This window comes from Xenopus tropicalis, chromosome 10 (genome assembly GCF_000004195.4).
Source record: "Xenopus tropicalis strain Nigerian chromosome 10, UCB_Xtro_10.0, whole genome shotgun sequence".
Lineage (NCBI taxonomy): Eukaryota > Metazoa > Chordata > Amphibia > Anura > Pipidae > Xenopus > Xenopus tropicalis.
Window position 1 is genome coordinate 234,062 of NC_030686.2, and position 71,841 is coordinate 305,902.

The 71,841-nt window shown below is 50.8% G+C and overlaps 4 protein-coding genes across 11 annotated transcripts; 3 read left to right on the top strand and 1 right to left on the bottom strand.

Annotated features, from left to right (window-relative positions):
* Positions 1-9,429: 9,429 nt before the first annotated feature.
* Positions 9,430-16,898, top strand: tbc1d20.1 (TBC1 domain family member 20). The gene is made up of 8 exons (NM_001016881.2): positions 9,430-9,534; positions 11,752-11,937; positions 12,055-12,135; positions 12,902-13,088; positions 13,347-13,448; positions 13,548-13,689; positions 14,871-15,058; positions 16,019-16,898. Exons 1-8 carry the CDS (start codon positions 9,513-9,515, stop codon positions 16,272-16,274), a joined length of 1,164 nt encoding a protein of 387 aa, NP_001016881.1. The 5' UTR covers positions 9,430-9,512; the 3' UTR covers positions 16,275-16,898.
* Positions 16,899-25,224: 8,326 nt separating this feature from the next.
* LOC116407953 (transcription factor Sox-12) lies at positions 25,225-26,915 on the bottom strand. The gene has a single exon (XM_031894380.1). The coding sequence runs from the start codon at positions 26,898-26,900 to the stop codon at positions 26,166-26,168; it is 735 nt and encodes a 244-aa protein (XP_031750240.1). The 5' UTR covers positions 26,901-26,915; the 3' UTR covers positions 25,225-26,165.
* Positions 26,916-26,929: 14 nt separating this feature from the next.
* On the top strand, positions 26,930-41,806 carry c10h20orf96 (chromosome 10 C20orf96 homolog). Of its 7 annotated transcripts, none has more exons than XM_031894379.1 (8): positions 27,951-28,356; positions 32,701-32,856; positions 34,974-35,073; positions 37,296-37,453; positions 37,602-37,703; positions 38,085-38,171; positions 38,773-38,891; positions 41,582-41,806. In XM_031894379.1, the coding sequence occupies exons 2-8, from the start codon at positions 32,788-32,790 to the stop codon at positions 41,622-41,624; spliced, it is 678 nt and encodes a 225-aa protein (XP_031750239.1). In that variant the 5' UTR covers positions 27,951-28,356; positions 32,701-32,787; the 3' UTR covers positions 41,625-41,806. The 7 variants fall into 7 exon arrangements, with proteins under 7 accessions (XP_031750236.1, XP_031750239.1, XP_031750235.1 ...); XM_031894374.1 differs by lacking the exon at positions 27,951-28,356 and adding an exon at positions 30,445-30,797 and having other exon boundaries at positions 38,776-38,891; XM_031894373.1 differs by lacking the exon at positions 27,951-28,356 and adding an exon at positions 30,450-30,797.
* Positions 41,807-42,644: 838 nt separating this feature from the next.
* Positions 42,645-49,888, top strand: rem1 (RAS (RAD and GEM)-like GTP-binding 1). Of its 2 annotated transcripts, none has more exons than XM_012955294.3 (5): positions 42,645-46,059; positions 47,816-48,098; positions 48,360-48,442; positions 48,510-48,711; positions 49,059-49,886. In XM_012955294.3, exons 2-5 carry the CDS (start codon positions 47,816-47,818, stop codon positions 49,331-49,333), a joined length of 843 nt encoding a protein of 280 aa, XP_012810748.1. In that variant the 5' UTR covers positions 42,645-46,059; the 3' UTR covers positions 49,334-49,886. The 2 variants fall into 2 exon arrangements, with proteins under 2 accessions (XP_012810748.1, NP_001096261.1); NM_001102791.1 differs by having other exon boundaries at positions 45,980-46,059; positions 48,363-48,442; positions 49,059-49,888.
* Positions 49,889-71,841: the final 21,953 nt, after the last annotated feature.

The following is a 71,841-nucleotide window of genomic DNA, read 5'->3' on the forward strand; positions in this document are numbered from 1 at the left end:
CCCTGCCCGTACAGCCCAGCCAAGGCAGCTAGATACTGTCTGTGTAACTGCCCCTGCCCGTACCGTACAGCCCAGCCAAGGCAGCTAGATACTGTCTGTGTAACTGCCCCTGCCCGTACCGTACAGCCCAGCCAAGGCAGCTAGATACTGTCTGTGTAACTGCCCCTGCCCGTACAGCCCAGCCAAGGCAGCTAGATACTGTCTGTGTAACTGCCCCTGCCCGTACCGTACAGCCCAGCCAAGGCAGCTAGATACTGTCTGTGTAACTGCCCCTGCCCGTACAGCCCAGCCAAGGCAGCTAGATACTGTCTGTGTAACTGCCCCTGCCCGTACAGCCCAGCCAAGGCAGCTAGATACTGTCTGTGTAACTGCCCCTGCCCGTACCGTACAGCCAAGGCAGCTAGATACTGTCTGTGTAACTGCCCCTGCCCGTACCGTACAGCCCAGCCAAGGCAGCTAGATACTGTCTGTGTAACTGCCCCTGCCCGTACCGTACAGCCAAGGCAGCTAGATACTGTCTGTGTAACTGCCCCTGCCCGTACCGTACAGCCCAGCCAAGGCAGCTAGATACTGTCTGTGTAACTGCCCCTGCCCGTACCGTACAGCCAAGGCAGCTAGATACTGTCTGTGTAACTGCCCCTGCCCGTACCGTACAGCCCAGCCAAGGCAGCTAGATACTGTCTGTGTAACTGCCCCTGCCCGTACCGTACAGCCCAGCCAAGGCAGCTAGATACTGTCTGTGTAACTGCCCCTGCCCGTACCGTACAGCCCAGCCAAGGCAGCTAGATACTGTCTGTGTAACTGCCCCTGCCCGTACCGTACAGCCAAGGCAGCTAGATACTGTCTGTGTAACTGCCCCTGCCCGTACCGTACAGCCCAGCCAAGGCAGCTAGATACTGTCTGTGTAACTGCCCCTGCCCGTACCGTACAGCCCAGCCAAGGCAGCTAGATACTGTCTGTGTAACTGCCCCTGCCCGTACCGTACAGCCCAGCCAAGGCAGCTAGATACTGTCTGTGTAACTGCCCCTGCCCGTACAGCCCAGCCAAGGCAGCTAGATACTGTCTGTGTAACTGCCCCTGCCCGTACCGTACAGCCAAGGCAGCTAGATACTGTCTGTGTAACTGCCCCTGCCCGTACCGTACAGCCAAGGCAGCTAGATACTGTCTGTGTAACTGCCCCTGCCCGTACCGTACAGCCAAGGCAGCTAGATACTGTCTGTGTAACTGCCCCTGCCCGTACCGTACAGCCCAGCCAAGGCAGCTAGATACTGTCTGTGTAACTGCCCCTGCCCGTACCGTACAGCCCAGCCAAGGCAGCTAGATACTGTCTGTGTAACTGCCCCTGCCCGTACCGTACAGCCAAGGCAGCTAGATACTGTCTGTGTAACTGCCCCTGCCCGTACCGTACAGCCCAGCCAAGGCAGCTAGATACTGTCTGTGTAACTGCCCCTGCCCGTACCGTACAGCCCAGCCAAGGCAGCTAGATACTGTCTGTGTAACTGCCCGTACCGTACAGCCCAGCCAAGGCAGCTAGATACTGTCTGTGTAACTGCCCCTGCCCGTACAGCCCAGCCAAGGCAGCTAGATACTGTCTGTGTAACTGCCCCTGCCCGTACCGTACAGCCAAGGCAGCTAGATACTGTCTGTGTAACTGCCCCTGCCCGTACCGTACAGCCCAGCCAAGGCAGCTAGATACTGTCTGTGTAACTGCCCCTGCCCGTACCGTACAGCCCAGCCAAGGCAGCTAGATACTGTCTGTGTAACTGCCCCTGCCCGTACCGTACAGCCAAGGCAGCTAGATACTGTCTGTGTAACTGCCCCTGCCCGTACCGTACAGCCCAGCCAAGGCAGCTAGATACTGTCTGTGTAACTGCCCCTGCCCGTACAGCCCAGCCAAGGCAGCTAGATACTGTCTGTGTAACTGCCCCTGCCCGTACCGTACAGCCCAGCCAAGGCAGCTAGATACTGTCTGTGTAACTGCCCCTGCCCGTACCGCCAAGGCAGCTAGATACTGTCTGTGTAACTGCCCGTACCGTACAGCCAAGGCAGCTAGATACTGTCTGTGTAACTGCCCCTGCCCGTACCGTACAGCCCAGCCAAGGCAGCTAGATACTGTCTGTGTAACTGCCCCTGCCCGTACCGTACAGCCCAGCCAAGGCAGCTAGATACTGTCTGTGTAACTGCCCCTGCCCGTACCGTACAGCCCAGCCAAGGCAGCTAGATACTGTCTGTGTAACTGCCCCTGCCCGTACAGCCCAGCCAAGGCAGCTAGATACTGTCTGTGTAACTGCCCCTGCCCGTACCGTACAGCCAAGGCAGCTAGATACTGTCTGTGTAACTGCCCCTGCCCGTACCGTACAGCCAAGGCAGCTAGATACTGTCTGTGTAACTGCCCCTGCCCGTACCGTACAGCCAAGGCAGCTAGATACTGTCTGTGTAACTGCCCCTGCCCGTACCGTACAGCCCAGCCAAGGCAGCTAGATACTGTCTGTGTAACTGCCCCTGCCCGTACAGCCCAGCCAAGGCAGCTAGATACTGTCTGTGTAACTGCCCCTGCCCGTACCGTACAGCCCAGCCAAGGCAGCTAGATACTGTCTGTGTAACTGCCCCTGCCCGTACCGTACAGCCAAGGCAGCTAGATACTGTCTGTGTAACTGCCCCTGCCCGTACCGTACAGCCCAGCCAAGGCAGCTAGATACTGTCTGTGTAACTGCCCCTGCCCGTACAGCCCAGCCAAGGCAGCTAGATACTGTCTGTGTAACTGCCCCTGCCCGTACCGTACAGCCCAGCCAAGGCAGCTAGATACTGTCTGTGTAACTGTCCCTGCCCGTACAGCCCAGCCAAGGCAGCTAGATACTGTCTGTGTAACTGCCCCTGCCCGTACCGTACAGCCCAGCCAAGGCAGCTAGATACTGTCTGTGTAACTGCCCCTGCCCGTACCGTACAGCCAAGGCAGCTAGATACTGTCTGTGTAACTGCCCCTGCCCGTACCGTACAGCCCAGCCAAGGCAGCTAGATACTGTCTGTGTAACTGCCCCTGCCCGTACCGTACAGCCCAGCCAAGGCAGCTAGATACTGTCTGTGTAACTGCCCCTGCCCGTACAGCCCAGCCAAGGCAGCTAGATACTGTCTGTGTAACTGCCCCTGCCCGTACCGTACAGCCAAGGCAGCTAGATACTGTCTGTGTAACTGCCCCTGCCCGTACCGTACAGCCAAGGCAGCTAGATACTGTCTGTGTAACTGCCCCTGCCCGTACCGTACAGCCAAGGCAGCTAGATACTGTCTGTGTAACTGCCCCTGCCCGTACCGTACAGCCCAGCCAAGGCAGCTAGATACTGTCTGTGTAACTGCCCCTGCCCGTACCGTACAGCCCAGCCAAGGCAGCTAGATACTGTCTGTGTAACTGCCCCTGCCCGTACCGTACAGCCAAGGCAGCTAGATACTGTCTGTGTAACTGCCCCTGCCCGTACCGTACAGCCCAGCCAAGGCAGCTAGATACTGTCTGTGTAACTGCCCCTGCCCGTACCGTACAGCCCAGCCAAGGCAGCTAGATACTGTCTGTGTAACTGCCCCTGCCCGTACCGTACAGCCCAGCCAAGGCAGCTAGATACTGTCTGTGTAACTGCCCCTGCCCGTACAGCCCAGCCAAGGCAGCTAGATACTGTCTGTGTAACTGCCCCTGCCCGTACCGTACAGCCAAGGCAGCTAGATACTGTCTGTGTAACTGCCCCTGCCCGTACCGTACAGCCCAGCCAAGGCAGCTAGATACTGTCTGTGTAACTGCCCCTGCCCGTACCGTACAGCCCAGCCAAGGCAGCTAGATACTGTCTGTGTAACTGCCCCTGCCCGTACCGTACAGCCAAGGCAGCTAGATACTGTCTGTGTAACTGCCCCTGCCCGTACCGTACAGCCCAGCCAAGGCAGCTAGATACTGTCTGTGTAACTGCCCCTGCCCGTACAGCCCAGCCAAGGCAGCTAGATACTGTCTGTGTAACTGCCCCTGCCCGTACCGTACAGCCCAGCCAAGGCAGCTAGATACTGTCTGTGTAACTGCCCCTGCCCGTACCGCCAAGGCAGCTAGATACTGTCTGTGTAACTGCCCGTACCGTACAGCCAAGGCAGCTAGATACTGTCTGTGTAACTGCCCCTGCCCGTACCGTACAGCCCAGCCAAGGCAGCTAGATACTGTCTGTGTAACTGCCCCTGCCCGTACCGTACAGCCCAGCCAAGGCAGCTAGATACTGTCTGTGTAACTGCCCCTGCCCGTACCGTACAGCCCAGCCAAGGCAGCTAGATACTGTCTGTGTAACTGCCCCTGCCCGTACCGTACAGCCAAGGCAGCTAGATACTGTCTGTGTAACTGCCCCTGCCCGTACCGTACAGCCAAGGCAGCTAGATACTGTCTGTGTAACTGCCCCTGCCCGTACCGTACAGCCAAGGCAGCTAGATACTGTCTGTGTAACTGCCCCTGCCCGTACCGTACAGCCCAGCCAAGGCAGCTAGATACTGTCTGTGTAACTGCCCCTGCCCGTACCGTACAGCCCAGCCAAGGCAGCTAGATACTGTCTGTGTAACTGCCCCTGCCCGTACCGTACAGCCCAGCCAAGGCAGCTAGATACTGTCTGTGTAACTGCCCCTGCCCGTACCGTACAGCCCAGCCAAGGCAGCTAGATACTGTCTGTGTAACTGCCCCTGCCCGTACCGTACAGCCAAGGCAGCTAGATACTGTCTGTGTAACTGCCCCTGCCCGTACCGTACAGCCAAGGCAGCTAGATACTGTCTGTGTAACTGCCCCTGCCCGTACCGTACAGCCAAGGCAGCTAGATACTGTCTGTGTAACTGCCCCTGCCCGTACCGTACAGCCCAGCCAAGGCAGCTAGATACTGTCTGTGTAACTGCCCCTGCCCGTACAGCCCAGCCAAGGCAGCTAGATACTGTCTGTGTAACTGCCCCTGCCCGTACCGTACAGCCCAGCCAAGGCAGCTAGATACTGTCTGTGTAACTGCCCCTGCCCGTACCGTACAGCCCAGCCAAGGCAGCTAGATACTGTCTGTGTAACTGCCCCTGCCCGTACCGTACAGCCCAGCCAAGGCAGCTAGATACTGTCTGTGTAACTGCCCCTGCCCGTACAGCCCAGCCAAGGCAGCTAGATACTGTCTGTGTAACTGCCCCTGCCCGTACCGTACAGCCAAGGCAGCTAGATACTGTCTGTGTAACTGCCCCTGCCCGTACCGTACAGCCCAGCCAAGGCAGCTAGATACTGTCTGTGTAACTGCCCCTGCCCGTACCGTACAGCCCAGCCAAGGCAGCTAGATACTGTCTGTGTAACTGCCCCTGCCCGTACAGCCCAGCCAAGGCAGCTAGATACTGTCTGTGTAACTGTCCCTGCCCGTACAGCCCAGCCAAGGCAGCTAGATACTGTCTGTGTAACTGCCCCTGCCCGTACCGTACAGCCCAGCCAAGGCAGCTAGATACTGTCTGTGTAACTGCCCCTGCCCGTACCGTACAGCCAAGGCAGCTAGATACTGTCTGTGTAACTGCCCCTGCCCGTACCGTACAGCCCAGCCAAGGCAGCTAGATACTGTCTGTGTAACTGCCCCTGCCCGTACAGCCCAGCCAAGGCAGCTAGATACTGTCTGTGTAACTGCCCCTGCCCGTACAGCCCAGCCAAGGCAGCTAGATACTGTCTGTGTAACTGCCCCTGCCCGTACCGTACAGCCCAGCCAAGGCAGCTAGATACTGTCTGTGTAACTGCCCCTGCCCGTACCGTACAGCCAAGGCAGCTAGATACTGTCTGTGTAACTGCCCCTGCCCGTACCGTACAGCCCAGCCAAGGCAGCTAGATACTGTCTGTGTAACTGCCCCTGCCCGTACAGCCCAGCCAAGGCAGCTAGATACTGTCTGTGTAACTGCCCCTGCCCGTACCGTACAGCCCAGCCAAGGCAGCTAGATACTGTCTGTGTAACTGTCCCTGCCCGTACAGCCCAGCCAAGGCAGCTAGATACTGTCTGTGTAACTGCCCCTGCCCGTACCGTACAGCCCAGCCAAGGCAGCTAGATACTGTCTGTGTAACTGCCCCTGCCCGTACCGTACAGCCAAGGCAGCTAGATACTGTCTGTGTAACTGCCCCTGCCCGTACCGTACAGCCCAGCCAAGGCAGCTAGATACTGTCTGTGTAACTGCCCCTGCCCGTACCGTACAGCCCAGCCAAGGCAGCTAGATACTGTCTGTGTAACTGCCCCTGCCCGTACAGCCCAGCCAAGGCAGCTAGATACTGTCTGTGTAACTGCCCCTGCCCGTACCGTACAGCCAAGGCAGCTAGATACTGTCTGTGTAACTGCCCCTGCCCGTACCGTACAGCCAAGGCAGCTAGATACTGTCTGTGTAACTGCCCCTGCCCGTACCGTACAGCCAAGGCAGCTAGATACTGTCTGTGTAACTGCCCCTGCCCGTACCGTACAGCCCAGCCAAGGCAGCTAGATACTGTCTGTGTAACTGCCCCTGCCCGTACCGTACAGCCCAGCCAAGGCAGCTAGATACTGTCTGTGTAACTGCCCCTGCCCGTACCGTACAGCCAAGGCAGCTAGATACTGTCTGTGTAACTGCCCCTGCCCGTACCGTACAGCCCAGCCAAGGCAGCTAGATACTGTCTGTGTAACTGCCCCTGCCCGTACCGTACAGCCCAGCCAAGGCAGCTAGATACTGTCTGTGTAACTGCCCCTGCCCGTACCGTACAGCCCAGCCAAGGCAGCTAGATACTGTCTGTGTAACTGCCCCTGCCCGTACAGCCCAGCCAAGGCAGCTAGATACTGTCTGTGTAACTGCCCCTGCCCGTACCGTACAGCCAAGGCAGCTAGATACTGTCTGTGTAACTGCCCCTGCCCGTACCGTACAGCCCAGCCAAGGCAGCTAGATACTGTCTGTGTAACTGCCCCTGCCCGTACCGTACAGCCCAGCCAAGGCAGCTAGATACTGTCTGTGTAACTGCCCCTGCCCGTACCGTACAGCCAAGGCAGCTAGATACTGTCTGTGTAACTGCCCCTGCCCGTACCGTACAGCCCAGCCAAGGCAGCTAGATACTGTCTGTGTAACTGCCCCTGCCCGTACAGCCCAGCCAAGGCAGCTAGATACTGTCTGTGTAACTGCCCCTGCCCGTACCGTACAGCCCAGCCAAGGCAGCTAGATACTGTCTGTGTAACTGCCCCTGCCCGTACCGCCAAGGCAGCTAGATACTGTCTGTGTAACTGCCCGTACCGTACAGCCAAGGCAGCTAGATACTGTCTGTGTAACTGCCCCTGCCCGTACCGTACAGCCCAGCCAAGGCAGCTAGATACTGTCTGTGTAACTGCCCCTGCCCGTACCGTACAGCCCAGCCAAGGCAGCTAGATACTGTCTGTGTAACTGCCCCTGCCCGTACCGTACAGCCCAGCCAAGGCAGCTAGATACTGTCTGTGTAACTGCCCCTGCCCGTACCGTACAGCCAAGGCAGCTAGATACTGTCTGTGTAACTGCCCCTGCCCGTACCGTACAGCCAAGGCAGCTAGATACTGTCTGTGTAACTGCCCCTGCCCGTACCGTACAGCCAAGGCAGCTAGATACTGTCTGTGTAACTGCCCCTGCCCGTACCGTACAGCCCAGCCAAGGCAGCTAGATACTGTCTGTGTAACTGCCCCTGCCCGTACCGTACAGCCCAGCCAAGGCAGCTAGATACTGTCTGTGTAACTGCCCCTGCCCGTACCGTACAGCCCAGCCAAGGCAGCTAGATACTGTCTGTGTAACTGCCCCTGCCCGTACCGTACAGCCCAGCCAAGGCAGCTAGATACTGTCTGTGTAACTGCCCCTGCCCGTACCGTACAGCCAAGGCAGCTAGATACTGTCTGTGTAACTGCCCCTGCCCGTACCGTACAGCCAAGGCAGCTAGATACTGTCTGTGTAACTGCCCCTGCCCGTACCGTACAGCCAAGGCAGCTAGATACTGTCTGTGTAACTGCCCCTGCCCGTACCGTACAGCCCAGCCAAGGCAGCTAGATACTGTCTGTGTAACTGCCCCTGCCCGTACAGCCCAGCCAAGGCAGCTAGATACTGTCTGTGTAACTGCCCCTGCCCGTACCGTACAGCCCAGCCAAGGCAGCTAGATACTGTCTGTGTAACTGCCCCTGCCCGTACCGTACAGCCCAGCCAAGGCAGCTAGATACTGTCTGTGTAACTGCCCCTGCCCGTACCGTACAGCCCAGCCAAGGCAGCTAGATACTGTCTGTGTAACTGCCCCTGCCCGTACAGCCCAGCCAAGGCAGCTAGATACTGTCTGTGTAACTGCCCCTGCCCGTACCGTACAGCCAAGGCAGCTAGATACTGTCTGTGTAACTGCCCCTGCCCGTACCGTACAGCCCAGCCAAGGCAGCTAGATACTGTCTGTGTAACTGCCCCTGCCCGTACCGTACAGCCCAGCCAAGGCAGCTAGATACTGTCTGTGTAACTGCCCCTGCCCGTACAGCCCAGCCAAGGCAGCTAGATACTGTCTGTGTAACTGTCCCTGCCCGTACAGCCCAGCCAAGGCAGCTAGATACTGTCTGTGTAACTGCCCCTGCCCGTACCGTACAGCCCAGCCAAGGCAGCTAGATACTGTCTGTGTAACTGCCCCTGCCCGTACCGTACAGCCAAGGCAGCTAGATACTGTCTGTGTAACTGCCCCTGCCCGTACCGTACAGCCAAGGCAGCTAGATACTGTCTGTGTAACTGCCCCTGCCCGTACCGTACAGCCCAGCCAAGGCAGCTAGATACTGTCTGTGTAACTGCCCCTGCCCGTACCGTACAGCCCAGCCAAGGCAGCTAGATACTGTCTGTGTAACTGCCCCTGCCCGTACCGTACAGCCAAGGCAGCTAGATACTGTCTGTGTAACTGCCCCTGCCCGTACCGTACAGCCCAGCCAAGGCAGCTAGATACTGTCTGTGTAACTGCCCCTGCCCGTACCGTACAGCCCAGCCAAGGCAGCTAGATACTGTCTGTGTAACTGCCCCTGCCCGTACCGTACAGCCCAGCCAAGGCAGCTAGATACTGTCTGTGTAACTGCCCCTGCCCGTACCGCCAAGGCAGCTAGATACTGTCTGTGTAACTGCCCCTGCCCGTACCGCCAAGGCAGCTAGATACTGTCTGTGTAACTGCCCCTGCCCGTACCGTACAGCCCAGCCAAGGCAGCTAGATACTGTCTGTGTAACTGCCCCTGCCCGTACCGTACAGCCCAGCCAAGGCAGCTAGATACTGTCTGTGTAACTGCCACTGGAGGGACCATTCAGAGAAGCACGGAGCCGCTCTATAGACCAGCGCTATCCGCTTAGGCCACACCCCTGTTGCCGGATTGGCTGAGATATTGGACCCGCCTTCCGTATGTCTCGAAGTCACATGGACCCCCTGACGCTGCTAATGTGACGTCATGCGCCCTCAGGGCGGAAGTGAGTTGGTGATGAGTTCCCACTAACTGGGTGTCTGTCCTCCCCCGTACCCCCTCCGGGCCATGTCTGTCAGGGGGGCCCACGGTACGCACCGAAGTTGGGCTAACGGGGGGCTGTGTTGGGTTACACTGGGGTAAGGGGCAACGTGGGTGATATATGGGGATACGGGGGAAAGGTAGTGGGACATATGGGGTTACTAGGGGGGGAGGTAGTGAGACTTATGGGGTTACTAGGGGGGAAGGTAGTGAGACTTATGGGGTTACTAGGGGGGAAGGTAGTGAGACTTATGGGGTTACTAGGGGGGAAGGTAGTGAGACTTATGGGGTTACTAGGGGGGAAGGTAGTGGGACATATGGGGTTACTAGGGGGGAGGTAGTGAGACTTATGGGGTTACTAGGGGGGAAGGTAGTGAGACTTATGGGGTTACTAGGGGGGAAGGTAGTGAGACTTATGGGGTTACTAGGGGGGAAGGTAGTGAGACTTATGGGGTTACTAGGGGGGAAGGTAGTGGGACATATGGGGTTACTAGGGGGGAAGGTAGTGGGACATATGGGGTTACTAGGGGGGAAGGTAGTGAGACTTATGGGGTTACTAGGGGGGAAGGTAGTGAGACTTATGGGGTTACTAGGGGGGAAGGTAGTGAGACTTATGGGGTTACTAGGGGGGAAGGTAGTGGGACATATGGGGTTACTAGGGGGGAAGGTAGTGAGACTTATGGGGTTACTAGGGGGGAAGGTAGTGGGACATATGGGGTTACTAGGGGGGAAGGTAGTGAGACTTATGGGGTTACTAGGGGGGAAGGTAGTGAGACTTATGGGGTTACTAGGGGGGAAGGTAGTGGGACATATGGGGTTACTAGAGGGGAAGGTAGTGAGACTTATGGGGTTACTAGGGGGGAAGGTAGTGAGACTTATGGGGTTACTAGGGGGGAAGGTAGTGAGACTTATGGGGTTACTAGGGGGGAAAGGTAGTGAGACTTATGGGGTTACTAGGGGGGAAGGTAGTGAGACTTATGGGGTTACTAGGGGGGAAGGTAGTGAGACTTATGGGGTTACTAGGGGGGAAAGGTAGTGAGACTTATGGGGTTACTAGGGGGGAAGGTAGTGAGACTTATGGGGTTACTAGGGGGGAAGGTAGTGAGACTTATGGGGTTACTAGGGGGGAAGGTAGTGAGACTTATGGGGTTACTAGGGGGTAAGGTAGTGAGACTTATGGGGTTACTAGGGGGGAAGGTAGTGAGACTTATGGGGTTACTAGGGGGGAAGGTAGTGAGACTTATGGGGTTACTAGGGGGGAAGGTAGTGGGACATATGGGGTTACTAGGGGGGAAGGTAGTGAGACTTATGGGGTTACTAGGGGGAAGGTAGGGAGACTTATGGGGTTACTAGGGGGAAGGTAGTGAGACTCATGGGGTTACTAGGGGGGAAGGTAGTGAGACATATGGGGGTGCGGGGGAAGGTAGTGGGACATATGGGGGTATGGTGGGAGGGTAGTGGGATATATGGGGGTACGGGGGGAAGGTAGTGGGATATATGGGGGTTCAGGGGGAAGGTAGTGGGACATATGGGGGTACTGGGGGAGGGTAGTGGGATATATGGGGGTTCAGGGGGAAGGTAGTGGGACATATGGGGGTACGGGGGGAGGGTAGTGGGACATATGGGGGTATGGGGGGAGGGTAGTGGGACATGTGGGGGTTCAGGGGGAAGGTAATGGGACATATGGGGGGGTTATGGGAGGAGGGTAGTAGGACATATGGGGGGAGGGGTGTAGTGGGACATATGGGGGTACGGTAGGAGGGTAGTAGGACATATGGGGGTGTGTGGGAGGAGGGTAAAGGGATATATGGGGGGTATGGGAGGGTAGTAGGACATATAGGGGGAGGGTAGTAGGACATATAGGGGGAGGGTAGGAAGGTAGTTGAATGTATGGGGTAAATTAGTGGGATATATGGGGGTATGGGAGGAAGGTAGTGGGTTATGGGGATATTTGGGGGGGTATGGGGTAAGGAAGTGGGATATATGGGGGTATGGGAGGAAGGTAGTGAGTTATATGGGGGTATGGGAGGAAGGTAGTGAGTTATATGGGGGTATGGGGATATTTTGTGGGGTATAGGGTAAGGTAGTGGGATATATGGGGGAGTATGGGAGGAGGGTAGTGGGATATATGGGGGGGTATGGGAGGAGGGTAGTGGGACATATGGGGGAATGGGAGGGAGGTAGTGGGACATATGGGGGTATGGGAGGGGGGTCGTGGGACATATGGGAAGAAATGTTCTCTAACAACCTTTGGCCTTTGCTGCAGGGAGCGAGTTCCGGAGGCGCAGGAAACTGGGGGATATCCAGAAGGCTCTGAGCAAGGAACCCCCAGATGTAGCCGCCCTGCGCCGTATGGCAATCAGTGAAGGGGGGCTCCTTACTGACCAGATCCGGTGCCAGGTGTGGCCCAGGCTGCTGAATGTAAGTGTGGAGGAATTGCCCCCCGCTGCAGGTAGGTGGAGTCTGTATTGCAGGGCAGTACCATGTAGGATTGGGGGGGGGGGGGGGGGGGGGGGGGATTGGGTGGAACTTTGAGATGAACACAAGGCTACTTGCTGCTTCCCTACAGGGCCCGACCTGCGGCTGGGCAATAAAGACTACCAACAGGTGCTATTGGATGTCCGACGCTCCCTCCGGCGCTTCCCCCCCGGTAGGTGATGAAATACATTGGGGGTTGAGGGAGTGCCTCATTGCTTCTCAGATGTATCCCACAGTGTATCCCCCCCCCCACCAGCCCGGGCACACCCCATATTGTGCTCCCATAGGCTGGCACCTCCCAGCTTGGCTGCATTTATGGGGGAAGTGAGTCTTGCCAACAGGCACTGGGAATATTGGGGGGCTGTTGGTTATGTGTCTTTCCCAGATACCTAATGGGGTGTGGCTATGTTGTACCACATAGGGGTGAGCTCTCATTTCTGGGGGTGCAACTGGCTCTATTGTAATGTCCTTTCTGCAGAAAGGGGGCTCCTCTCTGTATCCTGTGTTAGTATGCTACAGCTTTTCCTCTTCTACACAAGTTGCGGTTGGTCTGTATTTCAAATGACCAGAATTCCTATTTGTGGGGGGAAAAGGAAAAAACCAAAATGAAGCCCAGTTTTCAAGTCTCAGAATGTCACTGTCTGCATCATACTAAGAGTTCATTTAAAGGGGAACTACCCCTTTTAGTTACTGAGCTGTAGTTGGTAGTTGTGCTTCCTCTGCCTGACATTAGGCTCCTGATACAAACGGCAGCCACTCTGTCACCTGGAGACTGGAATGGGCCAATCAGAGCAGGGGAAATGTGTCAGTGGCTGTACAGACAACAGTAAGGATATAGTGTGTTTATAATAGGGACACTCCCCCCTTAGAATGTGACCAGTGCTACTGTGGCACTATCCTGTGTATTTGGGGGCTGACTCTCCTTCCTACCCCCCCAGGGATGCCCCTCAGTGAGCGAGAAGACTTGCAGGAGCAGCTGATAGACATTATTCTGCAGGTTCTGGCCCAGAACCCCCAGTTGCACTACTATCAGGGCTACCATGATATTGTGGTCACCTTCCTGCTGGTGGTGGGGAGCCGACTGGCCACTGCTCTGGTGGATAAACTGTCCACTCATCACCTCAGGTAGGTCTCTCCCAGCACTCTCTTCCTGCCCTCAGCTGAACTGTCTCATTCTAATGTAACCCTTGCACCGCCCTCTCGTTCCCGCCACTGCCCTCTCACGCCTAGCGCCCATCGCCCCCCACTGTCAATATAAGGAATGCCTTTGCACACCCAGGTACCCCCTGACAACCCTCACTCCCCCTAGGGGCTGCAGGGGTGGTGCCCAGAGGAGGGGTATCCCTGGTACTGTGTGTGATTTTGCCCTTTCTTTCTTGACAGAGATTTTATGGATCCCACCATGGATAATACCAAGCACATCCTCAACTACCTGATGCCAATCATAGAGCTGGTGAACCCCTCACTCCATGACTTCATGCAGCGGTGAGAAACCCTTTGCCCCCCTCCCCCCCCCCAGTTAATCACTCTAAATTTGCCCTGGCACATGCCCTGTTTCATGTTCCTGCAATGTCTTTATGCTAGGGCGGAGGTGGGCACCATCTTTGCTCTGAGCTGGCTCATCACCTGGTTTGGACACGTCCTGTCTGACTTCCGACACGTAGTGAGGCTGTACGACTTCTTCCTGGCATGTCACCCACTCATGCCCATCTACTTTGCTGCTGTGGTAAGGATTGGCACCGTTCCCATATTGCCACAGATCAGCGGTGCCCAGGCTTGGCAAAGAGCTATAGAAGTAGAATTAGGAGGCTGGGCATTACCCACAGAGCAGGGGTGCCCAGGCTTGGAACAGAGCTATAGAAGTAGAATTAGGAGGCTGGGCATTACCCACAGAGCAGGGGTGCCCAGGCTTGGCACAGAGCTATAGAAGTAGAATTAGGGGGCTGGGCATTACCCACAGAGCAGGGGTGCCCAGGCTTGGCACAGAGCTATAGAAGTAGAATTAGGAGGCTGGGCATTACCCACAGAGCAGGGGTGCCCAGGCTTGGCACAGAGCTATAGAAGTAGAATTAGGGGGCTGGGCATTACCCACAGAGCAGGGGTGCCCAGGCTTGGAACAGAGCTATAGAAGTAGAATTAGGGGACTGGGCATTACCCACAGAGCAGGGGTGCCCAGGCTTAGCACAGAGCTATAGAAGTAGAATTAGGAGGCTGGGCATTACCCACAGAGCAGGGGTGCCCGGGCTTGGCACAGAGCTATAGAAGTAGAATTAGGGGGCTGGGAATTACCCACAGAGCAGGGGTGCCCAGGCTCGGCACAGAGCTATAGAAGTAGAATTAGGGGGCTGGGCATTACCCACAGAGCAGGGGTGCCCAGGCTTGGCACAGAGCTATAGAAGTAGAATTAGGGGGCTGGGCATTACCCACAGAGCAGGGGTGCCTAGGCTCGGCACAGAGCTATAGAAGTAGAATTAGGGGGCTGGGCATTACCCACAGAGCAGGGGTGCCCAGGCTTGGCACAGAGCTATAGAAGTAGAATTAGGGGGCTGGGCATTACCCACAGAGCAGGGGTGCCCAGGCTTGGCACAGAGCTATAGAAGTAGAATTAGGGGGCTGGGCATTACCCACAGAGCAGGGGTGCCCAGGCTTGGCACAGAGCTATAGAAGTAGAATTAGGGGGCTGGGCATTACCCACAGAGCAGGGGTGCCCAGGCTCGGCACAGAGCTATAGAAGTAGAATTAGGGGGCTGGGCATTACCGACAGAGCAGGGGTGCCCAGGCTTGGCACAGAGCTATAGAAGTAGAATTAGGGGGCTGGGCATTACCCACAGAGCAGGGGTGCCCAGGCTTGGCACAGAGCTATAGGCAGTGAAGGTAAAGGTGTAACGTTTGTCTCCCTCTCTGCAGATTGTGTTGCACAGGGAGGAGGAGGTGCTAGAGTGTGAGTGTGACATGGCGTCTGTGCATCACCTCCTATCCAAGATTCCCCAGGACCTTCCCTATGAGATTCTCATCAGCCGAGCGGGAGATCTCTTTGTCCAGTTCCCCCCGTCTGAGCTGTCACGGGAAGCAGCTCTGCAACATCAGGCTCAGAGGTAGGAGCTACGGCCATCTGTCAGGGCACCCTGGGATATCTATGCTACAGACTGTTTGCTGGGGAACCCTACCTGTGTATGCTACAGGCTGTTTGCTGGGGAACCCTACCTGTGTATGCTACAGGCTGTTTGCTGGGGAACCCTACCTGTGTATGCTACAGGCTGTTTGCTGGGGAACCCTACCTGTGTATGCTACAGGCTGTTTGCTGGGAAACCCTACCTGTGTATGCTACAGGCTGTTTGCTGGGGAACCCTACCTGTGTATGCTACAGACTGTTTGCTGGGAAACCCTACCTGTGTATGCTACAGACTGTTTGCTGGGAAACCCTACCTGTGTATGCTACAGGCTGTTTGCTGGGGAACCCTACCTGTGTATGCTACAGACTGTTTGCTGGGAAACCCTACCTGTGTATGCTACAGACTGTTTGCTGGGAAACCCTACCTGTGTATGCTACAGGCTGTTTGCTGGGAAACCCTACCTGTGTATGCTACAGACTGTTTGCTGGGAAACCCTACCTGTGTATGCTACAGACTGTTTGCTGGGAAACCCTACCTGTGTATGCTACAGACTGTTTGCTGGGAAACCCTACCTGTGTATGCTACAGACTGTTTGCTGGGGAACCCTACCTGTGTATGCTACAGGCTGTTTGCTGGGAAACCCTACCTGTGTATGCTACAGACTGTTTGCTGGGGAACCCTACCTGTGTATGCTACAGGCTGTTTGCTGGGGAACCCTACCTGTGTATGCTACAGGCTGTTTGCTGGGAAACCCTACCTGTGTATGCTACAGACTGTTTGCTGGGGAACCCTACCTGTGTATGCTACAGACTGTTTGCTATTACTCAGATATTGTAACTCATTGTAAAACCAGTGGCAGAAACCCCCTTTACTACACAGCAGGACAGGCACTGGGGGCAATTAAGGCAAAGTACTAATATCTCACATCTCTCTGTCTGTAAGGACTGCGGCCTCTACTTTCAAAGACTTTGAATTGGCCTCTACCCAGCAGCACCCAGACACCGTGCTGCGCCGACGCTTGCGAGACTCCGCCCATCGGGATCCTGGCACAAAGGGTGTTCTTACCAAGCCTCGTACCAACCGCTTGATGAAGCTGGCAGTCATGGGCCTGACCGTAGCTTTAGGGGCAGCTGCCTTGGCTGTTGTGAAAAGTGCACTGGACTGGGCCCCCAAATTTGAGCTGCAGATCTTTCCCTAAGTGACTACACGGGGTGGGGGTACTGTGGGGAGATGGCACCCAGCTATGCGCCAAGGAGCTGCAGAACGACCCAGAGCCGGTTCCTGCTCAGCCGTGTTATGATTCGCTGTTTGTGGAGTGCACTGGTTATTTGCCATCCGCGTGTCTGTGGGAGTTGGCAGCCAATGGTGACTGGGGGGCGGGACACGTTCTTACTTTGTATATACCTTTGTACAGATAAATGCCCAACACTGCTGCCCGTGTCTCCTCTCTTACTAAGGGCTGAGTGTGACTGTGAGCCCGCATTGGTACGAGCGGCATCATGTGACTGGGGCCTATACACTGGCAGCAACCCCCCACCCCCAGAAATCTGTTGTATGGTAGGTATGCCACTGGCTGGCACCCTGCGGAGGTATATTAATGCCACTGGCTTTAATTTACTGCTTAATTTACTCCAATCAAAATAATCATCTGCTTATTAACTAAGGTGCTGTGTCTCCCAATGGGGACTGGGTGCACCCCCTGCGCTAAGCACTAATACCTGCCATCTGCTGTTGGTGATATGATAGTACTGTACCCCAGCACCATTACATTTAGCCCCCCAGATATTTCTGACAGCAGTACCAGTACCTACAATTCACAAAAGAGAAATAGATTTATTGACATTTTTACAGTTTACAGAATGTGACTCCCCCCTCCCACCAGTCATTGCCCAAGTGCACGACAGACCCCAGTTATACCCACGCCCCAGTTATACCCACGCCACTTTACTCTCTGGGCTTTGGTGCCACTTTCTGTCCATTTTCTGTTCCTGAGCAAATAGTTCCTGGATGAAACGAGGTGGCAAATCTATCCAATCAGCACCTGCAGAAACTGTATAGAAACACATGCTGCGTCCCGCAATCTTCTGTACCAGCCCCCCCCCCCCCCCCACAGCAGGGAGGCTCTGTGCCCCTAGTAGCCCCCCATCTTATTTTATGCTTATTCACTGGGCTTCTGCCACTTACCTGCGCTTAGGGACCCACTCCCAATACACAGTCTATATACACCATATACCCCTCCCAATATACAGTCTGTATCCACTATATACCCCTCCCAATATACGGTCTATTTACACTATATACCCCTCCCAATATACAGTCTATATACACTATATACCCCTCCTGATATACAGTCTATATACAGTATATACCCCCTCCCCGTATACAGTCTATATACACCCCTCCCAATATACAGTCTGTATCCACTATATACCCCTCCCAATATACAGTCTATCCACTATATACCCCTCCCAATATACAGTCTGTATCCACTATATACCCCTCCCAATATACAGTCTGTATCCACTATATACCCCTCCTGATATACAGTCTATATACCCCTCCCGATATATAATCTATATACCCCTCCCAATACACAGTCTATATACCCCTCCCGATATACAGTCTATATACATCATATACCCCTCCCAATATACAGTCTATATACCCCTTCCAATATAGTCTATATACTATATATACACAATGTAACAATATATATATACAATATACAGTCTATATACCCCTCCCAATATAGTCTATATACTATATACACACAATGTAACAATATATATATACATACACACACAATATACAGTCGCTGGCACATAAAAGATCGCCTAACAAGATAGGGGGGCTGCCGGGGAGCAACATTGAAGGCCTGGCTCATTATGGTTATAGGGCTGCTGTACCCCTAGGCTGGTACTGTAAGTACAGTATATAAAATACAGCATTTGTAGCCCGAGTCCTGTTTTAGGAGTTAGTTCTCCTTTAAACTGTGCTACCGCCTGTTGTGCTGTCAGGGAATGCGAGAGACAGACAGATGTATGTGGGGGAGAGAGACAGACTGATTGACACGTGGGGGGGGGGGGTGCATACACTGTGCTGAAGTATAACTGGGCCCCCTACTTGGAGAAGTGAATAGAAGACCCTATGTGTCCGGTAGTAAGCAGGGGCCCGTCATTGCCACTCTAGCTGGGGCCCATTATTGCAGATTTGGGTATGTATATGGGTGGGGGGTATGTATATCGGTTGGGGGGTAGCACAGGACCTGGGGAGAAATGCACTTTAATATTGTTCCAAGTCTCAAACAAAAGGGGAGCTGGCACCCAGTCCTGTGTTTGGCTGAGGGTGCTGCTGGGACATTGCACTTTAATTTCCGCCTGGAAAGCTCTGTGTAACTGGCTGCACTGGCACTTTATAACCCCCCCACCCCGATGAAAAAACACAGTTATAGGTGTACAGCCAGGAACAGACTGATGGGAGATCTACCCCCCCCAGTAAATATGATGCACAGGTACAGCCAGGAACAGACTGATGGGAGATCTACCCCCCCCAGTAAATATGATGCACAGGTACAGCCAGGAACAGACTGATGGGAGATCTACCCCCCCCCCCAGTAAATATGATGCACAGGTACAGCTAGGAACAGACTGATGGGAGATCTAGCCCCCCCCAGTAAATATGATGCACAGGTACAGCCAGAAACAGACTGATGGGAAATCTAGCCCCCCCCCCTCAGTAAATATGATGCACAGGTACAGCCAGGAACAGACTGATGGGAGATCTACCCCCCCAGTAAATATGATGCACAGGTACAGCCAGGAACAGACTGATGGGAGATCTAGCCCCCCCAGTAAATATGATGCACAGGTACAGCCAGGAACAGACTGATGGGAGATCTACCCCCCCCCCCCAGTAAATATGATGCACAGGTACAGCCAGGAACAGACTGATGGGAGATCTAGCCCCCCCCTCAGTAAATATGATGCACAGGTACAGCCAGGAACAGACTGATGGGAGATCTAGCCCTCCCCCACTCCCCAGTAAATATGATGCACAGATACAGCCAGGAACAGACTGATGGGAGATCTAGCCCCCCCCCCTCAGTAAATATGATGCACAGGAACAGACTGATGGGAGATCTACCCCCCAGGAAATATGATGCTCAGGTACAGCCAGGAACAGACTGATGGGAGATCTACCCCCCCCCCCCCCCCAGGAAATATGATGCACAGGTACAGCCAGGAACAGACTGATGGGAGATCTACCCCCCCCCCCCCCCAGTACATATGATGCACAGGTACAGCCAGGAACAGACTGATGGGAGATCTAGCCCCCCCCCCACTCCCCAGTAAATATGATGCACAGGAACAGACTGATGGGAGATCTACCCCCCCCCCCCCAGGAAATATGATGCACAGGTACAGCCAGGAACAGACTGATGGGAGATCTACCCCCCCCCCCCCAGTACATATGATGCACAGGTACAGCCAGGAACAGACTGATGGGAGATCTACCCCCCCCCAAGTAAATATGATGCACAGGTACAGCCAGTAACAGACTGATGGGAGATCTAGCCCCCCCCCCTCCCACTCCCCAGTAAATATGATGCACAGGAACAGACTGATGGGAGATCTACCCCCCCCCAGTAAATATGATGCACAGGTACAGCCAGGAACAGACTGATGGGAGATCTACCCCCCCCCCCCCCCAGTACATATGATGCACAGGTACAGCCAGGAACAGACTGATGGGAGATCTACCCCCCCCCCCCCCAGTAAATATGATGCACAGGTACAGCCAGTAACAGACTGATGGGAGATCTAGCCCCCCCCTCAGTAAATATGATGCACAGGTACAGCCAGGAACAGACTGATGGGAGATCTAGCCCTCCCCCACTCCCCAGTAAATATGATGCACAGATACAGCCAGGAACAGACTGATGGGAGATCTAGCCCCCCCCCTCAGTAAATATGATGCACAGGTACAGCCAGGAACAGACTGATGGGAGATCTACCCCCCCCCAGTAAATATGATGCACAGGTACAGCCAGTGACAGACTGATGGGAGATCTAGCCCCCCCCTCCCCAGTAAATACGATGCACAGGAACAGACTGATGGGAGATCTAGGTCCCCCCCCCCCCCCAGTAAATATGATGCACAGGTACAGCCAGTAACAGACTGATGGGAGATCTAGCCCCCCCCTCAGTAAATACGATGCACAGGTACAGCCAGGAACAGACTGATGGGAGATCTAGCCCCCCCCTCAGTAAATACGATGCACAGGTACAGCCAGGAACAGACTGATGGGAGATCTACCCCCCCCCCCCCCAGGAAATATGATGCAGAGGTACAGCCAGGAACAGACTGATGGGAGATCTACCCCCCCCCCCCAGGAAATATGATGCACAGGTACAGCCAGGAACAGACTGATGGGAGATCTACCCCCCCCAGTACATATGATGCACAGGTACAGCCAGGAACAGACTGATGGGAGATCTACCCCCCCCCAGTAAATATGATGTACAGGTACAGCCAGTAACAGACTGATGGGAGATCTAGCCCCTCCCCCACTCCCCAGTAAGTATGATGCACAGGAACAGACTGATGGGAGATCTACCCCCCCCCCAGTAAATATGATGCACAGGTACAGCCAGTAACAGACTGATGGGAGATCTAGCCCCCCCCTCAGTAAATATGATGCACAGGTACAGCCAGGAACAGACTGATGGGAGATCTACCCCCCCCCCCAGGAAATATGATGCACAGGTACAGCCAGGAACAGACTGATGGGAGATCTACCCCCCCAGTACATATGATGCACAGGTACAGCCAGGAACAGACTGATGGGAGATCTACCCCCCCCCCCCAGTAAATATGATGCACAGGTACAGCCAGTAACAGACTGATGGGAGATCTAGCCCCACTCCCCAGTAAATATGATGCACAGGAACAGACTGATGGGAGATCTACCCCCCCCCCAGTAAATATGATGCACAGGTACAGCCAGTAACAGACTGATGGGAGATCTAGCCCCCCCCTCCCCAGTAAATACGATGCACAGGAACAGACTGATGGGAGATCTAGGTCCCCCCCCAGTAAATATGATGTACAGGTACAGCCAGTAACAGACTGATGGGAGATCTAGCCCCCCCCTCAGTAAATATGATGCACAGGTACAGCCAGTAACAGACTGATGGGAGATCTAGCCCCCCCCTCAGTAAATATGATGCACAGGTACAGCCAGGAACAGACTGATGGGAGATCTACCCCCCCCCAGGAAATATGATGCACAGGTACAGCCAGGAACAGACTGATGGGAGATCTACCCCCCCCCAGTACATATGATGCACAGGTACAGCCAGGAACAGACTGATGGGAGATCTACCCCCCCCAGTAAATATGATGCACAGGTACAGCCAGTGACAGACTGATGGGAGATCTAGCCCCCCCCCTCCCCAGTAAATACGATGCACAGGAACAGACTGATGGGAGATCTAGGTCCCCCCCCCCAGTAAATATGATGCACAGGTACAGCCAGGAACAGACTGATGGGAGATCTAGCCCCCCCCTCAGTAAATACGATGCACAGGTACAGCCAGGAACAGACTGATGGGAGATCTACCCCCCCCCCCCCCAGGAAATATGATGCAGAGGTACAGCCAGGAACAGACTGTTGGGAGATCTACCCCCCCCCCCCAGGAAATATGATGCACAGGTACAGCCAGGAACAGACTGATGGGAGATCTACCCCCCCCCCCAGTACATATGATGCACAGGTACAGCCAGGAACAGACTGATGGGAGATCTACCCCCCCCCAGTAAATATGATGTACAGGTACAGCCAGTAACAGACTGATGGGAGATCTAGCCCCCCCCCTCAGTAAATATGATGCACAGGTACAGCCAGGAACAGACTGATGGGAGATCTACCCCCCCCCCAGGAAATATGATGCACAGGTACAGCCAGGAACAGACTGATGGGAGATCTAGCCCCCCCCTCAGTAAATACGATGCACAGGTACAGCCAGGAACAGACTGATGGGAGATCTACCCCCCCCAGGAAATATGATGCAGAGGTACAGCCAGGAACAGACTGTTGGGAGATCTACCCCCCCCCCCAGGAAATATGATGCACAGGTACAGCCAGGAACAGACTGATGGGAGATCTACCCCCCCCCCCAGTACATATGATGCACAGGTACAGCCAGGAACAGACTGATGGGAGATCTACCCCCCCCAGTAAATATGATGTACAGGTACAGCCAGTAACAGACTGATGGGAGATCTACCCCCCCCCAGTAAATATGATGTACAGGTACAGCCAGTAACAGACTGATGGGAGATCTAGCCCCCCCCACTCCCCAGTAAGTATGATGCACAGGAACAGACTGATGGGAGATCTACCCCCCCCCCCAGTAAATATGATGCACAGGTACAGCCAGTAACAGACTGATGGGAGATCTAGCCCCCCCCCTCAGTAAATATGATGCACAGGTACAGCCAGGAACAGACTGATGGGAGATCTACCCCCCCCCCCAGGAAATATGATGCACAGGTACAGCCAGGAACAGACTGATGGGAGATCTACCCCCCCAGTACATATGATGCACAGGTACAGCCAGGAACAGACTGATGGGAGATCTACCCCCCCCCCCCCCAGTAAATATGATGCACAGGTACAGCCAGTAACAGACTGATGGGAGATCTAGCCCCACTCCCCAGTAAATATGATGCACAGGAACAGACTGATGGGAGATCTACCCCCCCCCCCCCCCAGTAAATATGATGCACAGGTACAGCCAGGAACAGACTGATGGGAGATCTAGCCCCCCCCTCAGTAAATATGATGCACAGGTACAGCCAGGAACAGACTGATGGGAGATCTAGCCCCCCCCCTCAGTAAATATGATGCACAGGTACAGCCAGGAACAGACTGATGGTAGATCTACCCCCCCCCCCCCCCCCAGTACATATGATGCACAGGAACAGACTGATGGGAGATCTAGCCCCCCCCCAGTAAATATGATGCACAGGTACAGCCAGGAACAGACTGATGGTTGATCTACCCCCCCCCCCCCAGTACATATGATGCACAGGTACAGCCAGGAACAGACTGATGGGAGATCTAGCCCCCCCCCCCAGTAAATATGATGCACAGGTACAGCCAGGAACAGACTGATGGGAGATCTAGCCCCCCCCTCAGTAAATATGATGCACAGGTACAGCCAGGAACAGACTGATGGGAGATCTAGCCCCCCCCCTCAGTAAATATGATGCACAGGTACAGCCAGGAACAGACTGATGGGAGATCTAGCCCTCCACCACTCCCCAGTAAATATGATGCACAGATACAGCCAGGAACAGACTGATGGGAGATCTAGCGCCCCCCCCCCCCCAGTAAATATGATGCACAGGTACAGCCAGGAACAGACTGATGGTAGATCTACCCCCCCCCCCCCCCCAGTACATATGATGCACAGGTACAGCCAGGAACAGACTGATGGGAGATCTAGCCCTCCCCCCCCCAGTAAATATGATGCACAGATACAGCCAGGAACAGACTGATGGGAGATCTAGCCCCCCCCCCTCAGTAAATATGATGCACAGGAACAGACTGATGGGAGATCTAGCCCCCCCCCTCAGTAAATATGATGCACAGGTACAGCCAGGAACAGACTGATAGGAGTACAATGAGGGACACATACAGGGGCAGCTGGGGAGATGGGAGGAATTGCCCCTCCCTGTTATTATGGTGCATAGGGGCATCTGAGGACATAAACTGATCTCTTCCCATCTCCCATGTGAATGAGATGCATCGGGGTTGGGGGCACATATTAAATGGGGTAGTGAATGCTCCTCTACGTGAGGGTGGGGGAGATTGGGGACAGTAATGAGACACTGCAGAATGGGGTTATAGGAAGTTGTGACATAAGGTTTATTGGGCCCCTGAATTATTGGGGTGAAGTCCTGAGGTTTTATCCGAAAGTACAGAATGGGGGTGTAGGGTATAAACCTGAGGTGCAGAATGTACAAAGTGGGGGTGTAGGGTATAATCCTGAGGTGTGGAATGTACAAATTGGGGGTGTAGGGTATAATCCTGAGGTGCAGAATGTACAAAGTGGGGGTGTAGGGTATAATCCTGAGGTGTGGAATGTACAAATTGGGGGTGTAGGGTATAATCCTGAGGTGTGGAATATACAAATTGGGGGTGTAGGGTATAATCCTGAGGTGTGGAATGTACAAATTGGGGGTGTAGGGTATAATCCTGAGGTGTGGAATATACAAATTGGGGGTGTAGGGTATAATCCTGAGGTGTGGAATATACAAATTGGGGGTGTAGGGTATAATCCTGAGGTGTGGAATGTACAAATTGGGGGTGTAGGGTATAATCCTGAGGTGTGGAATATACAAATTGGGGGTGTAGGGTATAATCCTGAGGTGCTAAATGTATTAAGTGGGGGTGTAGGGTATAATCCTGAGGTGCTAAATGTACTAAGTGGGGGTGTAGGGTATAATCCTGAGGTGCAAAATGTACAAAGTGGGGGTGTAGGGTATAATCCTGAGGTGCAGAATGTACAAAGTGGGGTGTAGGGTATAATGCTGAGGTGTGGAATGTACAAAGTGGGGTTGTAGGGTATAATCCTGAGGTGCAGAATGTACAAAGTGGGGTGTAGGGTATAATCCTGAGATGCAGAATGTACAAAGTGGGGTGTAGGGTATAATGCTGAGGTGCGGAATGTACAAAGTAGGGGTGTAGGGTATAATCCTGAGATGCAGAATGTACAAAGTGGGGTGTAGGGTATAATGCTGAGGTGCGGAATGTACAAAGTAGGGGTGTAGGGTATAATCCTGAGATGCAGAATGTACAAAGTGGGGGTGTAGGGTATAATGCTGAGGTGCAGAATGTATAAAGTGGGGGTGCAGGGTATAATCCTGGGACTTGTTTGGGGGGCACAAACTCTAAGAGTTGCACATATGGCCCTTACCTGCTGCATGGAATCCCAATACCAAGATCTCAGATTGTTGGGCCCCCAAGAACTCCAAGTGAGCTGGGGTTGGGGGTAAAGCACATTCTGGGGGCCTGTCTGCCTGGGAGGAGCCTCTCTGGAGATGGAGTGACAGCACAAGAGACAGCATTGCAATTAATATGAACATAAATGTTATTTTATAGAAAATTAAGCTGTCAAATCACAGAGGCAGAGTGCAAGTGAGATGTCTCAGAGAGACACTCGTAGGAGTCACTGGAGAGACAGCACGGAGATCTGTGAGAGAGAACTGAAACTGTGAACACATTGGAGACTGCATTCCCTCAAAAAAATAAATAAACAAATAAATAAAGCCATGAGAGTAATTTGAGACACAGCAGTATGATCTCTCAGAGAGACAGCCATGAGAATCACTGAGAAACAGCATTCTGATAAGTCCTAAGAAAAAGAGCTTGAGGACCCACCAGAGAGACAGCAGTGAGTGTCCTGAGAGTACAAGAATGTCTGACAGATAAGTCTGCCTTGAGAGACAGATGGGAGTTGACAGCAAGAATTCATGCTGCATAAGAGTCCCTCGTAAGAGACAGCAGGAGTTGTGCAACAAGAGAGTACCTTTAGAGACAGCACTGAGAATCCTCTAAAACATACAGCAGGGACTCACAGGCACTGTTTCGAGATTCCTTTAGAAACTGCAGGACAGACATAAGATCCTTGAGAGATAGCGTTGTGACTCCTCTGAAAGAGACAGCAGGAACCTGTGTAAATGAGTAATTTAACAGCATAAATCTTTGCTACATGAGAGAGAGCATTGAGAGTCCTCCAAAAGAGACAGATTTGATATCCTTGAGAGACAGCATTAAAAGTCCTATAAGAGAAGGAACCCCTTCTGGATGAAAGTACATGGAGAGAGCATAGTAAGAGTCCTGCAAGAGAGTGTGAAGCAGAGACTGCTTCCAGATACAGAGCCCAGTAAGAGACAGAAGGAATATCCCCCAATAGACAGCAAGGTGAATACCTTTACCAGTAGTGCTGTGTCTGAGAGACAGACCTCCAGTAGTACAGGACAGCAGTGAGGACACTCTAAGAGACACTCCCAAGGCCCCTCAGTAGGAAAAGACCAGGTCGGGGACACTCTCTAGGAGGCCACTTCCCGAGATCATCTCCATCACCTCCGGAGTGCAGTGATCCGGGAACTCAAAATGTGACCCGCTGTGGCCCAGTACCTCCTTGTCCAATGGAATTACAAGGGATCCGCCCTCCGCGCCTTCCTGTTCCTCAGCTGAATCTGGGGAGGTTGGCACAGACTTGGTATGGGTTGGCACCTCTGGGCTGCGTGCTGACGACTCCCGAATCTGCGTCTCCTCTGATTGGGCAACTTGGTCACCCCCCCACCCAGAACAGGTCTCTCCCCATTGCATGCTGGACCCAGTATCCATTTGCGATTGGCATGGCGATGGATCGGACTGGCACGTGGCAGGGGAACAGGGTAGCCTGGCCCGAGTTCTGCTCTCTGGATTTCTCCTGCGTCGCCGTGGTCGATACTTGTAGTTGGGGTAGTCGGCCATGTGTTTAAGGCGCAAACGCTCCGCCTCCCGGACGTAAGGAATCTTGTCTGTGTCCAGGAGCAACTTCCAGCGCTGGCCCAGGCTGCGAGAGATGTCGGCATTGTGCATGTTGGGGCACAGAGACATCAACTTCCTCCTCTCTATCTGAGACCACACCATAAAGGCATTCATTGGGCGCTTTATATGCCCATTGGAGGTCTTGCACCAGCTGGGACCCCCAGGGGCCACATCAGTTGTCTTTGGGCAGCTCCCTGCAGGCTTGTTCTGTACCATAGTGGGACTGGCAGGACAGACTGGCTACTCTGTTAGCATGCTATGTGCCCGGAGCAATGCCAGCGTGGGCAACAGTGCCATATAGTTGCCCAGTGTACAGAGGAGGAGGGCACAGTAAGGGCACAGCAGGGTGCAGGTAAGTGTGGGCACAGGGTGCAGGTAAGTGTGGGCACAGGGTGCAGGTAAGGTGGCAGCTCCAGCTCAGGACTTTCCCTTCTGTCTCCTTGTTCCTTTGTCTCTCCTCTCTCTGCCCCAGACGCTGCCTCACTCCCTGTCTGCTGTCTCCCCATTGCACTCTCGGGTGTGGGGGGGGGGGGTGTCAGGAAAAGTCTGCCTGCAGTCTCTCTCTGCCCCGCCTCCCCCGCTCTCCTGCCCTGCTATTGGCTGCTGGGTGGCTCTTAGGCTGCACCAACATACACTGAGCACAGGGACCGCTGCAGATAACTGACTGGAAGTGTGTCAATGTGTGTGTGTGTCAGTATGTCTGCCAGTGTGTCATTGTGTGTGTGTGCCAATGTGTCAGTGTGTGTGTGCCAGTGAGTGTGCCATTGTGTGTCACTATGTGTGTGCCAATGTGTCACTGTGTGTGCCAGTGTGTCACTGTGTGTGCCAATGTGTGTGTGTCAGTGTGTGTGTGCCAGTGTGTCAGTGAGTGTGCCATTGTGTGTCACTATGTGTGTGCCAATGTGTCACTGTGTGTGCCAGTGTGTCACTGTGTGTGTGCCAGTGTGTGTGTGCCAATGTGTCACTGTGTGTGCCAGTGTGTGTGCCAATGTGTCACTGTGTGTCAGTGTGTGTGCCAGTGTGTCACTGTGTGTGTGCCAATGTGTGTGTGCCAGTGTGTCACTGTGTGTATGCCAATGTGTCACTGTGTCAGTGTGTGTGCGCCAGTGTCACTGTGTGTGTGCCAATGTGTGTGCGCCAGTGTCACTGTGTGTGTGCCAATGTGTGTGTGCCAGTGTCACTGTGTGTGTGCCAATGTGTCACTGTGTGTCAGTGTGTGTGCGCCAGTATCACTGTGTGTGTGCCAATGTGTGTGCGCCAGTATCACTGTGTGTGTGCCAATGTGTGTGCGCCAGTGTCACTGTGTGTGTGCCAATGTGTCACTGTGTGTATGCCAATGTGTCACTGTGTGTCAGTGTGTCACTGTGTATGCCAATGTGTCACTGTGTGTGTGCCACTGTGTGTGTTATTGTGTGTCAGTGTGTGCCACTGTGTATGCCAATGTGTGTGTGTCAGATATACAGTGTCAGTACAGACATGGGCAAACAAACATACACACACACAGACAGTAACACATTAATGTAGTAGATGAGGCTGAAAACACACATGACCAAGTCCCACATCACTGAGCAAGTGAAACCCACCCGACAGCTTGAGAGCCATTGGGCAGCCTGCCTGCCTGCCTGCCAGGGTATGGGGCCCTCCGTCCGGAAAAACTGCCAGATGTTGTCAGGTGGGTTTGATTTTACCGTATGTGGTGTTTACCCAATGGCCTGTATCCCACCTCATATAGAGTGAGAGGAAAAGAGACAGTGTGAGGGGAGATATAGAGTGAGTGGAAAAGAGACAGTGTGAGGGGGATATAGAGTGAAAGGGAAAGAGATATATATATATATCCCCCTCACACTGTCTCTTTCCCAATTACTCTATATCCCCCTCACACTGTCTCTTTCCCACTCACTCTATATCTCCCCTCACACTGTATTTTTCCTGCTCAGTCTATATCCCCCTCACACTGTCTCTTTCCCACTCAGTCTATATCCCCCTCACACTGTCTCTTTCCCACTGACTCTATATCCCCCTCACACTGTCTCTTTCCCACTGACTCTATATCCCCCTCACACTGTCTCTTTCCCACTGACTCTATATCCCCCTCACACTCTCTCTTTCCCACTGACTCTATATCTCCCTCACACTCTCTTTCCCACTGACTCTATATCCCCCTCACACTGTCTCTTTCCCACTGACTCTATATCCCTCTCACACTCTCTTTCCCACTGACTATACCCCCCTCACACTGTCTCTTTCTCACTCACTCTATATCTCCCTCACACTGTTTCTTTCCCACTCAGTCTATATCCCCCTCACACTGTCTCTTTCTCACTCAGTCTATATCCCCTCATACTGTCTCTTTCTCATTCACTCTATATCCCCCTCACACTGCCTTTTTCCCTCTCATTCTATATCCCCCCTCACACTGTCTCTTTCCCACTGACTCTATATCTCCCTCACACTGTCTCTTTCCCACTCAGTCTATATCCCCCTCACACTCTCTCTTTCCCACTGATTCTATATCCCCCTCACACTGTCTCTTTCCCACTCAGTCTTTATCCCCCTCACACTCTCTCTTTCCCACTCAGTCTTTATCCCCCTCACACTCTCTCTTTCCCACTCAGTCTTTATCCCCCTCACACTCTCTCTTTCCCACTCAGTCTATATCCCCCTCACACTGTCTCTTTCCCACTCAGTCTTTATCCCCCTCACACTCTCTCTTTCCCACTGACTCTATATCCCCCTCACACTGTCTCTTTCCCACTGACTCTATATCCCTCTCACACTCTCTCTTTCCCACTGACTATACCCCCCCTCACACTGTCTCTTTCTCACTCACTCTATATCTCCCTCACACTGTCTCTTTCTCACTTACTCTATATCTCCCTCACACTGTTTCTTTCCCACTCAGTCTATATCCCCCTCACACTGTCTCTTTCTCACTCAGTCTATATCCCCTCATACTGTCTCTTTCTCATTCACTCTATATCCCCCTCACACTATCTCTTTCCCTGTCACTCTATATCCCCCTCACACTGTCTCTTTCCCACTGACTCTATATCCCCCTCACACTGTCTCTTTCCCACTGACTCTATATCCCCCTCACACTGTCTCTTTCACACTCAGTCTTTATCCCCCTCACACTCTCTCTTTCCCACTGACTCTATATCCCCCTCACACTGTCTCTTTCCCACTGACTTTATATCCCCCTCACACTCTCTCTTTCCCACTGACTATATCCCCCTCATACTGTCTCTTTCTCACTCACTCTATATCTTCCTCACACTGTTTCTTTCCCACTCAGTCTATATCCCCCTCACACTGTCTCTTTCCCAATCAGTCTATATCCCCTCATACTGTCTCTTTCTCATTCACTCTATATCCCCCTCACACTGTCTCTTTCTCATTCACTCTATATCCCCCTCACACTGTCTTTTTCCCTCTCACTCTATATCCCCCTCACACTGTCTCTTTCTCACTAAGTCTATATCCCCCTCATACTGTCTCTTTCTCATTCACTCTATATCCCCCTCATACTGTCTCTTTCTCATTCACTCTATATCCCCCTCACACTGTCTTTTTCCCTCTCACTCTATATCCCCCTCACACTGTCTCTTTCTCACTAAGTCTATATCCCCCTCATACTGTCTCTTTCTCATTCACTCTATATCCCCCTCATACTGTCTCTTTCCCTGTCACTCTATATCCCCCTCATACTGTCTCTTTCCCACTCAGTCTATATCCCCTCATACTGTCTCTTTCTCATTCACTCTATATCCCCTCACACTGTCTCTTTCTCATTCACTCTATATCCCCCTCACACTGTCTTTTCCCCTCTCACTCTATATCCCCCTCACACTGTCTCTTTCTCACTCAGTCTATATCCCCCTCGTACTGTCTCTTTCCCTCTCACACTGTCTCCATGGCCGGGAGGGCGGAGCGAGTTGCAAGGTTCGCCGCCATATTGGTACACCCGGATGTGTGGCGCTTAATAGAGCTGCGGGTTCGCAGTAAATGATGTAATGAAGTTGCTAAGGCGATATGAAAACAGTCAGATTACCTGAGAGTAACACAGAAACTAGATGCTATGAAGACAATATGAGCAACATTAATGAACCAATGGTAAGGTATAAACTCCCGCCCTACCCTACCAGTGCCCCAAATACCCCAGCACCTCTTTACCCTGCAACACCCTGTGCTCTCTCTAATCACCTGTACCCTGGCTCTTATATATCCCCCACCCTGCCCCCACTGGTACCCTCATATCTACTGTTCCCCCACAACTGCATTATTGTTGGGGGAATAATTATCATAATGTACCCCCTACTGTAAATGATAAGGATATTAGCAGTCACTGAGGGGTTCTGTGCCCCCCATATAAAGGCACAAGGCTGCAGGCTGAGTTATACAGGGAACTCTGAGTATCACTCATGTATTATAAGGGATACTGTACCCCCTACTGTAAATGATAAGGATATTAGCAGTCACTGAGGGGTTCTGTGCCCCCCATATAAAGGCACAAGGCTGCAGGCTGAGTTATACAGGGAACTCTGAGTATCACTCATGTATTATAAGGGATAATGTACCCCCTACTGTAAATGATAAGGATATTAGCAGTCACTGAGGGGTTCTGTGCCCCCCATATAAAGGCACAAGGCTGCAGGCTGAGTTATACAGGGAACTCTGAGTATCACTCATGTATTATAAGGGATAATGTACCCCCTACTGTAAATGATAAGGATATTTGCAGTCACTGAGGGGTTCTGTGCCCCCCATATAAAGGCACAAGGCTGCAGGCTGAGTTATACAGGGAACTCTGAGTATCACTCATGTATTATAAGGGATAATGTACCCCCTACTGTAAATGATAAGGATATTAGCAGTCACTGAGGGGTTCTGTGCCCCCCATATAAAGGCACAAGGCTGCAGGCTGAGTTATACAGGGAACTCTGAGTATCACTCATGTATTATAAGGGATAATGTACCCCCTACTGTAAATGATAAGGATATTAGCAGTCACTGAGGGGTTCTGTGCCCATATAAAGGCACAAGGCTGCAGGCTGAGTTATACAGGGAACTCTGAGTATCACTCATGTATTATAAGGGATAATGTACCCCCTACTGTAAATGATAAGGATATTAGCAGTCACTGAGGGGTTCTGTGCCCCTCATATAAAGGCACAAGGCTGCAGGCTGAGTTATACAGGGAACTCTGAGTATCACTTATGTATTATAAGGGATAATGTACCCCCTACTGTAAATGATAAGGATATTAGCAGTCACTGAGGGGTTCTGTGCCCCCCATATAAAGGCACAAGGCTGCAGGCTGAGTTATACAGGGAACTCTGAGTATCACTCATGTATTATAAGGGATAATGTACCCCCTACTGTAAATGATAAGGATATTAGCAGTCACTGAGGGGTTCTGTGCCCATATAAAGGCACAAGGCTGCAGGCTGAGTTATACAGGGAACTCTGAGTATCACTCATGTATTATAAGGGATAATGTACCCTGTGCCACCCAAACCTTCCTGCAGATCTTTTGTACCCACCAATCAGCTTCATTGTCACATCCTCACTTGGGGGAGCAGAGGGGCCCATGGTTGGTGAATGAGAGCACTAAGTTTGGGAGCTCAGATATTTTATGAAGCAGCTGACAACTCCTAAAGACTATTATGGCCTAATGAAGTCATCGGGCAGAGACCTTCACTGGTTTCTCATTGGACAAGTTGAAGGGGGGCAAATGTGTCATTCAGAACCCAGTACAGCCATTTGAGCCCAACAACTTGTCTCTTTAACTTGCTGCTTCATGCTCAGTCAGGCACAAGCACACTAACCGCACACACGCAATATGGGGGTCAGTGCGTAGAACCACAGCCCCCCTCTGTAATATTGGCCAGAGTCTTAGAGCCGGCGGTGGGCAAATAATATAAGCGCCATAGGGTCTTCAAAAAGGAACAATCAAGTGCTTGAAAAATTAAATATAGTAGTATACTTGCTTAATCATTTTATATCCTTATTGTAGAGCACCTCCCCACTAGGAAATGGCTCCACCCATCTGCAGTCCCTTTGTCAGCGTCTCGAGGAGACCAACAGCGCTTTACTGGGGAGGATGATGGAGGAAGAAGAGCAGGCCATGAAGAGCGCTTCCCAGCAGTTGGGGCAGTACTGGAAGGCGGGGGTAATTTTGTATTAAGCTCAGGAAGCATCTAACTTACTCAGTTGAATATCTGATGGTTCTGTATATCAGAATGTATATAAGTTTCAGCTACCAACCAGGCAGATCATTGGGCAGAGGGAGCGGTACCTATGGGGTGCTCTAAAGGCCAAGGCTAATGAAGTGCTAGGTATTGTGCCAGTTAGCAGCCACCCAGCTAGGGCACTAATGCCAGTTCCATCTGAATAAGGTCAAAGGGAGGAGTAGGTGGTGCTTGGGATACTCTGAATGGCTTCATAACAAACTGGGAGAAATTGCATGAAACCACTGGAATGACATTTAGATGAAAGCTGTCCCCTAAGGAACATGACTAACAGCAGATGGTGCCCCCTAAGGGACATGACAAAAAGCATATGGTGCCCCCTAGGGAACATGACTAACAGCAGATGGTGCCCCTTAAGGAACATGACTAACAGCAGATGATGCCCCCTAAGGAACATGACTAACAGCAGATGATGCCCCCTAAGGAACATGACTAACAGCAGATGATGCCCCCTAAGGAACATGACTAACAGCAGATGATGCCCCCCAAGGAACATGACTAACAGCAGATGATGCCCCCTAAGGAACATGACTAACTGCAGATGGTGACCCCCAAGGAACATGACTAACTGCAGATGGTGCCCACCAAGGAACATGACTAACAGCAGATGATGCCCCCCAAGGAACATGACTAACAGCAGATGATGCCCCCTAAGGAACATGACTAACTGCAGATGGTGCCCCCCAAGGAACATGACTAACAGCAGATGGTGCCCCCCAAGGAACATGACTAACAGCAGATGATGCCCCCCAAGGAACATGACTAACTGCAGATGGTGCCCCCCAAGGAACATGACTAACTGCAGATGGTGCCCCCCAAGGAACATGACTAACTGCAGATGGTGCCCCCAAGGAACATGACTAACGGCAGATGATGCCCCCCAAGGAACATGACTAACAGCAGATGATGCCCCCTAAGGAACATGACTAACAGCAGATGATGCCCCCTAAGGAACATGACTAACAGCAGATGGTGCCCCCCAAGGAACATGACTAACAGCAGATGATGCCCCCTAAGGAACATGACTAACAGCAGATGATGCCCCCTAAGGAACATGACTAACTGCAGATGGTGCCCCCCAAGGAACATGACTAACAGCAGATGATGCCCCCCAAGGAACATGACTAACAGCAGATGATGCCCCCTAAGGAACATGACTAACTGCAGATGGTGCCCCCCAAGGAACATGACTAACAGCAGATGGTGCCCCCTAAGGAACATGACTAACAGCAGATGGTGCCCCCTAAGGAACATGACTAACTGCAGATGGTGCCCCCCAAGGAACATGACTAACAGCAGATTGTGCCCCCTAAGGAACATGACTAACAGCAGATGGTGCCCCCTAAGGAACATGACTAACAGCAGATGATGCTCCCTAAGGAACATGACTAACAGCAGATGATGCCCCCCAAGGAACATGACTAACTGCAGATGGTGCCCCCCAAAGAACATGACTAACAGCAGATGATGCCCCCCAAGGAACATGACTAACAGCAGATGGTGCCCCCCAAGGAACATGACTAACAGCAGATTGTGCCCCCTAAGGAACATGACTAACAGCAGATGGTGCCCCCTAAGGAACATGACTAACAGCAGATGATGCCCCCTAAGGAACATGACTAACAGCAGATGATGCCCCCCAAGGAACATGACTAACAGCAGATGATGCCCCCCAAGGAACATGACTAACAGCAGATGGTGCCCCCTAAGGAACATGACTAACTGCAGATGATGCCCCCCAAGGAACATGACTAACTGCAGATGATGCCCCCCAAGGAACATGACTAACTGCAGATGATGCCCCCCAAGGAACATGACTAACAGCAGATGATGAGCACTTCAGCTGAATCCAAATCCTGCACAAAGCACTGGCATCCAGCTGAATCCCAAGCAGAGTCCAGAATTTTGTGCATCCCTCAGCAAAACTTCACAAGACAGGGCTGTTTGGGTTGTGTCTGTCCTACATGTGGGCCAAGAGCCTTTCTCAGAGCAGGAAGGTTTTCCCCCCATTGTCTGAACTGCCTGTCTCTCTCTCTAGAATAATGCCCAGGCAGTGCTCTCATGGAGAGAGCGTCTGAAGCGAGACTCACAGAAGGATCTACAGAAAGTGAGAGAGCAAGGAAAAGTACGTGTGCAAGGTAACTAGCCCAGTAACTGCCAGGAACTCTGTGGGACTGGGAATAACCCCACCGTGTAACTGCCAGGGCTCCGGGGAACTGGGAATAACCCCACCGTGTAACTGCCAGGGCTCCGGGGAACTGGGAATAACCCCACCGTGTAACTGCCAGGGCTCCGGGGAACTGGGAATAACCCCACCGTGTAACTGCCAGGGCTCTGGGGAACTGGGAATAACCCCACCGTGTAACTGCCAGGGCTCCGGGGAACTGGGAATAACCCCACCGTGTAACTGCCAGGGCTCCGGGGAACTGGGATTAACCCCACTGTGTAACTGCCAGGGCTCTGGGGAACTGGGAATAGCCCCACCGTGTAACTGCCAGGGCTCCGGGGAACTGGGAATAACCCCACCGTGTAACTGCCAGGGCTCCGGGGAACTGGGAATAACCCCACCGTGTAACTGCCGGGGCTCCGGGGAACTGGGAATAACCCCACCGTGTAACTGCCGGGGCTCCGGGGAACTGGGAATAACCCCACCGTGTAACTGCCGGGGCTCCGGGGAACTGGGAATAACCCCACCGTGTAACTGCCAGGGCTCTGGGGAACTGGGAATAGCCCCACCGTGTAACTGCCAGAGCTCCGGGGAACTGGGAATAACCCCACCGTGTAACTGCCAGGGCTCTGTGGAACTGGGAATAACCCGACTGTGTAACTGCCAGGGCTCTGGGGAACTGGGAATAACCCCACTGTGTAACTGCCAGGGCTCCGGGGAACTGGGAATAACCCCACCGTGTAACTGCCAGGGAACTGGGAATAGCCCCACCGTGTAACTGCCAGGGCTCCTGGGAACTGGGAATAACCCCACTGTGTAACTGCCAGGGAACTGGGAATAACCCCACCGTGTAACTGCCAGGGCTCCAGGGAACTGGGAATAACCCCACCGTGTAACTGCCAGGGCTCCAGGGAACTGGGAATAACCCCACCGTGTAACTGCCAGGGCTCTGTGGGACTGGGAATAACCCCACCGTGTAACTGCCAGGGCTCTGGGGAACTGGAAATAACCCCACCGTGTAACTGCCAGGGCTCTGGGGAACTGGGAATAGCCCCACCGTGTAACTGCCAGGGAACTGGGAATAACCCCACCGTGTAACTGCCAGGGAACTGGGAATAACCCCACCGTGTAACTGCCAGGGAACTGGGAATAACCCCACCGTGTAACTGCCAGGGCTCTGGGGAACTGGGAATAGCCCCACTGTGTAACTGCCAGGACTCTGGGGAACTGGGAATAACCCCACTGTGTAACTGCCAGGGCTCCGGGCAACTGGGAATAACCCCACTGTGTAACTGCCAGGGCTCCGGGGAACTGGGAATAACCCCACCGTGTAAAGTTTATTGTCATAAACAAATAACAATGAAGCATTATTACTGTAATGAAATTTTTTTGACCCGTGTTCCTCCCAACTTTACATAGACAAACAAAACAAAAAACAAACAAAAAAAAAAATACAAATATTAAATATAATAAAAGTGTGCAATAAAGGTACAAGTATTTACAATAATAAAATGCAATGCAATATTTGAAATTGTGCAGTGAGGATTTTAAGTGGCTTTGCTTAAAGTGACACTGTGAAGAGTCCAGTAGTTATGGGGAGTGTGTGTTGGTTTGGGTAGAATGTCAGCAGTTCAGAAGCCTGATGGCTTGTGGGTAGAAACTGTCTCTGTATCTGCTGGTGCGGGTCTGGATGCTCCTGTACCGCCTGCCTGATGGTAGGAGCGTGAAAAGTCTGTGGCTGGGGTGGCTGGGGTCAGAGAGGATCCGCTGCATCTTCCTCCTACAGCGCTGTTTGTACAGGTCCTGCATGGCCGGCAGTTCAGTCCTGGTGATGTTCAGTCACCGTGTAACTGCCAGGGCTCCGGGGAACTGGGAATAACCCCACTGTGTAACTGCCAGGGCTCTGTGGAACTGGGAATAACCCCACTGTGTAACTGCCAGGACTCCGGGGAACTGGGAATAACCCCACTGTGTAACTGCCAGGGCTCTGTGGAACTGGGAATAACCCCACCGTGTAACTGCCAGGACTCCGGGAAACTGGGAATAACCCCACTGTGTAACTGCCAGGGCTCCGGGGAACTGGGAATAACCCCACCGTGTAACTGCCAGGACTCCGGGAAACTGGGAATAACCCCACTGTGTAACTGCCAGGGCTCTGTGGAACTGGGAATAACCCCACTGTGTAACTGCCAGGGCTCCGGCTTCAGATTGAGGCCTGTGATGAGAAGCTGCTCAGAGCTCAGGAGGAAGTGCAGCGGCTCAGAGAGTACAAGGACAGACAGAGGCCGACGTTCCTACTACAGATTGCAGCTTTACAGCGCCAGATACTCAGACTATCCCAGACTAATAAGGTACTTCTCCTGCCCCTCCCTCCCATCATCTCTGCCCTCCCCTTAATTCCCCTCCTATCTTACCCCTATCTTTACTCTTGTCCATTGCCCCCCCCATTTAGGCCCTTTGGTCACTGCTCTCTGTACTCTCTTTGCTTCCCCCTCGCAGGAGCAAGAGGCTGACACTGAGCTTTTAGCTGACACAGAGATACAGAAATGTTTGGAGAAGCATCAGAAGCTGCAGTTTCAAGCCTTGCAGAAAATAGCAGATGTGAGGCCTTCTGTCTGTCTGGCATTGTTACATTGTGCGCTTGTGCTACTCTGTGTGTATGAGTGTATTTGTATATCATTGCACTGTCAGTCCTCATAGTCTTGTAACACGCACAGGTACTGCGTCATCCACTGTAACACACACAGGCACTGCATCACACTATATGACACAGCGGCTGAGTGTGTAACAGTGTATGACGCAGTGCCTGAGTGTGTAACAGTGTATGACGCAGTGCCTGAGTGTGTTACAGAATATATATGTTCACGTGAATATTGGATTGTGTGACAGTAGATATACTGTTACTTGTGTATATTTGTGTTCATATTTATCACTTTCACGGGTTTTGTTTTCATTAACAAGGGTTTTTCCCTCTCTATAAAGTCTCCCATTGCACAGATCCCTCTCTCTCTCAGGAGGATGTGTCTGGAGAATCACAGAATGAAGCAACAAATCTACATGTACAAACAGGTGAGATTTTGGCGATTTTTGGCATAACTGTTCCTGTAGGGGGTGGGTGTATGTGAGTGTAACTGTATCCTGCAGGGGGTGGGTGTATGTGAGCGTAACTGTTCCTGCAGGGGGTGGATGTATGTGAGTGTAACTGTATCCTGCAGGGGGTGGGTGTATGTGAGTGTAACTGTATCCTGCAGGGGGTGGGTGTATGTGAGTGTAAATGTATCCTGCAGGGGGTGGGTGTATGTGAGTGTAACTTCCTGCAGGGGGTGGGCCTATGTAAGTGTAACTGTTCCTGCAGGGGGTGGGTGTATGTGAGTGTAACTGTTCCTGCAGGGGTTGGGCCTATGTAAGTGTAACTGTTCCTGCAGGGGGTGGGTGTATGTGAGTGTAACTGTTCCTGCAGGGGGTGGGCGTATGTAAGTGTAACTGTTCCTGCAGAGGGTGGGCGTATGTAAGTGTAACTGTTCCTGCAGGGGGTGGGCGTATCTGAATGTAACTGTTCCTGCATGGGGTGGACCTATGTGAGTGTAACTGTTCCTGCAGGGGGTGGGCGTATCTGAGTGTAACTGTTCCTGCAGGGGGTGGGCGTATCTGAGTGTAACTGTATTCGCAGGAGATGGGGCACTTACAGGAGCAGATTTCAAAGCTTCAGCACATGGGAAATGATCTACAGAATTGTTGGGTTTATGAGACAAGGAGCGCCTGGAAAATGCTGGTGGAGAAGAGTTGCAGGTGTGTGGTTGGTCGGTAGGGCGGGTGTATGTGCACATAGAGACCCCCTCCCTTCCAGTTGTCATTTTTTTGTGCTTTATGGCAGCAGGTTCCTACTACTCAGTTTGTAGAAATGCTGTCTCTCTACATGCAGGGGGTGTGCTGGAATCAGTTATTTGGGTGAGCTCTAATACATTTGCTGGGAAAAGGAGCACCCCTTAACAAATGTATTAGGACTAACTGTCAAAATCTGACTCCAACTCCTGCAGGAAGAGAGAATGAACAGAGACAGATGCTAAGGGGGGGGGGGGGGGGGGTGAAGAATAACAGAAACAGTCAAGGCTTGTGCTGATCATTACAGGGGCAGTTCCTATGCAGAGCAGGGGAGAAGCAGATGAGCAGTAAGTGCTATACACATCCCATTCCAGTTATAGAGGGGCACAGCAGCAATGCACTGTATATACCTTTGCTCTGGGTAAAGCCAGAGGGTGGAGCTTAGCACTTATAAATCTATGTAAGCTGGAATTATCCAATGGCAAACACTACTAGAACAATATTAATGAAAAGGTGTTATTTCTATGAAACAGATTTCCATATAGACACTTTTATGTGATTTATTTTATGGAGATCTGCAATGTTATCTAGTTTCCCTTTAAATGATCAGAACTGGTTCTTATAAAAGGAAACCTTCAGTTGTGTAGACCAGTACTGTCCAACTGGCGGCCAGCAACCCCCCTCTGTGTGGCCCCCCCACCTGCCTGGCTGCTGCGACTGCTTCCCTGTATGTATACCTTAAATGGTATCAGTAGTGAGACTAACTGCCCCCTGCATTGTTCCCCCTCAGATTCAGCCTGTAACCCCCTGTATTGTTTCTACATGTAACCCCCTGTACTGTTCCCCCTCAGATTCAGCCTGTAACCCCCTGTATTGTTTCTACGTGTAACCCCCTGCATTGTTCCCCCTCAGATTCAGCCTGTAACCCCCTGTATTGTTTCTACATGTAACCCCCTGTACTGTTCCCCCTCAGATTCAGCCTGTAACCCCCTGTATTGTTTCTACATGTAACCCCCTGTACTGTTCCCCCTCAGATTCAGCCTGTAACCCCCTGTATTGTTTCTACGTGTAACCCCCTGTACTGTTCCCCCTCAGATTCAGCCTGTAACCCCCTGTATTGTTTCTACATGTAACCCCCTGTACTGTTCCCCCTCAGATTCAGCCTGTAACCCCCTGTATTGTTTCTACATGTAACCCCCTGTACATTTCCCCCTCAGATTCAGCCTGTAACCCCCTGTACTGTTCCCCCTCAGATTCAGCCTGTAACCCCCTGTATTGTTTCTACATGTAACCCCCTGTACTGTTCCCCTCAGATTCAGCCTGTAACCCCCTGTATTGTTTCTACATGTAACCCCCCTGTACATTTCCCCCTCAGATTCAGCCTGTAACCCCCTGTACTGTTCCCCCTCAGATTCAGTCTGTAACCCCCTGTATTGTTTCTACGTGTAACCCCCTGTACATTTCCCCCTCAGATTCAGCCTGTAACCCCCTGTATTGTTTCTACATGTAACCCCCTGTACATTTCCCCCTCAGATTCAGCCTGTAACCCCCTGTATTGTTTCTACATGTAACCCCCTGTACATTTCCCACTCAGATTCAGCCTGTAACCCCCTGTCCTGTTCCCCCTCAGATTCAGCCTGTAACCCCCTGTATTGTTTCTACATGTAACCCCCTGTACATTTCCCACTCAGATTCAGCCTGTAACCCCCTGTACTGTTCCCCCTCAGATTCAGCCTGTAACCCCCTGTATTGTTTCTACGTGTAACTCCCTGTACTGTTCCCCCTCAGATTCAGCCTGTAACCCCCTGTACTGTTCCCCCTCAGATTCAGCCTGTAACCCCCTGTATTGTTTCTACGTGTAACCCCCCTGTACTGTTCCCCCTAAGATTCAGCCTGTAACCCCCTGTATTGTTTCTACGTGTATTGTTCCGCGCCAACATTGTGTCGCTGTATGTACTGCCTGCCCTATGCTGCCTGTATGTGCCATACCCCGCTTGCCCTGCCTGTGGCTTCTATTAGTGGCCCTACCATGTAGGCCAGAAAAATTCCGTCCCTCAGTTTTGACAGCACTGGTGTAGACTGATGAAAAAAAACCAAAAACAGATCAAAATCCCTGCTCCCTGCTCTCATCAACCAATTTACCCTCCTGTGACAATAAGGGCCCCACCCCTTTTTGCTCCATTTTTGTTCTGTTTTTATATATATATATATATATACTATATATATATATATATATATATATATATATATATATATATATATGTATATATATATATATGTGTATATATATATATATATATATATATATATATATATATATATGTATATATATATATATATATGTATATATATATATGTATACAGGGGATATAAAAGGTCTACACACCCCTTGTAAAATGTCAGGTTCCTGTGCTGTACAAAAATGAGACAAAGATAAATCAGTTCAGAACTTTTTCCATCTTTAATGGGACCTATAAACTGTACCGCTCAATTGAAAAACAAACTGAAATCTTTTAGGTGGAGGGAAGAAGACCAAAAAACCACTAAAATAATGTGGTAATATTTCTTGTATATATATTAATTATATAAAAATATATTATTAAAAATATTTCTTGTATATATATATTAATTACTCGCTACCTAATTTATCTCTTCAGATGCGCTCCTAATGATGACTTTGTACTGGACTTGCCTATATGATTATGATGGGAGGAGGTGAGAGGCCCCCCGACAGCCCCCACAGACACAATTTCAAGACCCCTTTGTTATGACACAACATGTTGGGGACCTCTGATTGGATGTAGGGGGTTGTCCCTGGGTACAGCTGTATGGCACACACCTACTGAATTCTCAGTCACAAGTAAAGTCACTTTGTACTGTCACTCTGGCGTCACGTTCTTGCCGAGGGAAGGGGGGTTTGTAAAAGGGTGAACTCTGCTGTGTGACCAACCTCTCAGGCGCATGCCTTTATATAAGGATCTTACTCAGTATGTGGGTTCATAAATCATCTTAATTGTACAAGTTCAGGAGCAAGCCAGCATTGGTCCATGGGTGTAAGGGAGTGCCTAGCCATCCAGGGGCCCCTCTAAACAAAGAGTCATAACAGGATTCTGGGAAGAAATTCCTTAAGGCTCCTAAAAAAGTCCCATTTACATGGGCTTGTCCCATTTACATGGGTTTATCCTATAGGCTAAAGCTCACCCACTGGGTTCAAAGCAGAAGCCAGGATAATAGCTGATCAGATTCCCAACTACAGACCGGTTTCGCCCTTTTTGGGGCTCATCAGTGTAGCGCAGGGTTTTCTGATCAGTTTAGGTAGAGCCAGGAGTGGGGATTCACGAACAAACTAAAAGGATTGAGGTGACCACCTCATACGTATGCAAAAAAGTCATAACAGGATTCTGGGAAGAAATTCCTTAAGGCTCCTAGAAAAGTCCCATTTACATGGGTTTATCCTATAGGCTAAAGCCCACCCACTGAGAACATACCTAGCTGCCCAGGGGCCCCTCTGAACAAAGAGAATATACCTAGCTGCCCAGGGGCCCCTCTTGCTGACTGTCCCAGATTGGGGAACAGAGAGAACATACCTACCTGCCCAGGGACCCCTCTTGCTGACTGTCCCAGATTGGGGAACAGAGAGAACATACCTACCTGCCCAGGGACCCCTCTTGCTGACTGTCCCAGATGGGGGAACAGAGAGAACATACCTACCTGCCCAGGGACCCCTCTTGCTGACTGTCCCAGATTGGGGAACAGAGAGAATATACCTAGCTGCCCAGGGGCCCCTCTTGCTGACTGTCCCAGATTGGGGAACAGAGAGAATATACCTAGCTGCCCAGGGGCCCCTCTTGCTGACTGTCCCAGATTGGGGAACAGAGAGAACATACCTACCTGCCCAGGGACCCCTCTTGCTGACTGTCCCAGATTGGGGAACAGAGAGAACATACCTACCTGCCCAGGGACCCCTCTTGCTGACTGTCCCAGATTGGGGAACAGAGAGAATATACCTACCTGCCCAGGGGCCCCTCTTGCTGACTGTCCCAGATTGGGGAACAGAGAGAATATACCTACCTGCCCAGGGGCCCCTCTTGCTGACTGTCCCAGATTGGGGAACAGAGAGAACATACCTACCTGCCCAGGGGCCCCTCTTGCTGACTGTCCCAGATTGGGGAACAGAGAGAACATACCTACCTGCCCAGGGGCCCCTCTTGCTGACTGTCCCAGATTGGGGAACAGAGAGAACATACCTAGCTGCCCAGGGGGGCCTGTCTCCGGCTGTCCCAAACTGGGGAGAAGATAGAACATACCTAGCTGCCCAGGGGCCTCTCTCACTGACTGCCCCAGAGTGGGGAACAGAGAGAACATACCTAGCTGCCCCTGGGCCCCTCTCACTGACTCCCCCAGAGGGGGGCTTAGAGAACATACCTAGCTGCCCCGGGGCCCCTCTCACTGACTCCCCCAGAGGGGGGCTTAGAGAACATACCTAGCTGCCCTGGGGCCCCTCTCACTGACTCCCCCAGAGGGGTGCTTAGAGAACATACCTAGCTGCCCCGGGCCCCTCTCACTGACTCCCCCAGAGGGGTGCTTAGAGAACATACCTAGCTGCCCTGGGGCCCCTCTCACTGACTCCCCCAGAGGGGTGCTTAGAGAACATACCTAGCTGCCCCGGGCCCCTCTCACTGACTCCCCCAGAGGGGTGCTTAGAGAACATACCTAGCTGTGCAGGGGCCCCTCTCACTGACTCCCCCAGAGGGGTGCTTAGAGAACATACCTAGCTGCGCAGGGGCCCCTCTCACTGACTCCCCAGAGGGGTGCTTAGAGAACATACCTAGCTGCGCAGGGGCCCCTCTCACTGACTCCCCAGAGGGGTCCTTAGAGAACATACCTAGCTGCCCCGGGGCCCCTCTCACTGACTCCCCAGAGGGGTGCTTAGAGAACATACCTAGCTGCACAGGGGCCCCTCTCACTGACTCCCCAGAGGGGTGCTTAGAGAACATACCTAGCTGTGCAGGGGCCCCTCTCACTGACTCCCCCAGAGGGGTGCTTAGAGAACATACCTAGCTGCCCAGGGGCCCCTCTCGCTGACTCCCCCAGAGGGGTGCTTAGAGAACATACCTAGCTGCCCCGGGCCCCTCTCATTGACTCCCCCAGAGGGGTGCTTAGAGAACATACCTAGCTGTGCAGGGGCCCCTCTCACTGACTCCCCCAGAGGGGTGCTTAGAGAACATACCTAGCTGCCCAGGGGCCCCTCTCGCTGACTCCCCCAGAGGGGTGCTTAGAGAACATACCTAGCTGCCCCGGGGCCCCTCTCACTGACTCCCCCAGAGGGGTGCTTAGAGAACATACCTAGCTGCCCAGGGGCCCCTCTCACTGACTCCCCAGAGGGGGGCTTAGAGAACATACCTAGCTGCCCCGGGGCCCCTCTCACTGACAGAGGGGTGCTTATTGACCATACCTAGCTGCCCCGGGCCCCTCTCACTGACTCCCCCAGAGGGGTGCTTAGAGAATATACCTAGCTGCCCAGGGGCCCCTCTCACTGACTCCCCAGAGGGGTACTTAGAGAACATACCTAGCTGCCCAGGGGCCCCTCTCACTGACTCTTCCAGAGGGGTGCTTAGAGAACATACCTCGCTGCCCCGGGGCCCCTCTCACTGACTTCCCCCAGAGGGCCCCTCTCACTGACAGAGGGGTGCTTATTGACCATACCTAGCTGCCCCGGGCCCCTCTCACTGACTCCCCCAGAGGGGTGCTTAGAGAATATACCTAGCTGCCCAGGGGCCCCTCTCACTGACTCCCCAGAGGGGTACTTAGAGAACATACCTAGCTGCCCAGGGGCCCCTCTCACTGACTCTTCCAGAGGGGTGCTTAGAGAACATACCTATCTGCCCCGGGGCCCCTCTCACTGACTTCCCCCAGAGGGGTGCTTAGAGAACATACCTAGCTGCCCCGGGCCCCTCTCACTGACTCCCCAGAGGGGTGCTTAGAGAACATACCTAGCTGCCCAGGGGCCCCTCTCACTGACTCCCCAGAGGGGTGTTTAGAGAACATACCTAGCTGCACAGGGGCCCTTCTCACTGACTCCCCCAGAGGGGTGCTTAGAGAACATACCTAGCTGCCCAGGGGCCCCTCTCACTGACTCCCCAGAGGGGTTTTTAGAGAACATACCTAGCTGCACAGGGGCCCTTCTCACTGACTCCCCCAGAGGGGTGCTTAGAGAACATACCTAGCTGCCCAGGGGCCCCTCTCACTGACTCCCCCAGAGGGGTGCTTAGAGAACATATCTAGCTGCCCAGGGGCCCCTCTCACTGACTCCCCAGAGGGGTGCTTAGAGAACATACCTAGCTGCCCAGGGGCCCCTCTCACTGACTCCCCCAGAGGGGTGCTTAGAGAACATACCTAGCTGCCCAGGGGTCCCTCTCACTGACTCCCCAGAGGGGTGCTTACACACATGGAATTATTACTGGTGAGGGCTAAGCAGGGCTGGGGGGTTGATGGGCTCCTTTCTGTTTATAGGATGCAGGTTTGGGGTAGTTAGTGAGCCCAGTGGCAGTTTGCAGGGTGCACTATAAGTTATGGGCCGGGGAAACCTAAAGGGTAAATCCTGCCCTAAGAGGCGACACAGAGCGTGTAGCTGCCATACAGACGTCTCTGGGTGGGGGGAGTTTAACTTAGCTGAAGGAAATCATCCAGAGATATGTACAGACTGCTCCAGACAGGACCCAGAGAGAGATGCTTCTAGAGACTGCACCCAGAGAGACACTGCTGATAGCAAAGAGGCTGAACTAGAAACAACATACAGAAGAGACTGCTCCGGAGCCAGGTCACAGAAAGAGACAGAAAGATACTGAGCTGTAGATTGCATAGAAACTTTTGGTGAGACTGAACAATGCAAAAGACTGGTGGTAAGAGAACACAGAAATAGACTGCTGATGAGACAGAGCACAGCAAGGGACTACTTTAGAAACTGGATACAAAAAGAGACTTCTGAGAAAGGAGACAGCACGGTGCCACTGGTAAAAGAGGACACAGAAAAAGACCGCTGTTATGAGTGAGTGCACATATTGATCTGTAGTGGAATAGAGACATCAGGGATAGACGCTGGGCTGGTTACACCAATAGGACACACAACCCAAAGGTAAGTGGGCAGTTCTATATATATATAAATATATATCTAATATATCCTAACCATAAGCAGACAGTACCCCTTCAACCCAAAAGGCTGCGGACAGGACAGGGATTCTCAAAGAATCCTACAGTATAATACCCCCCCATAACTCCTATTGCTCCATATACCCCTCCCTATAACTCCTCCTATTGCTCCATATACCCCTCCCTATAACTCCTATTGCTCCATATATCCCTCCCTGTAACTCCTATTGCTCCATATACCCCTCCCTATAACTCCTATTGCTCTATATAGCCCTCCCTATAACTCCTCCTATTGCTCCATATATCCCTCCCTGTAACTCCTCCTATTGCTCCATATACCCCTCCCTATAACTCCTATTGCTCCATATACCCCTCCCTATAACTCCTATTGCTCCATATACCCCTCCCTATAACTACTATTGCTCCATATATCCCTCCCTGTAACTCCTCCTATTGCTCCATATAACCCCTCCCTATAACTCCTCCTATTGTTCCATATACCTCTCCCTATAACTCCTCCTATTGCTCCATATACCTCTCCCTAAACTCCTCCTATTGCTCCATATACCCCTCCCTATAATTCCTCCTATTGCTCCATATACCCCTCCCTATAACTCCTCCTATTGCTCCATATACCTCTCCCTATAACTCCTCCTATTGCTACATATACCCCTCCCTATAACTCCTCCTATTGCTCCATATACCCCTCCCTATAACTCCTCCTATTGCTCCATATACCCCTCCCTATAACTCCTCCTATTGCTCCATATACCCCTCCCTATAACTTCTCCTATTGCTTCATATACCCCTCCCTATAACTCCTCCTATTGCTCCATATACCTCTCCCTATAACTCCTCCTATTGCTACATATACCCCTCCCTATAACTCCTCCTATTGTTCCATATACCCCTCCCTATAACTCCTCCTATTGCTCCATATACCCCTCCCTATAACTCCTCCTATTGCTCCATATACCCCTCCCTATAACTCCTCCTATTGCTCCATATACCCTTCCCTATAACTCCTCCTATTACTGCATATAATCCCTCCTACTTTTCCATATGACTCTCACTATGACTCCTATATCTCCTTATATCTACTCCTATTGGGGAGGAGTTGGCCTAAAGGTTAAATGATCAGCCTTTGATGTTGAATCTCATGCTAGAGACCCTGGGCAAGTCACTAAATCTCCTGATATCTCAGCATCCTTAGTGCACCTATAATTGCTGCCTTGCCTGCTGCATTGACTCCCATAAATGTAATGTATAAGAATATTTTGCCCTACCTTTCCATGTGCTCCATATCAGCTCTTATTGAGAGTTTGATTTCCTTGTGAGTTGCTATGCACTCCTGTTGCTATGCACTCTACACTCTGTTGGTGATTTACCCTAGGATGGCAGAAAGAGGGTATTATTTACCTTCCATAGACACTGCCTTACTTCTAGGCTGAGACTACTGGGTACTTGAGGTCACATACATACCGATTGCCTTGTGTGAAAAAGAAATTCCACTGGAGAACCAAGCAAGTGTGTTGTGTTTATTTGGAAATGCATAGCACTACATGTTTCAGACCTCTTGGGTCCATCCTCTGGCGCAGTACTGACCCAAGAGCTCCAAACATGTAGTGCTATGCATCTCTTAATAAGCACACAAAACTTGCTTGGTTTTCCAGTGGAATTTGATATTTTTCATGTTATATGTTGAAGTGGACCTTTTGATTGCCTTGTGTGTCTGGCTTTAGATGTGCGCCTCACGAGCTCCCCTGAGGAGGCGGGCCAGCACCCCATTACCTTGTGCCCATCAGAACCGCCAGCGAGGAGCAACTCCCATAAGGAAGCTATACTCACCTTCTAAAGCTGCTGGGAGTGCCCACTGCAGTGGCTCCTTAGACTCAGGGGTCTCGGATGGGAGAAACGAGGCCCATTTAAGAGTGGTACTACTTGGAGACCCAGGGGTTGGAAAGTCCAGTCTTGTGGCCATCTTTCGAAGGGAGCAGGATAGAGAAGCAGCAGAACAGCAGCTAGGTAAGTGAGGTCCAAGGAGAGTCCATACGAAATGTTTAGGGGTGACGAGACTCCTCCAAGCCTTGCCACCCAGTGAAGCAGAGATGTGCCCTGGATGAGGCAATGTCTTACTACCCTATATAATCTATACCTCAGGCTGGGAGAGGGCTGCTGGGAGTTGGTAATTGTTTTCTGGCTCTGATTGTTGTGGGGGCTCATTGCATGTGGGACCCAGTTAAAGCATATGATTTTGTCTCTCAATAATCAGTGATTTTGTTCTAGCAGAAGTGTTTGATTGCACCCTGATGGTGGACGGCAAGGAGACCACCCTGCTGGTCATGGATACGGATGAACGCAACATGAAGGTAAGAGAAAGGGTTGGACCAGGGGTGGTTGTATTTAGTCTGGTTAATGTGTTGGGTCCATCTGCAGAAAGCCATCGAGAGCAGTGATAGCCCCATGCGCCTCGGCAACGCCTACATCATCGTGTACTCAGTCACTGATAGGGCCAGCTTTGAGAGCGCGTCAGAACTTCGAATACAGCTTAGAAGAACTCGTCAGGCTGAAAATATCCCAATAATCCTTGTTGGCAACAAGACGGACCTTGTCCGCAGCAGAGAAGTTTCTGTGGAAGGTAAGTCGTCAGGAAAACGCCACAGGTATTCTGAATTGATAGAGTCACAGTAACCCATAGCAACCAGACAGTTTATAACCATCACCCTTACTGCTACTTATTGGTTACTATGAGTTTGTACCATGAGGGGCATTGGCACCATCTTTAGTGAGGAATCCCTGGTCAATGTTGACTTCACACCTTCACTGAAGACTAGTCTCTAATCCTACCATATTCCACTGCCAACCAATAGAAACTAAGCAGTGACAATTCAGACTCTGTGTGACCACCTACCTGACTAGCCAATGGCACTATTCAGAATTCCCCCCCCCCACACATCTCAAGAACTTGTTTGTGTCTTTCTGTAGAAGGTCGAGCGTGTGCTGTGGTGTTCGACTGTAAGTTCATCGAGACCTCTGCTGTCCTACAGCACAATGTCCAAGAATTGTTTGAGGGGATGGTGCGCCAGATCAGATTGCGTAGAGAGGGGGCAGACACAGCTGAGGGTTTTCGCATGCAGAGCCAACGCAAGGAGAGTCTGACCAAGAGGGCACGAAGGTTCTTGGACCGGCTTGTGACCAGAAACAGTAGGTCATCTTTGAAGGTCCACTCCCGATCCTGCCATGATCTGTCCGTGCTCTGATAAGCTCCTCAGGGAGAAGGCCACCCAGAATGAGCTCAGATATCAACTAAATGCTTTTGAGCCATGCAGAACATAATGGACACTGATGGGACACTGTACTGGCTGGACAGCTAGCATGAAGGACACTTACCACTCATGAACTGATTATTTGTGCACTGATGGACAGTTACCACCCCAAGACCAGGATGAAGCCTGCAATGAAGTTCATCACAACTGATACCTTTCTAATGTCAGCCTAATACCTACTTGCACCAAGCTCATTGATGTATTTGAAATGCCATTCTGCCCCATCTCTGTGGCTTTTGTGTAAGTAGAATGAAATATCTGGTGAGGTTCTACCATTTCTGACTCTGAGAGAATGTAGAAAGTCAGGAAACTCTCCCTCCCCCTACAAGGTTCTATGGAACTATGCCAAGCACCCACTAAATTCAGCACTGAGCAAACAGTGGAAAATCTGAGCAGAATGTTTATGGATGGAGGCTGAGAGAGGCTGCACGGAGAGATGGGGAGTGGGGGGCGTAAATGGATAAGAATAAACATCATGATCATTCTACTGCTATTTGGTACTGAGATATAATGGTTTCACCCTCTCCCACACCAGCTCCCCAACTGGGTGTCACTGTAGGGATTAGCCCTGCACCCCTGATGAGATATATTGGTCTCACCCTGTCCCACACCAGCTCCCCAACTGGGTGTCACTGTAGGGATTAGCCCTGCACCCCTGATGAGATATATTGGTCTCACCCTGTCCCACACCAGCTCCCCAACTGGGTGTCACTGTAGGGATTAGCCCTGCACCCCAGCTGAGATATAATGGTTTCACACTCTCCCATACCAGCTCCCCAACTGGGTGTCACTGTAGGGATTAGCCCTGCACCCCAGCTGAGATATAATGGTTTCACCCTCTCCCATACCAGCTCCCCAACTGGGAGTCACTGTAGGGATTAGCCCTGCACCCCAGCTGAGATATAATGGTTTCCCCCTCTCCCACACCAGCTCCCCAACTGGGTGTCACTGTAGGGATTAGCCCTGCACCCCTGCTGAGATGTAATGGTTTCACCCTCTCCCACACCCAACTGGGTGTCACTGTAGGGATTAGCCCTGCACCCCAGCTAATATAATGGTTTCACCCTCTCCCACACCAGCTCCCCAACTGGGTGTCACTGTAGGGATAAGCCCTGCACCCCTGATGAAATATAATGGTTTCACCCTCTCCCACACCAGCTCCCCAACTGGGTGTCACTGTAGGGATTAGCCCTGCACCCCTGATGAAATATAATGGTCTCACCCTGTCCCACACTAACTCCCCAACTGGGTGTCACTGTAGGGATTAGCCCTGCACCCCTGCTGAGATATAATGGTTTCACCCTCTCCCACACCAGCTCCCCAACTGGGTATCACTGTAGGGATTAGCCCTGCACCCCTGATGAGATATTATGGTTTCACCCTCTCCTACACCTAGACCCAGCTGGGTATCACTGTAGGGATTAGCCCTGCACCCCTGCTAATATAATGGTTTCACCCTCTCCTACACCCAACTGGGTATCATTGTAGGGATTAGCCCTGCACCCCTGCTGAGATATAATGGTTTCACCCTCTCCCACACCAGCTCCCCAACTGGGTATCACTGTAGGGATTAGCCCTGCACCCCTGCTGAGATATAATGGTTTCACACTCTCCTACACCCAACTGGGTGTCACCGTAGGGATTAGCCCTGCACCCCTGCTGAGATATAATGGTTTCACCCTCTCCCACACCAGCTCTCCAACTGGGTATCACTGTAGGGATTAGCCCTGCACCCCTGCTGAGATATAATGGTTTCCCCCTCTCCCACACCCAACTGGGTGTCACTGTAGGGATTAGCCCTGCACCCCTGCTGAGATATAATGGTTTCCCCCTCTCCCACACCAGCTCCCCAACTGGGTGTCACTGTAGGGATGAGCCCTGCACCCCTCCTGAGATATAATGGTTTCCCCCTCTCCCACACCAGCTCCCCAACTGGGTATCACTGTAGGGATTAGCCCTGCACCCCTGCTGAGATATAATGGTTTCCCCCTCTCCCACACCAGCTCCCCAACTGGGTATCACTGTAGGGATTAGCCCTGCACCCCAGCTGAGATATTATGGTTTCACCCTCTCCTACACCCAACTGGGTGTCACTGTAGGGATTAGCCCTGCACCCCTGCTGAGATATAATGGTTTCCCCCTCTCCCACACCAGCTCCCCAACTGGGTGTCACTGTAGGGATGAGCCCTGCACCCCTGCTGAGATATAATGGTTTCCCCCTCTCCCACACCAGCTCCCCAACTGGGTATCACTGTAGGGATTAGCCCTGCACCCCTGCTGAGATTTAATGGTTTCACCCTCTCCCACACCAGCTCCCCAACTGGGTATCACTGTAGGGATTAGCCCTGCACCCCAGCTGAGATATTATGGTTTCACCCTCTCCTACACCCAACTGGGTGTCACTGTAGGGATTAGCCCTGCACCCCTGCTGAGATATAATGGTTTCACCCTCTCCCACACCAGCTCCCCAACTGGGTATCACTGTAGGGATTAGCCCTGCACCCCTGCTGAGATATAATGGTTTCACCCTCTCCCACACCAGCTCCCCAACTGGGTATCACTGTAGGGATTAGCCCTGCACCCCTGCTGAGATATTATGGTCTCACTCCCGGCCTCACACTGTCTGCTGGGAGTCTTCCCCTCAACTCACTGCATTTCAGGAAATCCGGGAGTCACAGTGCTGTATCCCCCATAGCCCAGTCACACCCTGCGCTGAGCCCCCAAATATTTCCTTTTAGTGGGTCGTGGGTATGAAATGTTTAAGTGGAAGGACTGGGGCTGCTCTTGGCTCTGACCCACTTAGAGCTGTGCCCCCAGCCATTCCCTCTACAAACTGCATTGCTACCATCATATACTCTGTGTCCCTGTTACAGTATTTGCTGCCCCTCCCATAGTGTTGGGTGTAAGGGGGTCTGGCTTTCATCTCACTGTTTAATGACCCACAGCCTCCGGATAAACACAGCCAGTCAGTCAGACTCTGTTATTGATCCCTGGGGACACAGCAAGGAGATTAGCAGCCTGGGGCCCCTATGTACCCCACACCCAGCAGAGTCTCATTGTGCCCCTCACTACTGGTACTGTCACATTGTAGCCCCTCCAAAACCATACAGGCACATAATGCAACCGTATATTATATACAGATACAGATACACCCCCATATTTCCCCCAGCCCCCCCACTGTCACAGTGTAACCCCCATATCATATATGCACATAATGTAACTGTATAATATATAGGCACAGATATACCCCCCCATCTTTCCCCAGCCCCCCCCCCCCACTGTCACAGTGTAACCCCCATATCATATATGCACATAATGTAACTGTATAATATATAGGCACAGATATACCCCCCATCTTTCCCCCAGCCCCCCCCCCCCACCTGTCACAGTGTAACCCCCATATCATATATGCACATAATGTAACTGTATAATATATAGGCACAGATATACCCCCCCATCTTTCCCCCCAGCCCCCCCCCACGGTCACAGTGTAACCCCCATATCAATATATGCACATAATGTAACTGTATAATATATAGGCACAGATATACCCCCATCTTCCCCCCCCCACTGTCACAGTGTAACCCCCATATCATATATGCACATAATCTAACTATAATATATAGGCACAGATATACCGCCCCATCTTCCCCCCCCACTGTCACAGTGTAACCCCCATATCATATATGCACATAATGTAACTGTATAATATATAGGCACAGATATACCCCCCCATCTTTCCCCCGAGCCCCCCCCCCCCACTGTCACAGTGTAACCCCCATATCATATATGCACATAATGTTACTGTAATAATATATAGGCCACAGATATACCTCCCCATCTTTCCCCCAGCCCCCCCCCCCCCACTGTCACAGTGTAACCCCCATATCATATATGCACATAATGTAACTGTATAATATATAGGCACAGATATACCCCCCATCTTCCCCCCCCCCCGTCACAGTGTAACCCCCATATCATATATGCACATAATGTAACTGTATAATATATAGGCACAGATATACCCCCCATCTTTCCCCCAGCCCCCCCCACTGTCACAGTGTAACCCCCATATCATATATGCACATAATGTAACTGTATAATATATAGGCACAGATATACCCCCCATCTTTCCCCCAGCCCCCCCCCCCACTGTCACAGTGTAACCCCCATATCATATATGCACATAATGTAACTGTATAATATATAGGCACAGATATACCCCCCATCTTTCCCCCCCCCCCCACTGTCACAGTGTAACCCCCATATCATATATGCAGCATAATGTAACTGTATAATATATAGGCACAAATATACCCCCCATCTTTCCCCAGCCCCCCCCCCCCCACTGTCACAGTGTAACCCCCATATCATATATGCACATAATGTAACTGTATAATATATAGGCACAGATATACCCCCATCTTTCCCCCAGCCCCCCCCACACTGTCACAGTGTAACCCCCATATCATATATGCACATAATGTAACTGTATAAAATATAGGCACAGATATACCCCCCATCTTCCCCCCCCCTGTCACAGTGTAACCCCCATATCATATATGCACATAATGTAACTGTATAATATATAGGCACAGATATACCCCCCATCTTTCCCCCAGCCCCCCCCCCCCACTGTCACAGTGTAACCCCCATATCATTTATGCACATAATGTAACTGTATAATATATAGGCACAGAAATACCCCCCATCTTTCCCCCAGCCCCCCCCCCACTGTCACAGTGTAACCCCCATATCATATATGCACATAATGTAACTGTATAATATATAGGCACAGATATACCCCCCATCTTTCCCCCAGCCCCCCCCCCCCACTGTCACAGTGTAACCCCCATATCATATATGCACATAATGTAACTGTATAATATATAGGCACAGATATACCCCCCATCTTTCCCCCAGCCCCCCCCACTGTCACAGTGTAACCCCCATATCATATATGCACATAATGTAACTGTATAATATATAGGCACAGATATACCCCCCCATCTTTCCCCCAGCCCCCCCCCCCACTGTCACAGTGTAACCCCCATATCATTTATGCACATAATGTAACTGTATAATATATAAGGCACAGAAATACCCCCCATCTTTCCCCCAGCCCCCCCCCACTGTCACAGTGTAACCCCATATCATATATGCACATAATATAACTGTATAATATATAGGCACAGATATACCCCCGCATCTTTCCCCCAGCCCCCCCCCCACTGTCACAGTGTAACCCCCATATCATATATGCACATAATGTAACTGTATAATATATAGGCACAGATATACCCCCCATCTTTCCCCAGCCCCCCCCCCCACTGTCACAGTGTAACCCCCATATCATATATGCACATAATGTAACTGTAATAATATATAGGCACAGATATACCCCCATCTTTCCCCAGCCCCCCCCCCACTGTCACAGTGCAACCCCCATATCATATATGCACATAATGTAACTGTATAAAATATAGGCACAGATATACCCCCCATCTTTCCCCCAGCCCCCCCCCACTGTCACAGTGTAACCCCCATATCATATATGCACATAATGTAACTGTATAATATATAGGCACAGATATACCCCCCATCTTCCCCCCCCCCCACTGTCACAGTGTAACCCCCATATCATATATGCACATAATGTAACTGTATAATATATAGGCACAGATATACCCCCCATCTTTCCCCCAGCCCCCCCCGCTGTCACAGTGTAACCCCCATATCATATATGCACATAATGTAACTGTATAATATATAGGCACAGATATACCCCCCATCTTTCCCCCCCCCCCCCCACTGTCACAGTGTAACCCCCCATATCATTTATGCACATAATGTAACTGTATAATATATAGGCACAGAAATACCCCCCATCTTTCCCCCCCCACTGTCACAGTGTAACCCCCATATCATATATGCACATAATATAACTGTATAATATATAGGCACAGATATACCCCCATCTTTCCCCCAGCCCCCCCCCCACTGTCACAGTGTAACCCCCATATCATATATGCACATAATGTAACTGTATAATATATAGGCACAGATATACCCCCCATCTTTCCCCCAGCCCCCCCCACTGTCACAGTGTAACCCCCATATCATATATGCACATAATGTAACTGTATAATATATAGGCACAGATATACCCCCCATCTTTCCCCCAGCCCCCCCCCCCACTGTCACAGTGTAACCCCCATATCATTTATGCACATAATGTAACTGTATAATATATAGGCACAGAAATACCCCCCATCTTTCCCCCCCCCCCCACTGTCACAGTGTAACCCCCATATCATATATGCACATAATGTAACTGTATAATATATAGGCACAGATATACCCCCCATCTTTCCCCCAGCCCCCCCCCCACTGTCACAGTGTAACCCCCATATCATATATGCACATAATGTAACTGTATAATATATAGGCACAGATATACCCCCCATCTTTCCCCCAGCCCCCCCCACTGTCACAGTGTAACCCCCATATCATATATGCACATAATGTAACTGTATAATATATAGGCACAGATATACCCCCCATCTTTCCCCCAGCCCCCCCCCCCACTGTCACAGTGTAACCCCCATATCATATATGCACATAATGTAACTGTATAATATATAGGCACAGATATACCCCCCATCTTTCCCCCAGCCCCCCCCCCCCCCCCACTGTCACAGTGTAACCCCCATATCATATATGCACATAATGTAACTGTATAATATATAGGCACAGATATACCCCATCTTTCCTCCAGCCCCCCCCCCACTGTCACAGTGTAACCCCAATATCATATATGCCCATAATGTAACTGTATAATATATAGGCACAGATATACCCCCATCTTTCCCCAGCCCCCCCACTGTCACAGTGTAACCCCATATCATATATGCACATAATGTAACTGTATAATATATAGGCACAGATATACCCCCATCTTTCCCCCAGCCCCCCCCCCCCCCACTGTCACAGTGTAACCCCCTATCATATGTGCACATAATGTAACTGTATAATATATAGGCACAGATATACCCCCATCTTCCCCCCCCCCCCCCACTGTCACAGTGTAACCCCCATATCATATATGCACATAATGTAACTGTATAATATATAGGCACAGATATACCCCCCATCTTTCCCCCCAGCCCCCCCCCCCCCCCACTGTCACAGTGTAACCCCCATATCATTTATGCACATAATGTAACTGTATAATATATAGGCACAGAATACCCCCCATCTTTCCCCCCCCCCACTGTCACAGTGTAACACCCATATCATATATGCACATAATATAACTGTATAATATATAGGCACAGATATACCCCCATCTTTCCCCCAGCCCCCCCCACTGTCACAGTGTAACCCCCATATCATATATGCACATAATGTAACTGTATAATATATAGGCACAGATATACCCCCCATCTTTCCCCCAGCCCCCCCCCCCCCCACTGTCACAGTGTAACCCCCATATCATATATGCACATAATGTAACTGTATAATATATAGGCACAGATATACCCCCCATCTCCACCCCCCCACTGTCACAGTGTAACCCCCATATCATTTATGCACATAATGTAACTGTATAATATATAGGCACAGAAATACCCCCCATCTTTCCCCCCCCCACTGTCACAGTGTAACACGCCATATCATATATGCACATAATATAACTGTATAATATATAGGCACAGATATACCCCCATCTTTCCCCCAGCCCCCCCCACTGTCACAGTGTAACCCCCATATCATATATGCACATAATGTAACTGTATAATATATAGGCACAGATATACCCCCCATCTTTCCCCCAGCCCCCCCCCCCCCCACTGTCCACAGTGTAACCCCCATATCATATATGCACATAATGTAACTGTATAATATATAGGCACAGATATACCCCCATCTTTCCCCAGCCCCCCCCCCCCACTGTCACAGTGTAACCCCCATATCATATATGCACATAATGTAACTGTATAATATATAGGCACAGATATACCCCCCATCTTTCCCCCAGCCCCCCCCCCCCACTGTCACAGTGTAACCCCCATATCATTTATGCACATAATGTAACTGTATAATATATAGGCACAGATATACCCCCCATCTTTCCCCCAGCCCCCACTGTCACAGTGGTAACCCCCATATCATATATGCACATAATGTAACTGTATAATATATAGGCACAGATATAACCCCCCATCTTTCCCCCAGCCCCCCCCCCCCCCCACTGTCACAGTGTAACCCCCATATCATATATGCACATAATGTAACTGTATAATATATAGGCACAGATATACCCCCCATCTTTCCCCCAGCCCCCCCCACTGTCACAGTGTAACCCCCATATCATATATGCACATAATGTAACTGTATAATATATAGGCACAGATATACCCCCATCTTTCCCCCAGCCCCCCCCCCCACTGTCACAGTGTAACCCCCATATCATATATGCACATAATGTAACTGTATAATATATAGGCACAGATATACCCCCCATCTTTCCCCAGCCCCCCCCACTGTCACAGTGTAACCCCCATATCATATATGCACATAATGTAACTGTATAATATATAGGCACAGATATACCCCCATCTTTCCTCCAGCCCCCCCCCCCCCACTGTCACAGTGTAACCCCAATATCATATATGCCCATAATGTAACTGTATAATATATAGGCACAGATATACCCCCCATCTTTCCCCAGCCCCCCCCCCCCACTGTCACAGTATAACCCCCATATCATTTATGCACATAATGTAACTGTATAATATATAGGCACAGATATACCCCCCATCTTTCCCCCAGCCCCCACTGTCACAGTGTAACCCCCATATCATATATGCACATAATGTAACTGTATAATATATAGGCACAGATATACCCCCATCTTTCCCCCAGCCCCCCCCCCCCCACTGTCACAGTGTAACCCCCATATCATATATGCACATAATGTAACTGTATAATATATAGGCACACATATACCCCCCATCTTTCCCCCAGCCCCCCCCACTGTCACAGTGTAACCCCCATATCATATATGCACATAATGTAATGTATAATATATAGGCACAGATATACCCCCCATCTTTCCCCCAGCCCCCCCCCCCCACTGTCACAGTGTAACCCCCATATCATATATGCACATAATGTAACTGTATAATATATAGGCACAGATATACCCCCCATCTTTCCCCCAGCCCCCCCCCCACTGTCACAGTGTAACCCCATATCATATATGCACATAATGTAACTGTATAATATATAGGCACAGATATACCCCCATCTTTCCTCCAGCCCCCCCCCCCCACTGTCACAGTGTAACCCCAATATCATATATGCCCATAATGTAACTGTATAATATATAGGCACAGATATACCCCCCATCTTTCCCCCAGCCCCCCCACTGTCACAGTGTAACCCCCATATCATATATGCACATAATGTAACTGTATAATATATAGGCACAGATATACCCCCCATCTTTCCCCCAGCCCCCCCCCCCCCCCACTGTCACAGTGTAACCCCCATATCATATGTGCACATAATGTAACTGTATAATATATAGGCACAGATATACCCCCCATCTCCCCCCCCCCCCCCACTGTCACAGTGTAACCCCATATCATATATGCACATAATGTAGCTGTATAATATATAGGCACAGATATACCCCCCATCTTTCCCCCAGCCCCCCCCCCCCACTGTCACAGTGTAACCCCCATATCATATATGCACATAATGTAACTGTATAAATATATAGGCACAGATATACCCTCCATCTTTCCCCCAGCCCCCCCCCCACTGTCACAGTGTAACCCCCATATCATATATGCACATAATGTAACTGTATAATATATAGGCACAGATATACCCCCATCTTTCCCCAGCCCCCCCCCCCACTGTCACAGTGTAACCCCCATATCATATGTGCACATAATGTAACTGTATAATATATAGGCACAGATATACCCCCATTCTTCCCCCCCCCCCCCCACTGTCACAGTGTAACCCCCATATCATATATGCACATAATGTAACTGTATAATATATAGGCACAGATATACCCGCCCATCTTTCCCCCAGCCCCCCCCCCCCCAACTGTCACAGTGTACCCCCATATCATATATGCACATAATGTAGCTGTATAATATATAGGCACAAGATATACCCCCATCTTTCCCCCCAGCCCCCCCCCCCCCCACTGTCACAGTGTAACCCCCCATATCATATATGCACATATTGTAATTGTATAATATATAGGCACAGATATACCCTCCATCTTTCCCCCAGCCCCCCCCACTGTCACAGTGTAACCCCCATATCATATATTGCACATAATGTAACTGTATAATATATAGGCACAGATATACCCCCCATCTTTCCCCCAGCCCCCCCCCCCACTGCCACAGTGTAACCCCCATATCATATATGCACATAATGTAACTGTATAATATATAGGCAGCAGATATACCCCCATCTTTACCCCAGCCCCCCCCCCCACTGTCACAGTGTAACCCCCATATCAAATATGCACATAATGTAACTGTATAATATATAGGCACAGATATACCCCCATCTTTCCCCAGCCCCCCCCCCCCACTGTCACAGTGGTAACCCCCATATCATATATGCACATAATGTAACTGTAATAATATATAGGCACAGATATACCCCCATCTCCCCCCCCCCCACTGTCACAGTGTAACCCCCATATCATATATGCACATAATGTAACTGGTATAATATATAGGCACAGATATACCCCCTATCTTTCCCCCCCCCACTGGTCACAGTGTAACCCCCATATCATATATGCACATAATGTAACTGTATAATATATAGGCACAGATATACCCCCCATCTCCCCCCCCCCCACTGTCACAGTGTAACCCCATATCATATATGCACATAATGTAACTGTATAATATATAGGCACAGATATAACCCCCATCTTTCCCCCCCCCCCCACTGTCACAGTGTAATCCCCATATCATATATGCACATAATGTAACTGTATAATATATAGGCACAGATATACCCCCCATCTTTCCCCCAGCCCCCCCCACTGTCACAGTGTAACCCCCATATCATATATGCACATAAATGTAACTGTATAATATATTAGGCACAGATATACCCCCCATCTCCCCGCCCCCCCCCCACTGTCACAGTGGTAAACCCCCATATATATATGCACATAATGTAACTGTATAATATATAGGCACAGATATACCCCCATCTCCCCCCCCCCCCCCCACTGTCACAGTGTAACCCCCATATCATATATGCACATAATGTTAAACTGTATAATATATAGGCACAGATATACCCCCATCTTCCCCCGCCCCCCCCCCACTGTCCAACAGTGTAATCCCCCATATCATATATGCACATAATGTAACTGTATAATATATAGGCACAGATATATCCGCCCATCTTTCCCCCCCCCCCCCCCACTGTCACAGTGTAACCCCATATCATATATGCACATAATGTAACTGTATAATATATAGGCACAGATATACCCCCCATCTTTCCCCCAGCCCCCCCCCCCACTGCTCACAGTGTAACCCCCATATCATTTATGCACATAATGTAACTGTATAATATATAGGCACAGAAATACCCCCCATCTTTCCCCGCCCCCCCCACTGGTCACAGTGTAACCCCCATATCATTTATGCACATAATGTAACTGTATAATATATAGGCACAGATATACCCCCATCTTTCCCCAGCCCCCCCCCCACTGTCACAGTGTAACCCCCTATCATATATGCACATAATGTAACTGTATAATATATAGGCACAGATAATACCGCCCCATCTTTCCCCCAGCCCCCCCCCCCCCACTGTCACAGTGGTAACCCCCATATCATATATGCACATAATGTAACTGTATAATATATAGGCACAGATATACCCCCCATTCTTTCCCCCAGCCCCCCCCCCACTGTCACAGTGTAACCCCCATATCATATATGCACATAATGTAAACTGTATAATATATAGGCACAGATATACCCCCCCATCTTTCCGCCCAGCCCCCCCCCCCACTGTCACAGTGTAACCCCCATATCATATATGCACATAATGTAACTGTATAATATATAGGCACAGATATACCCCCATCTTTCCCCCAGCCCCCCCCCCCACTGTCACAGTGTTAACCCCCATATCATATATGCACATAATGTAACTGTATAATATATAGGCACAGATATACCCCCATCTTTCCCCCAGCCCCCCCCCCCCACTGTCACAGTGTAACCCCCATATCATATATGCACATAATGTAACTGTATAATATATAGGCCCAGATATACCCCCATCTTTCCCCCAGCCCCCCCCCCACTGTCACAGTGTAACCCCCATATCATATATGCACATAATGTAACTGTAAATATATAGGCACAGATATACCCCCCCATCTTTCCCCGCCCCCCCCCCCACTGTCACAATGTAACCCCCCATATCATCTGATGCACATAATGTAACTGTATAATATTATAGGCACAGAAATAACCCCCATCTTCCCCCCCCCCCACTGTCACAGTGTAACCCCCATATCATATATGCACATAATGTAACTGTATAATATATAGGCACAGAATATACCCCCCATCTTCCCCCCCCCCCCCCACTGTCACAGTGTAACCCCCATATCATATATGCACATAATGTACTGTATAATATATAGGCACAGATATACCCCCCATCTTTCCCCAGCCCCCGCCCCCCACTGTCACAGTGTAACCCCCATATCATATATGCACATAATGTAACTGTATAATATATAGGCCAGATATACCCCCCATCTTTCCCCCAGCCCCCCCCCCCACTGTCACAGTGTAACCCCATAATCATATATGCACATAATGTAACTGTATATATATAGGCACAGATAATACCCCCCATCTTTCCCCCAGCCCCCCCCCCCACTGTCACAGTGTAACCCCCATATCATATATGCACATAATGTAACTGTATAATATATAGGCACAGATATACCCCCCATCTTTCCCCCAGCCCCCCCCCCACTGTCACAGTGTAACCCCATAATCATATATGCACATAATGTAAACTGTAATAATATATAGGCACAGATATACCCCCCATCTTTCCCCCAGCCCCCCCCCCCACTGTCACAGTGTAACCCCCATATCATAATGCACATAATGTAACTGTATAATATATTGGCACAGATATACCCCCCATCTTTCCCCCAGCCCCCCCCCCCCCCACTGTCATAGTGTAACCCCCCATATCATATATGCACATAATGTAACTGTATAATATATAGGCACAGATATACCCCCCATCTTTCCCCCAGCCCCCCCCCCACTGTCACAGTGTAACCCCCATATCAATATATGCACATAATGTAACTGTATAATATATAGGCACAGATATACCCCCCATCTTTCCCCCAGCCCCCCCCCACTGTCACAGTGTAACCCCCATATCATATATGCACATAATGTAACTGTATAATATATAGGCACAGATATACCCCCCATCTTTCCCCCAGCCCCCCCCCCCACTGTCACAGTGTAACCCCCATATCATATATGCACATAATGTAACTGTATAATATATAGGCACAGATATACCCCCCATCTTTCCCCCAGCCCCCCCCCCCACTGTCACAGTGTAACCCCCATATCATATATGCACATAATGTAACTGTATAATATATAGGCACAGATATACCCCCCATCTTTCCCCCAGCCCCCCCCCCCCCACTGTCACAGTGTAACCCCCATATCATATATGCACATAATGTAACTGTATAATATATAGGCACAGATATACCCCCATCTTTCCCCCAGCCCCCCCCCCCACTGTCACAGTGTAACCCCCATATCATATATGCACATAATGTAACTGTATAATATATAGGCACAGATATACCCCCATCTTTCCCCCAGCCCCCACTGTCACAGTGTAACCCCATATCATATATGCACATAATGTAACTGTATAATATATAGGCACAGATATACCCCCCATCTTTCCCCCAGCCCCCCCCCCCCTGTCACAGTGTAACCCCCATATCATATATGCACATAATGTAACTGTATAATATATAGGCACAGATATACCCCCCATCTTTCCCCCCCCCCCCACTGTCACAGTGTAACCCCCATATCATATATGCACATAATGTAACTATATAATATATAGGCACAGATATACCCCCCATCTTTCCCCAGCCCCCCCCCACTGTCACAGTGTAACCCCCATATCATATATGCACATAATGTAACTGTATAATATATAGGCACAGATATACCCCCATCTTTCCCCCCCCCCCCACTGTCACAGTGTAACCCCCATATCATATATGCACATAATGTAACTGTATAATATATAGGCACAGATATACCCCCCATCTTTCCCCCAGCCCCCCCCCCCCACTGTCACAGTGTAACCCCCATATCATATATGCACATAATGTAACTGTATAATATATAGGCACAGATATACCCCCCATCTTTCCGCCAGCCCCCCACTGTCACAGTGTAACCCCCATATCATATATGCACATAATGTAACTGTATAATATATAGGCACAGATATACCCCCCATCTTTTCCCCCAGCCCCACCCCCCACTGTCACAGTGTAACCCCCATATCATATATGCACATAATGTAACTGTATAATATATAGGCACAGATATACCCCCATCTTTCCCCCAGCCCACCCCCCACTGTCACAGTGTAACCCCCATATCATATATGCACATAATGTAACTGTATAATATATAGGCACAGATATACCCCCCCATCTTTCCCCCAGCCCCCCCCCGCCCACTGTCACAGTGTAACCCCCATATCATATATGCACATATGTAACTGTTATAATATATAGGCACAGATATACCCCCCCATTTTCCCCCAGCCCCCCCCCCCCACTGTCACAGTGTAACCCCCATATCATATATGCACATAATGTAACTGTATAATATATAGGCACAGATATACCCCCCATCTTTCCCCAGCCCCCCCCCCCCACTGTCACAGTGTAACCCCCATATCATATATGCACATAATGTAACTGTATAATATATAGGCACAGATATACCCCCCATCTTTCCCCCCCCCCACTGTCACAGTGTAACCCCCATATCATATATGCAACATACTGTAACTGTATAATATATAGGCACAGATATACCCCCCATCTTTCCCCCAGCCCCCCCCCCCACTGTCACAGTGTAACCCCCATATCATAAATGCACATAATGTAACTGTATAATATATAGGCACAGATATACCCCCCATCTTTCCCCCAGCCCCCCCCCCCCACTGTCACAGTGTAACCCCCATATCATATATGCACATACTGTAACTGTATAATATATAGGCACAGATATACCCCCCATCTTTCCCCCAGCCCCCCCCCCACTGTCACAGTGTAACCCCGCATATCATATATGCACATAATGTAACTGTATAATATATAGGCACAGATATACCCCCCATCTTTCCCCCAGCCCCCCCCCCCCCCACTGTCACAGTGTAACCCCCATATCATATATGCACATAATGTAACTGTATAATATATAGGTACAGATATACCCCCCCATCTTTCCCCCACCCCCCACTGTCACAGTGTAACCCCCATATCATATATGCACATAATGTAACTGTATAATATATAGGCACAGATATACCCCCATCTTTCCCCCCCCCCCACTGTCACAGTGTAACCCCCATATCATATATGCACATACTGTAACTGTATAATATATAGGCACAGATATACCCCCCATCTTTCCCCCAGCCCCCCCCCCCCCCACTGTCACAGTGTAACCCCCATATCATATATGCACATAATGTAACTGTATAATATATAGGCACAGATAGCCCCCCCCCCTGTCACAGTGTAACCCCCATATTATATATGCAGCCAGATAATGTAACTATAATATATATATATATATGAAGGGCTAGTAGATGGTCTATACAGTGGGAGGCAGTTGGCACTGGCAAATAAGCAATAACAGCTCATTAATGGGTAGAATCCAGAAATATGATCCAAAAATTCATAGCGTTGCCAGGATACAGTGCCCTAGTCCAGTGTTTTTCAACCTTTTTTGGGCAAAGGCACACTTGTTTCATGAAAAAAATCACGAGGCACACCACCATTAGAAAATGTTAAAAAATTTAACTCTGTGCCCAGCAGCAGTGCCCCCCTAGTACACTGGTGCCCAGCAGCAGTGCCCCCCTAGTACACTGGTACCCAGCAGCAGTGCCCCCCTAGTACACTGGTGCCAAGAGCAGTGCCCCCCTAGTACACTGGTGCCCAGCAGCAGTGCCCCCCTAGTACACTGGTACCCAGCAGCAGTGCCCCCCTAGTACATTGGTGCCAAGAGCAGTGCCCCCCTAGTACATTGGTGCCCAGCAGCAGTGCCCCCCAGTACATTGGTGCCAAGAGCCAGCCCCCCTAGTACATTGGTGCCCAGCAGCAGTGCCCCCATAAGTCAGTGTGCCCCGTGGCCCCCCCTAATACATTGGTGCCCAGCAGCATTTTACTCTTCGGCGGCTTCAGCAGCATCTTCCCCTCACGCGCGCCGCCTCTGCACTTCTGCCTACACGCGACCGCACACAGGCCCTTTTATAACGTTGCGCCCCGTGCGTACTGACGTCACCCGTACACACGGGGCGCAACCAATGACAGGGCCCGGATTTTTTTTTTAAATTAAAAATTGCGGCCCTGCCTACGGCACACCAGGCAACATCTCGCGGCACACTAGTGTGCCGCGGAACAGCGGTTGAAAAACGCTGCCCTAGTCCTCCCATGTCCCCTAAGCTTTACACCCTAATGCTGCCTATATGATATTATGATATTATGACATGATATTCGGTGTGTGTATGGGGGATTGATGAGACGACTGATATGGCAAAAGCCTACTGGGCGCCTTGTCAATCGGGTTGGACAAAAGCAGCTTTTAGGGCTGAATGGTCAGAAAGGGGTACAGTTCCCATTGTTTCTCCCTCCAGATCTGACTATTCAGCCCTGAACGTTAATGGAGGGTACGAATTATGTTTCCTTTAAGCAACGGTCGCAGGAAAGATCGCAATTGTTACGTGTGGCGCCGCCCATACACGGGCCCATAGTAGCTGCCGATATGGGTCCCTTGGGCAGATTTGGCCCGTGTATGAGCAGAACCGAGCGGCCTGGCCAACCCATATATGGCTGGAAATTGGCCAGGTTAGAAAATCCAGTCGGATCAGTCCCCAAACCGACCGCATCATTCACTGAACCCCAAACAGCTCCCAGAAGCCCTTACACACAGGGAAAAGTGGGACCCTCACACCGGCCATACACGTGGCGTCGTCACATCCGCCACACACCGTCAGGGCTGAAACAGCAGGTAAGGAGAAACAATAGGATTTCTACCTCCGTCTCCCGATTCAGCGCTGACGGCAGGTTTTGCTCAGGCGCCTTCTATGGCTCCCGATCAAAATTTTCTAACCTGGCCGATCGGCGACATGCCCTACACGCACGGAATATCGTACAAGGTTTAGTATCGGTGTATGGCCAGCTTTAGTAAATATTAGGGCAAATTTGCGGGATTAGTAAGCTCTCTTGTAGAGTGTAAGCTCTTTGGGGCAGGGCTCTCTTCCCCTCCTGTATCAGTTACTGATTGCTTTATATGTTACTCCTTGTAGAGTGTAAGCTCTTTGGGGCAGGGTTCCTTCCCCTCTTGTATCGGTTACTGATTGCTTTATATGTTACTCCTTGTAGAGTGTAAGCTCTTTTGGGCAGGGCTCCCTTCCCCTCCTGTATCGGTTACTGATTGCTTTATATGTTACTCCTTGTAGAGTGTAAGCTCTTTTGGGCAGGGCTCCCTTCCCCTCCTGTATCGGTTACTGATTGCTTTATATGTTACTCCTTGTAGAGTGTAAGCTCTTTGGGCAGGGCTCCCTTCCCCTCCTGTATCGGTTACTGATTGCTGTATATGTTACTCCTTGTAGAGTGTAAGCTCTTTGGGGCAGGGCTCCCTTCCCCTCCTGTATCGGTTACTGATTGCTGTATATGTTACTCCTTGTAGAGTGTAAGCTCTTTTGGGCAGGGCTCTCTTCCCCTCCTGTATCGGTTACTGATTGCTTTATATGTTACTCCTTGTAGAGTGTAAGCTCTTTTGGGCAGGGCTCCCTTCCCCTCCTGTATCGGTTACTGATTGCTTTATATGTTACTCCTTGTAGAGTGTAAGCTCTTTGGGCAGGGCTCCTTCCCCTCCTGTATCGGTTACTGATTGCTTTATATGTTACTCCTTGTAGAGTGTAAGCTCTTTGGGCAGGGCTCCTTCCCCTCTTGTATCGGTTACTGATTGCTTTATATGTTACTCCTTGTAGAGTGTAAGCTCTTTTGGGCAGGGCTCCCTTCCCCTCCTGTAATCGGGTTACTGATTGCTTTATATGTTACTCCTTGTTAGAGTGTAAGCTCTTTGGCAGGGCTCCCTTCCCCTCCTGTACCGGTTACTGATTGCTGTATATGTTACTCCTTGTAGAGTGTAAGCTCTTTGGGCAGGGCTCTCTTCCCTCCTGTATCGGTTACTGCATTGCTGTATATGTTACTTCCTTGTAGAGTGTAAGCTCTTTTGGGCAGGGCTCTCTTCCCCTCCTGTATCGGTTACTGATTGCTTTATATGTTACTCCTTGTAGAGTGTAAGCTCTTTTGGGCAGGGCTCCCTTCCCCTCCTGTATCGGTTACTGATGTGCTTTATAATGTTACTCCTTGTAGAGTGTAAGCTCTTTGGGGCAGGGCTCTCTCCCCTCCTGTCGGTTACTGATTGCTTTATATGTTACTCCTTGTAGAGTGTAAGCTCTTTTGGGCAGGGCTCCCTTCCCTCCTGTATCGGTTACTGATTGCTTTATATGTTACTCCTTGTAGAGTGTAAGCTCTTTTGGGGCAGGGCTCCCTTCCCCTCCTGTATCGGTTACTGATTGCTTTATATGTTACTCCTTGTAGAGTGTAAGCTCTTTGGGCAGGGCTCCCTTCCCCTCCTGTATCGGTTACTGATTGCTTTATATGTTACTCCTTGTAGAGTGTAAGCTCTTTGGGGCAGGGCTCCCTTCCCCTCCTGTATCGGTTACTGATTGCTTTATATGTTACTCCTTGTAGAGTGTAAGCTCTTTTGGGCAGGGCTCCCTTCCCCTCCTGTATCGGTTACTGATTGCCCTTGTAGAGTGTAAGCTCTTTGGGCAGGCTATCGGTTACTGATTGCTTTATATGTTACTCCTTGTAGAGTGTAAGCTCTTTTGGGCAGGGCTCTCTTCCCCTCCTGTATCGGTTACTGATTGCTTTATATGTTACTCCCTGTAGAGTGTAAGCCTTTTGGGCAGGGCTCCCTTCCCCTCCTGTATCGGTTTACTGATTGCTTATATGTTACTCCTTGTAGAGTGTAAGCTCTTTGGGGCAGGGTTCCTTCCCCTCTTGTATCGGTTACTGATTGCTTTATATGTTACTCCTTGTAGAGTGTAAGCTCTTTTGGGCAGGGCTCCCTTCCCCTCCTGTATCGGTTACTGATTGCTGTATATGTTACTCCTTGTAGAGTGTAAGCTCTTTTGGGCAGGGCTCTCTTCCCCTCCTGTATCGGTTACTGATTGCTGTATATGTTACTCCTTGTAGAGTGTAAGCTCTTTGGGCAGGGCTCTCTTCCCCTCCTGTATCGGTTACTGATTGCTTTATATGTTACTCCTTGTAGAGTGTAAGCTCTTTGGGGCAGGGCTCCCTTCCCCTCCTGTATCGGTTACTGATTGCTTTATATGTTACTCCTTGTAGAGTGTAAGCTCTTTGGGCAGGGCTCCCTTCCCCTCCTGTATCGGTTACTGATTGCTTTATATGTTACTCCTTGTAGAGTGTAGCTCTTTTGGGGCAGGGCTCTCTTCCCCTCCTGTATCGGTTACTGATTGCTTTATATGTTACTCCTTGTAGAGTGTAAGCTCTTTGGGGCAGGGCTCCCTTCCCCTCCTTGTATCGGTTACTGATTGCTTTATATGTTACTCCTTGTAGAGTGTAAGCTCTTTGGGCAGGGCTCCTTCCCCTCCTGTATCGGTTACTGATGCTTTATATGTTACTCCTTGTAGAGTGTAAGCTCTTTTGGGCAGGGCTCCCTTCCCCTCCTGTATCGGTTACTGATTGCTGTATATGTTACTCCTTGTAGAGTGTAAGCTCTTTGGGGCAGGGCTCCTTCCCTCCTGTATCGGTTACTGATTGCTTTATATGTTACTCCTTGTAGAGTGTAAGCTCTTTGGGCAGGGCTCTCCTTCCCCTCCTGTATCGGTTACTGGATTGGCTGTTATATGTTACTCCTTGTAGAGTGTAAGCTCTTTGGGCAGGGCTCCTCTCCCCTCCTGTATCGGGTTACTGATTGCTTTTTATGTTACTCCTTGTAGAGTGTAAGCTCTTTGGGGCAGGGCTCCTTCCCCTCCTGTATCGGTTACTGAGTTGCTTTTATGTTACTCCTTGTAGAGTGTAAGCTCTTTTGGGCAGGGCTCCTTCCCCTCCTGTATCGGTTACTGATTGCTGTTATATGTTACTCCTTGTAGAGTGTAAGCTCTTTGGGCAGGGCTTCCCTTCCCCTCCTGTATCGGTTATGATTGCTTTATATGTTAACTCCTTGTAGAGTGTAAGCTCTTTGGGCAGGGCTCCCTTCCCCTCCTGTATCGGTTACTGATTGCTTTATATGTTACTCCTTGTAGAGTGTAGCTCTTTGGGCAGGGCTCCCTTCCCCTCCTGTATCGGTTACTGATTGCTTTATATGTTACTCCTTGTAGATGTAAGCTCTTTGGGGCAGGTCCTTCCCCTCTTGTATCGGTTACTGATTGCTTTATATGTTACTCCTTGTAGAGTGTAAGCTCTTTGGGCAGGGCTCTCTTCCCCTCCTGTATCGAGTTACTGATTGCTTTATATGTTACTCCTTGTAGAGTGTAAGCTCTTTGGGCAGGGCTCTCCTTCCCCTCCTGTATCGGTTACTGATTGCTGTATATGTTACTCCTTGTAGAGTGTAAGCTCTTTGGGGCAGGGCTCTCTTCCCCTCCTGTATCGGTTACTGATTGCTTTATATGTTACTCCTTGTAGAGTGTAAGCTCTTTGGGGCAGGGCCCTCTTCCCCTCCTGTATCGGTTACTGATTGCTTTATATGTTACTCCTTGTAGAGTGTAAGCTCTTTGGGGCAGGGCTCCTTCCCCTCCTGTTCGGTTACTGATTGCTTTATATGTTACTCCTTGTAGAGTTGTAAGCTCTTTTGGGGCAGGGCTCTCCTTCCACTCCTGTATCGGGGTTACTTGGTTGCTGTATATGTTACTTCCTTGTAGAGTGTAAGCTCTTTGGGGGACAGTGTCCCTTCCCCCTCCCTGTACGGTTACTGATTGCTTTATATGTTACTCCTTGTAGAGTGTAAGCTCTTTGGGACAGGGCTCCTTCCCCCCTGTATGGGTTACTGGTTGCTTTATATGTTACTCCTTGTAGGAGTGTAGCCTCTTTTGGGCAGGGTTCCCTTCCCCCCCTGTACGCGTTACTGATTGGCTTTATATGTACTCCTTGTAGTAGATGTGTAAGCTCTGTCTGGGGCAGGGCTTCCCTTCCCCCTCCGTATCGGTTACTGATTGCTTTATATGTTACTCCTTGTAGATTGTAAGCTCTTTTGGGGCAGGGCTCCCTTCCCCTCCTGGTATCGGTTCTGGATTGCTTTATATGTTTACTTCTTGTAGAGTGTCAGCTCTTTTGGGGCAGGGCTCCCTTCCCCTCCGGTAATCGTTACTGATTGCTTTATATGTTACTCCTGTAGAGTGTAAGCTCTTTTGGGCAGGGCTCCCTTCCCCTCCTGTATCGGTTACTGATTGCTTTATATGTTACTCCTTGTAGAGTGTAAGCTCTTTTGGGCAGGGCTCCCTTCCCCTCCTGTATCGGTTACTGATTGCTTTATATGTTACTCCTTGTAGAGTGTAAGCTCTTTGGGGCAGGGCTCCCTTCCCCTCCTGTATCGGTTACTGATTGCTTTATATGTTACTCCTTGTAGAGTGTAAGCTCTTTTGGGCAGGGCTCTCTTCCCCTCCTGTATCGGTTACTGATTGCTTTATATGTTACTCCTTGTAGAGTGTAAGCTCTTTTGGGCAGGGCTCCCTTCCCTCCTGTATCGTTACTGATTGCTTTATATGTTACTCCTTGTAGAGTGTAAGCTCTTTGGGGCAGGGTTCCTTCCCCTCTTGTATCGGTTACTGATTGCTTTATATGTTACTCCTTGTAGAGTGTAAGCTCTTTTGGGCAGGGCTCCCTTCCCCTCCTGTATCGGTTACTGATTGCTTTATATGTTACTCCTTGTAGAGTGTAAGCTCTTTTGGGGCAGGGCTTCCTTCCCCTCCTGTATCGGTTACTGATTGCTTTATATGTTACT

Bases quoted from the DNA above. Each gene is read 5' to 3' on its own strand.
- tbc1d20.1 (NM_001016881.2), top strand. From the start codon at position 9,513: ATGTCTGTCAGGGGGGCCCACG. The intron at 12,136-12,901 runs GTAGGTGATGAA...CTACCCCCCCAG, and splicing joins CCTCCGGCGCTTCCCCCCCG to GGATGCCCCTCAGTGAGCGA. The intron at 13,089-13,346 runs GTAGGTCTCTCC...CTTTCTTGACAG, and splicing joins CTGTCCACTCATCACCTCAG to AGATTTTATGGATCCCACCA.
- LOC116407953 (XM_031894380.1), bottom strand. From the start codon at position 26,900: ATGGTACAGAACAAGCCTGCAGGGAGCTGCCCAAAGACAACTGATGTG.
- c10h20orf96 (XM_031894373.1), top strand. From the start codon at position 30,717: ATGAAAACAGTCAGATTACCTGAGAGTAACACAGAAACTAGATGCTAT. The intron at 32,857-34,973 runs GTAATTTTGTAT...CTCTCTCTCTAG, and splicing joins GGCAGTACTGGAAGGCGGGG to AATAATGCCCAGGCAGTGCT. The intron at 37,704-38,084 runs GTGAGGCCTTCT...CTCTCTATAAAG, and splicing joins CCTTGCAGAAAATAGCAGAT to TCTCCCATTGCACAGATCCC.
- rem1 (XM_012955294.3), top strand. From the start codon at position 47,816: ATGTGCGCCTCACGAGCTCCCCTGAGGAGGCGGGCCAGCACCCCATTA. The intron at 48,443-48,509 runs GTAAGAGAAAGG...GTCCATCTGCAG, and splicing joins CGGATGAACGCAACATGAAG to AAAGCCATCGAGAGCAGTGA. The intron at 48,712-49,058 runs GTAAGTCGTCAG...GTCTTTCTGTAG, and splicing joins CAGAGAAGTTTCTGTGGAAG to AAGGTCGAGCGTGTGCTGTG.